The sequence below is a fragment of the Hemicordylus capensis genome, chromosome 14, assembly GCF_027244095.1.
Source record: "Hemicordylus capensis ecotype Gifberg chromosome 14, rHemCap1.1.pri, whole genome shotgun sequence".
NCBI lineage: Eukaryota > Metazoa > Chordata > Lepidosauria > Squamata > Cordylidae > Hemicordylus > Hemicordylus capensis.
The window spans coordinates 2,390,320-2,454,373 of NC_069670.1; the positions used below are offsets into that span (position 1 = coordinate 2,390,320).

Sequence of the window (64,054 nt, forward strand, 5' to 3'; positions counted from 1 at the left end):
CCTTATGGACTCCCTCCAGAGAATTTCACCAATCTGCCACAAACCCGCCCCCCCACCTCCGTGCTTGCAATTGCAAATCACTCAGAGCAGACCATACCCAACACAGCTGTCAAATTCGCCTTCATTGAGTTTTGAAAAACGCTGAATTACTAATGGCCACTCATCACAGAGAAACTGTGGGGTATAACATAAGCCTCTGGGTTTGTTTGTTTAAGCTACTGGAAATAGAGGGTTTATTAATAGCCGGACATACTTTGGGCTAAGCCAGAATGCACACCCATGATTCGGAGGGAAACACAGTCATGTCTGTACTGGTCCCTGATAGCTTGCAGTGACTTCGGGGTAAATACATCTGAAATGTGGACTCGCACCCTCCGTTCCAGAGGAGATTCAAACTAACAGCCATGTGTGTAAAAGCTCCAGGAGCTTTCCCAGACAGCAGACTTTACTGCAAGTTTGAAGCTTTACAGCAAGTTCGAAGCTGCAAGCCCGGTGGTTCCCACGACCACTGGAAAGCAGACTAAGCTCCCTTAGCCCACTTTCCAGTGTTTGTGGGAATAGCTTCCTTGAATTATTTTCTCCCAAGATCAGAAGTAGATGGAGAAGAAAAGGGAGCAATACTGAAACCGCCATGATTTGGTTGTAACTTGTCACATCTGGTATTTTATCTTTGCATAATAAAGAGGTCCTTGATGGGAGAATTGTTTGATAGTAATACTTGCACTGGACTGCTTTGCATGGCTGTTGTAAACCACTCTCCTTTGGCCACAACTTGGCTTCCCACATCTTCTGCAGTTCCGGCATTAATAGCCAAGGGCTGCAGTTTTACATCCAGATAATACATGTGTAGTGACCAGCCTTAAAGAGGTAACCGGAAGAGATCCCTGTCCTGACTGACAGGCTGGGGAACTCCAGGGATCAGCCAACCAGCACACGAGGTGGGTGGGACTGAGAGAGCCATGAAGAGGAAGAGAAGGCCTCTTTGTTGGAAAGAAGCTGGGCTGGAGCTGCAACAAGATGTGTGGCCATGGAAATGGCTGTGAAAGAACTACAGATCCTTGAGAGACAGGGTTGTAGGAAACTTGATTCTCATCAGGTGAGTGGTGAGCTTTCAAGGAAAAGAGGATTCAGCCTAAGTAACAGTTTTTTAGTCAGATGTTGTGTTAGAAACTTATATTTCTTTCGTGTGCTTTGCACATCCCTGATATTGTTCTAGGATGGTTTATCTGTAAGCTTTCAAAGGTGCTTTTGTGTTTTCTTACATCCATGTTCTTTGCAACTGGGAAACCACGATTTTTAAAGTGTGCTGCCCCAATATCATCTGGGGTGCTTTTTAAAGGATTCTTGTAGCCTACTGAGTACTTCTTTTACCTGTAACTAAAAGCTGAGAGAGCCTCAGACTGAAGCAGTCTGTAGTATTTTGAATACCCCCCCCTTTTTATCCTTTGCAGTTTTAACAAGCCTCTTTGAGTGGATTTTTAACTCAGGAAAGGGGGTTTCTCTGGTGCAAAACACATCCTCAGACGTTCAGCAACTCTACCAGTTTTCTCACCACGTGTAAGCTTGCACGTGGAAAGATTTTGTACTTTCCCAATAGCAGAGGAGAGAATTTCCCTGGGATTTCCCCCCAAGCGGGTTTTTTTCTTCTTCTAAACTCTGTTGATAATATGGGTGGTGATGGAGGTAGGGTTGCCAACATTTCATTGCCAGAATGAGGGACACAAGTTCCAGAGTGAGGGGCACAAGTTTGTGCGGGCTGGCTGAGGGGGCTGAGAGGTGTATGCAGTGGTAATCAAGAGCCTGAATATCATTGACCTATATGTCATTGAATCAGGGCTGGCTCAAGCCATTGGCCAGATTGGGGGCATTAAGGGATAATGGACATCAAAGAGAGCCAAGCAGACTTCCATCATCTCACTCCACAACTGTCTAATAGATCCTTCCTTCACCAATTCCTTAACCTTATCTGACACAGGAGATAGGACCACTTTGCATCTCACCACCCAGAGGGAAGGAAATCAGAATACTCTTTGAACTAGGACAGGTGTGAGCTCGCCCCCTCCCTCATGGCTTTAAAGCTAGAGGACAATGGCCTGGCCAGTGTTCACCCTTTTTCATTTGCAAATGGATGTTCCACTGGAAGAAGCTGTAGAGATTAACGCTCTCTCAGCCAATGACCTGCCTACTGATAGACTAAGGTAAAGCTCAGTGCTAGTCAGTTAGTAAATGCTTTTTGTATTTTCTTTTGAATTCCTGTGGACCTTTTTTTACTTCCAATTTCAACCTACTTTCTCCCAATTCTTTATTCTGTGTGCAACCCTTGTTTCTTAATAAAGTTCAGATACTTAGAAGTGGCTTCAGTCTGATTTAACAGGTTCTGGAGGGTTACTTGCAAAACTCTTCCCCATGTGCCTTGTAAGGTCATTTGCTACTGTTGAGTTGTTTTCAGAATATCTTGTTGTCTAGAGCTGGGTTGTGTGGACCCTGGCTGTACAGTGCCTGTAAGTCCCAAGCTGGACAGTTCTAGGTTACTGAAGAAGTGTCTAAGCCTGGTTAGTGGCTTAGATCAGTTTTTAACTAGTGGCAGCCTACATTGAAGGAGCGGTGTGCTCCTAGATTTGGGATCAGAGTAATCTCTCTACTGAGGATAGATCCCAGGAAAGCATAGAGTCACCCCACCCCCCCACCCCATTTCAGCACAATTGGCTGGCAGTGGGTAGGATCAACATTGAATTGTTTTGCTTCTTTGCTAGAAGCTGACTGAGAGCCAGAACCAGGTTGCACAGAAAAGGTGGAAAGGAGTAAATAAACACACAGATAAATGTGATTTCTGTTCGGTTTTAGTCAGGGTATTGGGAGTCAGTTTGGAGGATTCAGTAAGGTGCAGATCACCGCTGGGGCTCTTCCTGAGCAAGCCACCCCATCGGCTAGCTGGGCCTCAGAAGCTGCCACGACCTCAAATGAATTGAACGACCCCCAACAAGACTTCCTTGTGGGTGTTTGCATCACAGATTCAAATGCCATTCCTGCCGAGCATCAGGAAAGCCTAATTATAAATGGGAAGGTGGAAAGGGGATGGAGAGACTCTGGCACTGACATTACCTCCGTGCATGTGCTCGCTCTCAATAGAATAAGAGATTTGATGATTGGTGTGTATTCTGACCAATCAGGAGGCCTGTGGAGGTAGGCACAGATTTTGAATCGGCAAGCGAGGTTAGTGAACATTGCCATTTTTGTTGGGTCGAGCAGAGAGTAGCAGGCGCACAAGAAAGCAACACTAAGAGGCTCATCGGACCCCAAGCTTCCCACAGCAGCTCACATGCTCCTTCCGCCTTGAGCTGCCTGCCTTCATTGAAACAAAGCAATTGACCTTTTTCAAGCCTGCTCCTCCCAAGGGCATCTGGCTGCACTCTGGCTCTTGCCTCCTTTCCCCAGGGCAGCACTTCATACCCAGCGGCTGCGGTCCCATCCTGCTCCCTCCTCTCCCCAGAACTTTACAGGGTTTCCTCGGGAGGTGGACTCTCCCGTCCTGTTCCCCGCCCCCTGTTCCGCTGACCAGGATCTGCTGCCACCTTGGCTGACCAGGGCTCCCAGCAGAAAAAGCTGGGCTCTGGGGGGAAGGTACAGAGCCCAGGAGAACAGGCCATGTCTGGGCCCAAAGCTGGTCAGCTGAGGCAGGCAGGGAGCTCTGGAAACCTGCCCTCTCCCAGGACCAGAGAGTTGATGTGTGTGTGGGGGGGGGGGGGGCGCCAGCTACCTTGCATTGCAAATTTTGTTGCTTCTCAATTAATTGACCCAGGAAATAATCTGCATCTGATGGAGTTCATCAAGGAATTGATGGGCTGACATTGCTCTTTCTCCTGGGCTGGGCCCCCTGCCCTCCTCACAGAGCAGGGAGGGGAAGAGCAGATCCGCTCGCATATGGCCCTATCTCCTCGGCTCCCTTCCCTCCTGTGAACAAGGCCTCAGTCCACGTCTGCATGCACCCGCCCCAGGATGGCCTTTTTATTTTTATTTTTAAACCAAAGACATTTCTAGTGTATTTTCTGTGTTAGGCCATGTCTACTTTTGTCCTGGGGCTGTAATCCTTTGCAGGCTTACCTAGGAGCAGCATTCATTGGACAGAGTGGTACTTGCTTCTGAGTAAACATGCAGAGGCTGGAGCTTCATGGAGGCTCTCTCCTGCATCTTCTTTCCTTGGCTTCTGCTAGTACGACAGCATGCAGTCTTTGGAGTTATGCAGAATGTGTGAGCCTGATGAAAGATTACAGAACGTGTAACTTTTTTTAGATTGTGAGTCCTTTGGGGACAGGGAACAATTTTATTTACTTATTTATATCTGTGCAAACCACTTCGGGAACCCTTTTTGAAAAGCAGTACAGTATATAAATAGCCATCATATTTGTATTTGTAACTCATCTTTGTTTGTCTGGTACCAGACCCTGTTTTTAAAAGCAGGGTTCCAGCTTGACAACAAGGATAGATAGATAGATAGATAGATAGATAGATAGATAGATAGATAGATAGATAGATAGATAGATAGATAGATAGATTATGGTCCATGACCAAAACACAGCACACAAACAGTTAAATACAGAATAAAGTTGTTAAAACAATACAGTATTGTGTTAAACAAGAAAATTCAAGCTAATCTGTTCACATCTTATTTTGCAAGCTGCTGCACAGAATCTTGCCATTCTACCAGTAATCTCCACATGACAGTCCATGAAGAAATAAGCCACATAAAAGTCGTCTGAATGACGCGGGCTCTTTTTAAAATAAGGCTCAATCCAGGTAGAGCAAATAACTTTATAAAAAGGACAATAAAGCAAAATATGAGAAATTGTCTCAACCTCACCTGTGCCACATGGGCACAAGCGATTCCTCAGAGGGACTCTCTTGTATCTTCCCTCTAAAACAGCAGAGGGCAAAACATTGAAACGAGCTTGCGAAAAGGCTCTCCTCTGGCTTAGGGCTGACAAGTGTGTAAGATATGCTGCAAGTCAGGGAAAAATTAAGAAACTGCCACAGCTATTTCTAGGGGAGACCAAACTTAGGTCCCTTTGCTTCTCTATGTCCAAAACTCTCTGCTTGAGAATCTTTTTGGCTACATTAGGACCCAAAGATTGCAAAAATTGGTCTGAGAAACCACAATTACCCAAAATAACCTGGACTTTCTTTTTCCAAGCTGGAATTCATCCTCTAGAACTAATGGAGCAAGGCCTAAACTGGATGTGTGAAGTTTAAACCAATAATTAACCGTGCACAGCCATGTCTGAGCCCCAATAGTAATTATTCCCACTTCGAAACATAAGGCCACATTCGGAACACATCGTGGAAGCTGGAAAATGGCCCGCAAGAATCTCATCAGGACGGCTTCAAGTGATTGTAAATTACCTGTTAAGTATATCTGAATTCCATATAGCATCTGTGCCAAAATTTTGGCCTGGAAAACCCTGAGCGCAGCAGGTATGTAATAAGCTCCTTTGGTATAAATTTTTTAAAATACTGCTGATACCGTATTCTGGACGCTTACTGCCGCATACTCACAATGAGATCTCCATGAGCCCTGTTCATGAAATACAAGGCTGAGATATTTATAAATTTTAACTTGTTGGACACTACTACCATTAATTGTCCATTTGTGATTTTCCGTTCTCTTACTAAAGACCATCACCTTAGATTTCTGTGTACTAATAATCAGATACTCCTCTACACAGAATTGCGTGAGAGTTCTCAAAGCTCTCCAAGTACCAATGAGCGTCATAGATATTATAGACGCATCATCGGCGTACAAAAGGATGGAAATGGGTCTACCTGCTAATTTAGGCTGGCAAAAAGCAGGGTTGTAAAAACAGGGGATTAGAAAGTTTATATAAAAATTAAATGAAAAGGGAGCCAAAATATAACCCTGTTTAACCCCTTTCTGTGAAGAGACAGAATCCGATAGGCCCACTGTTGTCATACTTGACCCTTAATAGGGTATTTTCATACAATGTGTGAATAAGAAAACGTAGTCGTGGATCTATGGAGGTCATTGCGAGCCATAAGCAGGCCCTAGAAATTGAATCAAATGCGGCCTTGAGATCGATAAATGCCATGTATAAAGAGGATTCTTTATTAGAGAACTTTTCTACAAGATGGGAAAGAACCAAGGCCTGGTCCAATGTAGACTAACCAGTTCAAAAGCCAGCTTGTTCATCTCTGAGAATTGAATTCTGTTCAGCCCAATCATTAGGTTTGTGGCACAAATGCCTCACGTATAATTTACTAATTATATACAACAGGCTTATTGGATGGTAGTTAGAGGGGTTAGAGTGCTGTCCACTCTTAAAAATAGGCACTATAATAGCCATGTTCCAGTCCTCAGGGATGCAACCCACCCGATCAATATAAGTAAAAAGCTTAGCTAACACAGGGGCCCACCAGTCGATTTCCGCCTTCAAAAGCTCTTCTAGGATCGAATCCTTGCTGGGAGCTTTGCCTGATTGTAACTGAGAAATCAGATTGATAATTTCTTGCTTCGAGACCAGGGAGGGAGACTATCCAGATGATATAAACAGGGAGAGGGCCGAGACAACTTGTCTTCATATAAAATCCTAAAATGCGAGGTCCAAATGTCTGCAGTGATATGACCACCCAAGCTAGGAGAAGCCCCCCCTGAAACTGGCCAACACTATTCTCCAGAACAATCTGGAGTCCTTCAGCTTAGTTGCAACAAGAAGCTGTTCCCAGGCTGCCTTCGTCGTAGCATTCTTTTTTTGCCTGATTAACAGTTTATATTTTTTCTTCAACTCCAAGGTTTCTCAGGCTAGATCATCATTAGGATTGAGCCTATAATAATTAAATTTGGTAACCAATGGTTGTTTTCTGTTTTTTGTTTGCTATAATACAATCATGATCGAACCAGCTATGAGGGCTACTTCTTTTCTGAGTGCCCCTTTTAACTGACTCACTCAGGCAGAGTTGTATTTTCTGGATAAGTTTACAATAGGCGGCCACTAAACCCACATTGGGGGAATCACTTAAAATAGAGGAACGAAGAAAAATACTTTCCTCTGAAGCTAAAAGAACACTAATTTGTTTCCCTAAACAAGGGGACAACTTAACCCTTATATAACATGAACCAGCATATGGAATAGGCTGAGAAGACCTCTCAAAAAGCTTCTCTCCAACAATCGGGCCAGGAATAAGTGATACTGGAGGTGATCACTTTCAATGCACCCATCTATTCTAAATTGATCGCTCTCTGCCATCCCTGACCATCGTGTAAATTCACCCTCCGAATCATCAGCCGTCGTCCCATTTAGTCCAAACAGATCTAAGGCGGGCATCGTTTGTGCCAATAATAAACCTGCTAAGTTACAGCCAAGATCTTTAGAATGCTGAGGGAACAATGGGTTCGGAAAATCTCTTTCCAGGGGGAAACTGTGATAATATGTACAAAGGTAGATATCATTGGGTCCCATTCTGGCATTAAAATTAATTATTAAAAAAAAATTATTAAAAAAATTATACACAGGGCGTTTGGGAATGAGACAAAATACTCTCTAAGGCCCTCCCAGATCTCTTTAAGATTAGTGCACAGGTTCTGAGGTGGAATATACACATTCGAGACCACAAAGGTGTATTCTTTCAGAATGAGTAAAATTGATTTAGCATAATGCAAGTAAGGAGCCAGCTCCTCCACGGCCGCTCGATTAGCAACCCTAAGCCCCCTCTTGGTCTGCCTCGATAATCCGCTGGAGAAGCCTCCAACCCAAAGAACAAGTAGCCTTCCATAGTTATTTGGCCCATCATCGAAGTTTCCTGTAGTAAGATAATGTCATCTGTCTAAGTACTCTAAAAAGGAGTTATCATTCCTCTTTGTCACCCAACCGACAATATTCCAAGAAAGCATTTTCATTGCACAACATTTTGAAAGTCATTGGGTATTCTCTGTAGCCGGGCGACTCGATGTAATTAAATCTGAAGTAAATCCAATCTGAGAGTACGAAACAACAGGGCGTAAAATCAAATTCTGATCTTGCGGAGGGCGGGGAGGGTAAGGGGCGTTGTGACAGAAGGGATACTGCAGGGGTAGGACAAAGACAGGCTTCCAGTTCCTCGAGTTAACTGCACACGTTAACTTTAACTTCAGGGTGCATGTGGGAATCAGATTTTTGAATGTTTTTGAGCGTCCCCCTTTCAAGTTTGAGACTAAAATATGGGAAACAATATATGCTACCCTGAGTTCCTTAGAAGACAAGTAGCATACAAATGTAAAAAATAAATGTCAAAGTAATTATTTATTTGTTTCTCGGTTGGTGAGTGCAGGGGGTTCTCAGACATGGGTCCCCAGGTATTGGGCTACAACATCCATCACCAACAGTGGGGTTTTTTGGCTGTGGATGATTGGAGCTGTAGTCCAGCAACATCAGAGGGCACACATTTGAAAACTTCTACTGTAATGAATTATGCTCCCTGTAGGGATGGATGGCTCAGTTAATAGGGAGGCGACAATTTTGGGGACTGTTGGAAAACCCAGTTTACTGCTGAATTCTTACAGGAACCTTGTGTGGGAGGTGGGCTTGTTTTTGTATTTCCCTTCTAAGTTACTTTTCCCCACCCTACTGGAACAAAGCAGTTTTTATTCTAAGTTTGCATCAGATGTTTGGACAGGGGCGCAATTTCAGTGCTTGCCCTGGGTGCTATTTTCCGTAGATCCACCTCTGGGGACGACGGAGAGCTCCTGGCAGACCTTGCGGCCATATTCAGGTGGGAAAGCCATTTCTCTTGCTCCCTTTGGGAATTCCAGAGAACTTACGTTTTGGGCGGTATATAAATGTATTAATAAATAAATTCCAACCCGGAAGCCTCCTCCTTTCCTCGGGGGAGGGCGGGGCCCTGCCCCTTTCCCAAACCAAGCTGTGCTTTCATTAATTCTCTCGTCTTCTCTCCCAGCCAGCAGACCTCTTCGAGCAAGAGGAGCAGCTCTTGGAATAGCCTGCAGTCTCTGCAGTCCCCAGAGGTGGGCTCTGAGATGGCCGGATTGGAGCCCAGTCTGGCCTTGCATCCCAACAACGGGCTGGAATTGGTGGGAGACCTGGAGGTGGGGCCTGGACTGTCTATGATGATATCCTCAGAGCCTGAGTCCCCAGAGGAACCATCGCAGGACCTCAGTTCCAGCAGCAGACAAAACCAGAGAGGAGGAGGAGGAGGAGGAAGGCCAGGCTTGAAGCTAGGATGTTGCCCCTTAAAACCCGTTGCTTTTTCAGCCAGGAGGTGGAGCATAGCGGGGCAGACAGGGCTTTCCTTGACCATCAGACCCAGAGGACCCTACAGTACAGACTGGGACAGGACAGTATCTTTGGTGACATGTTTATTTCGAGATTCTGCGCTCTTCTTTATGCCTGTGCATGCAGCATTGCAGGGATCCGTTCTTCATCTTGTAGTTGCTTTGGTGTTTGCTGTTGTGCTTAACATTAAATCGAATTTATGGATCCCGTTGGCTTTGTGTGCTGAGTGCCTTTCATAGATCCAGAGCTATGAGTTCTGATGGGCTGAGCCAGGGGCATTATTAGGGGCTGCAAAGGCACCCCGAGCCCGGTTCTGGCTTCTGTCTCAGTAGGCCCCTCCCTTCATTTGTGCAGATTTTGTGGCTTCAGAAGCTGTCAAAACCAAACCCCATCCCAATGGAGGAAAGAAGATCAATAAAATGTGTTTTAAAATAAAGCTTTGCTGAAGAATTTAGTTTGAGCACTCATTAAGGCTGTAGCACTTAGCAGGGTTGATTACTGGGTTCAAAGCCCTTGATTTACTAAAGATATACTCCTGATTAATCAGGTGGAAGAGATCTTAAAATGTGAACCCAAAAATCACTGACTAGTGAGCAATAATAAACTTAACAATAAACTTTATTTCTTGGCCACCCCGTAACCAATTGTTCTGTGGGCGGTTCACGACACAGCATTCAAACACAAAAGAAAAACACATCTCACATGAAATCATAACAGAACAAAGAGAATATACAAAAGACAATATGAGGCAATTTAAAAACGCTTTTAAAATCAGTTTAAAAATCTGGGGAGGATTCAGTGGAGCAAGGAAACCCCACTGAATACAAGCAGGCCGAGTAAAGAGCCACAAGAATTTTTCAGGATGAATCTGAACTCAGGGAGGGATACTTGAGAGATGGGATCAGCCTACCTTCAAGCCACGGGCAGCTTGTGGCACTTCCCCCCCCCCTCAGAAATGATTGCCTATAGTTTTTGTTTGGGGTGGGGGAGAGGAAAGAGAGGAGGGGTAGAAACCAGAGGTTCACCCCTGTTTGTGAATTAATGGCATCTAAGAGGTTCCTTTCTTTCTTTTCCTTTGACACACACAAACTTTTATTGTTCATTCAGCAGCTGAGAAAGTTTCTGAAGGAATGAGAGAGCTGGCCTAGTGGTAGCAAGCATGAATAGTCCCCTTTGCCAAGCAGGGTCCACCCTAGTTTGCATTGTAATGGGAGACTAGATGTGTGAGCACTGTAAGATATTTCTCTTAGGGGATGGGTCTGCTCCGTGAAGAGCACCTGCCTGCTTGCATGTAGAAGGTTTCAAGTTCCCTCCCTGGCAGCATCTCCAAGGTAGGACTTAGAGAGACTCCTGCCTGCAACCTTGGAGAAGCCGCTGCCAGTCTGTGTAGAAAATACTGAGCCATATGGATCAATGGTCTGACTTGATATATGGCAGCTTCCTATCTTCATGCCTCTTCAGATTTTCTGAGGAACTCTAGAATAAGTTGGAAACCACTGACCTGAATCAAATTATTTTGAAAACCATCCAAGGGTGGGTGGGAATCTAGACCTTGTGGTTAAAATTTCCAAGATATCCTGCAGTAAGAATAATTTTTTCAAAATATTCATCATGACCAGTGTTGAACCTCACATATCGAGCATAGTGTCCTAGCTAGTGAAAAACTGAATGATCTCTCAAAGTATCACTGGCCATTGTAGTCCAGCAACAGCTGGAGGTCAAAGTTGTACAGCCCTGCTCTAGGGTGTGGAGTCAGTGATTGAAAGGAAAGGGAGAGGAACTCCCAAAATGTGCAGTGGAAAAATACCTGGGATTTGTTGAAATATTATATTTCTATGTCCAATGCATGTTCACTGTTTGCCTTCATCAGAAGCAAGGGATGATGTATTTTAATGCAAGGATTCTTAAATGTGGGTCCTCACAGAGATTAGAACCAGTGGGTTGAAATAGCAATGAAGCAGATTTGGGCAAGACGTTAGGAGGGGTTTCCTCACTGTAAGGAGAGGACTGGTGCACAGTGGAAAAGCCTGCCTTTTGCAGCAGCGGGCTCTCTGTCTCTGGGGTTTCAAACCTCCAGAGGCCAACTCTCAGGGAGGCTGTTGTTGCAGTTTCCTGGTTGGACTACATGACCTCTGAGTTGCCTTCCCACTTCCCACACAGGGAGTGAAATCATTGCAAATATTCTCCAGTAGAGACCTTATTGAGAGGAACTGGAACTGTGGAGGAGCACATACGGTCATGTGCAAGAGCGTGCGGGTGAGCTGGTTTTGTCTGGGAGCTGCACAGAACTCAGCCTGGAGATCCCATGTCAGGCAGAGCAGGGGGCTTCTGTTTGAGGCATGCTGGCAGTCTTAAATTCTCAATGATTTAGAGAATTTAAGGGGAAGAGACCTGGTCTTGTGGTAGCAAGCATGACTTGTCGCCTTAGCTAAGCAGGGTCTGCCCTGGTTGCATATGAAAGGGAGACCTAGAAGATATTCCCCTCAGGGGATGGAGCTGCTCTGGGAAGAGCATCTAGGTTCCAAGTTCCTTCCCTGGGATCTCACTGGGATAGGGCTGAGAGAGACTTCTGCCTGCAACCTTGGAGAAGCTGCTGTAGACAATACTGAGCTAGGTAGACCAATGGTCATGGGATAAGGGGACAAGTACATGTGTGGATTGCTAACTGGTTGAAACATAGGAAACAGAGCGTAGGTATAAATGGAGAGTTTTCACAATGGAGAGAAGTAAGAAGTGGGGTCCCCCAGGGATCTGCACTGGGACCAGTGTTTTTTAATTTATTCATAAATGATCTAGAAGCAGGGGTAAGCAGCGAGGTGGCCCAATTTGCAGATGATACCAAACTCTTTTGGGTAGTGAAATCCAAAACGGATTGTGAGGCACTCCAAAAGGATCTTTCCAAACAGGAAAGACAAAGGGCGACAAAGTGGCATATGCGGTTCTATGTTGGCAAGTGTAAAGTGATGCACATTGGGACGAAAAACTTCAAGTATACACAGATGGGATCTGAGCTGTCAGTGACTGACCAGGAGAGGGATCTTGGGGTCGTGGTGGACAGCTCGTTGAAAGTGTTGACTCAATGTGCGCGAGCTGTGAAAAAGGCCAATTCCATGCTAGGGATCATTAGGAAGGGGACTGAAAATAAAATGGCTAATATTATCATGCCCTTATACAAAACTATGGTGTGACCACACTTGGAGTACTGCGTACAATTCTGGTCACCACATCTAAAAAATGACATTGTAGAACTGGAAAAGCTGCAGAAGAGGGCAACCAAGATGATCAGGGACTTAGAGCACCTTTCTTATGAGGCAGGGCTACAACACCTGGGGCTTTTTATTTTAGAAAAAAGACGACTGCGGGCAGACATGATAGAGGTCTATCAAAACATGCATGGTGTGGAGAAAGTGGATAGAGAGAAATTCTTTTCCCTCTCACCTAACACTAGAACCAGGGGTCATCCCATGAAATTGATTACCAGGAAATCTAGGACCAACAAACGGAAGTACTTTTTCACATAACGCATAATCAACTTGTGGAATTCTCTGCCACAAGATGTGGTGACAGCCAACAAGCTGGATGGCTTTAAGAGGGGCTTGGATAACTTCTTGGAGGAGAGGCCTTACAAAGGCAAATAGTCGGAGGGCTATAGGCCACCTCCAGCCTCTGGGGCAGGATGCCTCTGAGTACCAGTTGCAGGGGAGTAACAGCAGGAGAGAGGGCATGCCCTCAACTCCTGCCTGTGGCTTCCAGCGGCATCTGGTGGGCCACTGTGCAAAAAAGGATGCTGGACTAGATGGGCCTTGGGCCTGATCCAGCAGGGCTGTTCTTATGGTCTGACTCAGTATATGGCAGCTTCCTATGTTCCTATGATTTCTAGAGGATTATAGTGATCCCTAGAGGAGATGGGTTTGCAAAGAGTTGATCATCAAGCCAGCTGCTGACCTGTTTCAATGGTTTCCCTTTCAGCCAAGATGGGGCTGTAGCAGGGGTACAGCAAGGTTGGAGTGGGCTCAGAGATGAGATTTTAAAATGCCCCCCCCATCGCTGCCTTCCTCTCCAAATACAAGAGGGGGGGGAAGGGAAGAGAGAGAAAATATCATCCAAGATGTGATGGAAGAAAAGAAGAAAGTCCATGGGATGGTGTGGGGCCCCTGGAACTCTTCAGAGCAAAGTCATGATAATGCTCAGCACAGTCCACAGCAATGACCAGCCAACAGAGACCTTTTTTTCATTTAAGCAACACAACAGCCACGTTCATCATCATAATTACCATCACCCCAGCCCACTTTTCTTACCACCACCCAAGACCACTTTTCTTAAGTTAGTTTTCTTACTTTCTTACTCTTACTTTACTTTCTTACTTTGGACATTCATCAAGCAGCACTTGGTGGAGGGGGCAGCAGCAGCACTTGGGGGAGAGCTAACCCTGTCTCTGGGCTGAAGCCCACCAGGAGAGCTGGTCTTGTTGTGGTCACAAACATTAACTGTCCTCTTTGCTAAGCAGTGCCTGGTATGTGTTTGGATGAGAGACCATGTGAGTACTGTAAGATATACCATTTAGGGGGTGGGGCTGCTCTGAGAAGAGCTGTTGTTCCCAGGATTGTTTCTGAGGAAAGCAACCCAGGAATGAAGGATTGACTAGGAAGAGGTCAAAAAAGTAACCACATTAATTAATAATAAATGAAGCCCAGGCAGCTGGGGGAGTCATGTGACTTGTCTGGGGGCAGCGGAGACAACTGTCTCTCCTTGCCCTATTATAGTTAAGCCCCTGGGCTGTAGCTCTGTGTGGAAGAGCATCTGTTTTGCATGCAGGAGGTCTCAGGTTCAAACCCTAGTGGCATCTCAGAGATGCCACTAGGGAGAGCCAGCGTGGTGTAGTGGCTAGAGTGCTGGACTAGGACCGGGGAGACCCAAGTTCAGCCATGAGACTTGCTGGGTGACTCTGGGCCAGTCACTTCTCTCTCAGCCTAATCTACTTCACAAGGTTGTTGTGAGGAGAAACTCAAGTATGTAGTACACCGCTCTGGGCTCCTTGGAGGAAGAGCGGGATTATAAGTGTAAAAATAAATAAATAAGCAAACAAATAAATCTCCAGGTAGGGCTGAGATGAAACCTGCAGACAGTACTGAGCCTGAGCTAGATGGACCAATGGTCTCACTCAGTCGACAGCAATCATCTTTGGGGATGGGGCTGTAGCTCAGTGGTAGAGCATCTGCTTGGCATGCAGAAGGTTCCAGGTTTAATTCCTGGCAGCATCTTCAAATGCCTCCTAACTGAATCTATAGAGAAGCCACTGCCAGTCAGTGCAGAGCTTCAGCAGCTGGACCAGTGATCTGTCTCAGTAAATAGCGACATCTTTGGGTTGGGGCCGTGAGCTAAACTGCTTTGCACGCAGAAGGTCCCAGGTTCACTCCCTGGCAGCATTTCCAGGTAAGGCTGGGAGAGACTCCTGCCTGAAACTTTGAAGAGCCGCTGCCAGTCAGAGTAGAAAATAGTATACTGAGCTCCGTGGACCGAGGGTTTGACTTGAGATAAGTATGAATGTTCCTAATCCCAATCAGAAGCGGCATCTGTCCTGAGGGCTGTGCATGCATTGCAAATGGAGTTGTGGAATGTGGTCCAGCTTCCAGTGACCATGAACTGGTGAGCAAGTAATAGTTTCATGGCTTTTTGCTGTAAGAAGCAATCTGCTGACGGAATTACCCCCAACCGAGACAGACAGTCCATCCCTAGGATCAGCTTCCTCCCTAAACTTTCATTTTTGAAAGAAAGAAAAAAGCCAAGTTTCTAAGATGTCTAGGATTTCCCCTCACGGGGCAGTTAACAAGCAGAGTTGCCACTTTTTGAACCAGCTCCTGTATCTGTCCCATTAACAGCAATTAGCAAGTTATCATGTGTAGGCTTTCCTAATTAGGCTCTATAATCTCCTTTTTCTGATTTCTGAAAATCAAGCTTCTGCTAATGAACCAGCCATGCTCCCCCACCCTGCGTGTGTTGCCAACTTCTAGCAGGCACAAAATGTGAAGTAAGACACTCCTTGTGTGGTGTGTGTAGTGGTTTGTCCTCATGATATCCTCAAAGGTATATTTTCCTTCCAAAGGAGTTGGGGCAGAGTAGTCGCTACCTTTTCCTGCCTAACATATATTCTGTGTATTTTAAAAACCTGCCTGACAGGCAGAAGTTCAAATAATCTAAAGTTTCCTTGGCAGAAAGAAGTGTATTGGTAAGGTACATAAGAACAGCCCTGCTGCTGGATCAGGCCCAAGACATATCTAGTCCATAATCCTGTTTCCCACAGTCACCCACTAGATGCCTCCGAGAAGCCCAAATGTAGCCTGCTGAATTTCCACCTGCCAAGAAGTTTAACCTGCTCAATTTCTGCCTGCCAGGAAGTTACTAAAGGCATGGAGCCCCTGATGGTGGGGAGAGAAAGGAAGCATCTCCAAATGAAGGGAGGGATGCCAAAGCATAACATCTTTTCACATTTGCAGCCAACTCTGGTTTTAATTACTACTTTTTAAATATTTGTTTTACTTTAAAGAAATGTGATAAGTCGCATTTCAAACACAAACTCAGACAAGCTCAGCTACCCGGGGGCAGAAAAATATGCACTGGTGCAGACAGCTCCACCTGCTCAATTTCTGCCTTCCAGGAGATTGTTACAATTGTGTGGGGGTCGTGTGGGGAAGGTGGCATTATCCCTTCCCTCATTCAAGATCTCCAAAGAAGAAGACCTCTTAACATCTGCATCCCAGCTCTGAGGTGTTATAATCTTGTTTTTAATAGGCCATTTATGTTCCTGCGCCCCACACAGTTTTTTACACGTGTCCGGCAGCAGCCCCAGGGAATCATATGGGTGGAAAAGCGTGATATGTATCTGAGTAAACTTAAACGTCGTCGACCCCTGCAGGGAAGGGTTAAGCTGGACCGTACGACGCGCTGCGATCCCTTTTTGACTGGATGGAAAACCGTTAGGGGGGGGGGGGGAGACGGGAAAATGGGGCGGGCCCGCCCCGCGCGCCAATTTTAAGTGAGCGGAGGGGGAGGAGCGGCCGTTAAGCCTGAGGGGAGAAAAGCGGCCCTATGGGGGGAGGGGTGACTGATGAGGCACGAGAGTGGCGTGTGCTGAGGGGAGGGGGGAGGGGCTAGCAAACCCAGTGTGGGAGGGAATCCCTCTGAGGGAAATCTTTTTAAAAAGTAAGCTTCAACTTGTTCTAAGCGCAATAAACTTGGTTCAAACTAAGCGCAAGCATGTCACACGTTTTTAAAAGCCCCCCCCCCCTCCGCCCGCCACTTTAAAACTTCAGGCAGGCTGTCGTTCAAAAGGGGCTGTTTAAATCAGAAAAATCCAATTTGGAAAGTGTTGCCACTCTTAGCTTAAGAAAAAGGGACATCTGAGCAGCAATCTCTTTCCATTTTTACTCCCCACCCCAGACACTAGTCTCCTAACCCCTCAGATCCTCCTTTGACTGGTCCCTGAATGTTTCAGAAGCCCACACACCAAACCTTACTGATTCATGCTTCTTGTTGATCCAGACCCTTCATTCATTAAAACAAAGGGACAATTACTCCTTGGGTCTGGCAACAACCAACACAGATAATATCCCAGTCTGGAACAGGAACAGAAAGAGTGAGGAAAATCTACCTTTTAGCATATTGATTTTAACAAGAGAGTTCTTAAAGGGCTTTAAGGGTAGCTAACAGGCAAAGAGTCTAGATTGCTTTTAGACTGCAAGTTCCTTGGGGCAGGGACTTGTCCTCGTGCACTTTGTAAAGCATTGATTGTGCTATCTATTTGTATTACTACTACTACGAATTTCTACCGCTCTCTCAGTAAATAAACAGTTCTGAAAGTGCTTTTAGGCTTTACATTCATGGCAGAACCACATCCAGAGCGTCTTAAAGCAGAGGGGCCCCTTACAAAAATATACATTGGATCCAGGAATTACAGATCAAGCCCTATTCACACATTACATTCAACGCACATGCAATCTGTGTTCAATGTACACACATACATAGCTGTACAAATGTACATTATTTATATATTTAAGTTCAATGCACATATAGCAATACAATTCCTAACTGCATCCTGCATATTTGGGGACCTATATCAAGGTTCATTTTTAAAGCCCTGAATGGCTTGGTTCCAAGGTATTTAAGAGAATGCCTTCTTCTGTATGAACCCTGTCGCCTATTAAGATCATCTGGGAGCACCAGGTTGCAGCTGCCACCGGCTGGGTTGTAGCAACTCAAAACTGGGCCTTTTCTACGGTTGCCCCAGGACTTTGGGACACACTTCCTTACAAAATTAGAGCCTCCCCTTCGCTAGGTGTTTTAAAGAAAAATCTGAAAACATACCTGTTTAATCAGCCTTTTAATGTATAGTTTTGAAGTTTTAGAGTTTTTATCTATATTTTAAATTGTTTTAATTGATGTTTTAATGGTTGTGTTTTTAGATTGTGAACTGCCCAGAGAGAACTGTACCATAAGGTGGTACAGAAATGTGCCACATAAATAAATATAAAGTGAAAGCATGTATCGTCTTTCACACAAAAACATGAGTACAGCCATCTCTATGCATATACAACATAACATCTGAATAGGGCTATAGTCAATCATACTTAGTTTCAAAATGGGAATTTCTTACATATTTGTTACCATAGTGGAATATGTATGAACACAACTGTTTTATCAACAGTTGACTGAAATAACAGAAAAGAAACTGAGAACATGGCAACTGCCCAGAAGCAAAGAAATTCATTGGTATGGTTCTATTAATTTTATATTTTTTGCACTCATAATGTAATGGGATTTTTAAAGTAATTAGATGTTTACAGGAATCAATAATGAAATCTACTCAGATTTCCAGCTACCCATCATCTACATAGGAATTGTACCAGAGATCAGTAGTTAATTTTCATTAACATGGAAAAAAACATGTGGTGGGCAATTTGTATTTTTTTTCTATGATGTTATCATTCCTAATCTGAAATTGCCTCTCTCAAGTGGGGTGGGGAGGGGACATGTATAATCCTTGAAAATTTTCAGACATGGACCAGAAGAAAGGGCTTTCCCCCTACTCTTTTTATTCTTCAGATCTTTTGACATCATTGTCCATCATATTTCTAAATTTCTCAGCCACCACGAGCTTACCCAGATGGAGCTTTTAGCTCACATCTCCACCAGAATGGAGGGTGTGCGTTCACATATTGCATGGAGTCCGTGCAACATCTCAGAGGACCCTCCATATATAACCCCTGCTAACTGAGCAAAGAGGCACCTTTTAACGTGGTGATTCTCTTTATTTAGCACGGGGAGAGTAACTGGCCCTATCCACCCCCAGCACAGGACCTGCTGTGACTGTCGCTGGTGTCTATCTTATGTTTCTTTTAGATTGTGAGCCCTTTGGGGACAGGGATCCATCTTATTTATTTATTTTTTTCTGTGCAAACCGCCCTGAGCCATTTTTGGAAGGGTGGTATAGAAATTGAATAAATAAATAAAAACAACATTGACAATAAAATTCAGCCATCTCAGGTCCTTGGGAAGGACTCGATGTCTGGATAAAACAAACCAGTCAATAACACCTGTCTGACTGTGTAAATAAATAAATATAATAATAATACATGATCCAGGTTTTCCCTGCATATTGGAGCCTAGCCCAATTTATGAATGGCGTAAAAAAAACCCACTTTTTGCATCAGAGTATCTGATATGCCCCAAATTTGCAGTAAAACCTTAGTAAACCTGCAGTAAAGCCTGCTCTCTGGGAAACCTCCATGAGGACCTGGAGCTTTTGGCCCTCCATAGCACGTCATAGAAGCTACTTGTGCATACTGTTTGTATTATCTTAACATAATTAGCACAAGAATATGAAAAGCCAATTCAACCTAAAAGCTAATCTTTATAAAAATGCCTGATTTATTGGAAGATTAATTCTCCCCTCTTTACTTTTTAGAGTGCAGCAATATTTCCCAACAAAATAGCAACAGAGCAGCAATCACTGGTATTAGTGAAGCGAATGCTTGCAGTAGCTGTCTCTTGCATTACTTACCTAAGAGGGATCTTTCCAGAAGATGCATATGGAACGAGATATTTAGATGGTAATGGCTATTCCTTGTGGAATAAGCGTTCTTTACGAGTGGTTGATAAATATACAGTCACAGTGTGATATTTAGAATATACATGAATGATGTCCAAGAAAAGTACTATATCTGTACATAATAATTAGCTTTAGCCAGGGCTGGGATTAAAGGGCAGGGGGACTGCCCTTCATAACTTTTGTGATTATTCCCTCAGTTGCTGTTTTTAGTAGGCTATGTGTGGGGCATGATTTGGTTAAAAATAGGGGGAATTGCGTGGTGTGTGGATTTTACAAAGGGCCCCCCATAATTTCAGCACTAGGCTTAGCTAGGTTAAAATGTTATTGTGGCAAACGGCTGTTGATTGACAGATCTTTATCCTGTGCTTGTTCAAAGGACAAGAAATAAATTTGTTTTTATAATTTATGAATACAGTATTGTAGATTGTATATTGGGTAAGGTTTCCTTTTTGTGTCTTTTAAGATCTTTGTGTGAAAATACTAAGAGAAGACAAAAACTGTCCAGGCTCCAGTCAACTGGTGAAATGGTAAGTTGTTGTCAATTGTTATTTCCACATAGTGGATAGGGCCCCATCAGGGGCTCACCGAAGCCTTGTATATTACAGATCACCAACATATCAACAGCAACTGTATGGGAGAACATAACTACAGTCTGTCATCATCATACTTATATGCGTGTGCACATTTTTGATTTCCTATTTGTATCAAATCCATCTTAAATATGATGAAACTAATTTTTGGTTAAGAAAACAATGGTAAACATTAATGAATAATAGCAAGACAGAAAATTGCACAATAGAAACTGATGAGCATTTCTGTTTTATAAATAAATACAGACATGTATGAAGCAGCAGCTTTGTTTGATTTTCATAGGATGTTAGGATGTTACGACGCACTGCAGAAAAAATATGTAAGTTGTACCTTATTTTAACTATAATGAGCTACTATATGTTAATAACTAATCTGTTTCAGCATAACCACTAAATCTTGTAGCACCTTATTTCATAGATTAAGCTGGAGTTATAGCGATGAAAGATACTGAAAATGTTTCTGTTTTCAAATTAATTTTTATTTCCTTTAATTTTAAACAGCTGAGGTTGATCGTCTTGGCAGTAAGTTTTGGGTTTTTAAAAATAATATGTCTACATTTCAAAATAAACTAGTGCTATATCTGGTATATTTAACTTGCTATTGTGTTGATTATATTATTATTTATCTTTTAAAATAGGTCTACACTAATCAGGAGAATCCTCAGGTATGTTTATGATGATATTGTATTCACAGCTATACAAATTGCAGTTGATCCAAACATACTTTGTACTGGATCAAAACATACATTGACATTCTTATGAAGACATACAGGTGAAACTCGGAAAATTAGAATATCGTGCAAAAGTCCATTAATTTCAGTAATGCAAATTAAAAGGTGAAACTGATATATGAGACAGACGCATTACATGCAAAGCGAGATAAGTCAAGCCTTAATTTGTTATAATTGTGATGATCATGGCGTACAGCTCATGAAAACCCCAAATCCACAATCTCAGAAAATTAGAATATTACATGGAACCAATAAGACAAGGATTGTAGAATAGAACAATATCGGACCTCCAAAAAGTATAAGCATGCATATGTATTCAGTTCTTGGTTTGGGCCCCTTTTGCAGCAATTACTGCCTCAATGCGGCGTGGCATGGATGCTATCAGCCTGTGGCACTGATGAGGTATTATGGAAGACCAGGATGCTTCATTAGCGGCCTTCAGCTCTTCTGCATTGTTTGGTCTCATGTCTCTCATCCTTCTCTTGGCAATGCCCCATAGATTCTCTATGGGGTCAGGTCAGGCGAGTTTGCTGGCCAATCAAGCACAGTACACTGTATACTTTTCAGAGGTCCGATATTGTTCTATTCTACAATCCTTGTCTTCTTGGTTCCATGTAATATTCTAATTTTCTGGGATTGTGGATTTGGGGTTTTCATGAGCTGTACGCCATGATCATCACAATTATAACAAATTAAGGCTTGACTTATCTCGCTTTGCATGTAATGCGTCTGTCTCATATATCAGTTTCACCTTTTCATTTGCATTACTGAAATTAATGGACTTTTGCATGATATTCTAATTTTCCAAGTTTCACCTGTATGCTGAAACAGACTTTGATCAACGGGATGGTTAAACGATTACATTGTGCCTAATAGTGACCACAGTTAAAGAAACTGAATGGAAATGAATATGACGAATAATTATATATACCACTTTTCGTCAAAAGCTCTCAAAGCGGTTTACATAGCTATCAATCAATCAATCAATCAATAAAATGGCTCTCTGTCCCCAACAGCTCACAATCTTTAAAAGAAACATAAGATAGACCACAGCCACTGGAGGGATGCTGTGCTGGGGCTGGATAGGGCCAGTTGCTCTCCCCCTGCTAAATAGAGAATCACCATTTTAAAAAGTGGTGCTCTCATTAATCAGTTAGCAGGGAAATGATTAAACTAGCCACTTGAAGGGTAGTTTGTTTCCCCATTCAAAAGAATCCAGAAGCCACAATATAAAATCCAAAATGACTTGTCGTGAACATCAAGTTTCTAAGTTGTCCAAAACCCTTCATCAAGCTGAATGTTAAGGAGAGCAAAGGTAGGAGAAAGAGAAAAATAAAGCTAGACCCAGAAATAAGAGCCCAGAGGTCCTCAGTTTATAACCATTTTAAATAGAGGGCTAGAGGAATTCCACGGATTTTACTGGATCAGCCTCACTAAGTGCCAGAAACTGGTTTTAGGAGACAGCCAGGAATAGTGGAACAAAGAAACAAGAATGACTGAACCCCCATTTGTGGAAAATGTAATCCAGCCATTTCTTGTAATACAGTATAACACTTGTATTATTTGACCCAGAGAGCAATAAAGTAGATATCCACAAGGTGTCACCCTAGCTCTGTCTGATGTGATTATCATATTAATTCTTCATAATAAATGTGCAGTTCAAAACTCTTGGGTTGCTGTTTTTTTCTTTCTCCCTCCCCTCAGTTTACATGTGCTGAATTATACTGGTGACCTTAATACTGAGCATCTTATTTAGAAGAGGTATTTTATTTAGAAACAGAACAGACAAGTCATCACTCCAGATAAGTTGTTGCGAAAAGTGATTAAAATTAAACTGAAGACTTCAGTCTGCTTCAAATCAAAGTCTGTGCTGAAGTGCATTCAACTTTAGTGGAATTCAGTTGTACAAGTGCATTGTACTAGTGTGGTTGAAGCATAACTCTTTTAATTGAATTATAGTGAATGGATTGAACCTAGGGAGAGCCCTGCTGGACCAGATCAAATGTCCATCTGGTCCAGCATCCTGTTTCTGTCAGTGACCAAGCAGACGCCTCTGGGAAACTCACAAGCAGGGCATGAATGCAATAACTCTCCCCATATTTTTTGGTCCTAAGCACAAAAAACAAAAGCAAAATAGAACTGGTAATGTATTTCATTTTCCTTGCTATTTCTCATAATACATACTAGACACATAACTACGATGTTTTCCATTTAGACTGTTACAGAATGCTACCAATTTAAGTTCAAATACACTGACCAAGGAGCAGCGATGGATTTCACCAGGTATTCTCCTTTCACTCCCCACCCCCTTCACTGTGCAGTTTTATGAGACATTTCTCTAACAAGGTGGGGGAAACCAAAATGTGTTATTTGATACCAGGAACGGAACGTTAACAAAGCCCTGTTCAACAAGGAAACATCACTACTCTTCTTTCTGTTGCTTCAGAACAAATATTCAATAACAGCCAACTCTCAATTGGTCTCTTGTTTGTTAGGAAGGCATCACAGACTTGGCCTAGAAAATATTACCAGATTGCAAATATACAGTGTTTTGGATTCCTATTTTCATTGGTAGAAACACATACAGAAAGGTTTCTTTTTCAGAGTATTATTTTAAATATTTATAAATTTTCCAATACAGTTAAAATCCATTACTTGCTCATTACTTCTTGGCATTTTAATTTATTCCAATATTATTCTGAAATGCTACACAGAATTACTCCATTAATGAATATATCAACATTTCAGTAATAGCCTGAGAATAAATCTCAATATCAGTTCTTATGCACATGGGTCATGAATGTTCATATGATGCAGCAGGTGACATTTTTTGCAAAGAGAATGTCTATTTATTTAATTTAATTAATTAATTTATTTATACATATTTGTACACCGCCCAAAATGCAAGTCTCTGGGCAGTTCACAACAAAACAATAAAACAACAAATAAAAAGGTTAAAACATTACAATAATTTTAAGATTTGAAACATTAAAACTATTAAAAAACATCAAACTATTAAAACAGTATCTAATTAAAAGCCTGAATGATAGTGTCTTGACTGCCTTTTTAAAAGTTGTAAGAGATGGGGATGCTCTTATTTCGGCAGGGAGCACGTTCTCTCTTCAAAGGGAATGGTTGATGAGCAACAGGGCAAGGAGGAGGAACTGAGTGAGCTGAGTTGGGGTTTGGTGATTAGACAAGTGGTGGTGGTGGGGACTGGGAATATCATTACTTTGATGACAGACGCTACCTATCCTTGTTCTGCAATATAATCTATGACTGTTTTGTGCTCTTTAGTAAAAACCAGGGGAAGAGTTCCAACATCACATGTGCAGATACTAAGAAAGCAAGTATTTTGCTGATACGAAAGATTTATGTCCTGATGCAGAATTTAGGTCCTCTACCTGATGACATTTGTCTGACAATGAAACTCTTCTATTATGATGAAGGTACAATTTTAAATCTTAATTCTGCTTAGCAAAGATACATCAAAATCAAAACTGATAAAACAAACATTTTCTATTATGGAATATGACAAACCTTTCTTTGTAGTTACGCCACCTGACTACCAACCACCTGGATTCAAAGAAGGTGATTCTGAAGGGATGGAATTTGAGGGGGAACCAATGTACCTAAATGTGGGTGAGGTTCCCACCCCTTTTCATATGTTAAAAGTTAAAGTGACAACACAGAAAGAGCGAATGGAGCACATTGATAAAGCCATACTGAAGCAGAGCAACTCTTTGACTCCTCCAAAGGCATATCTTGATGCAGAACAAGAGCAGAAAAATGATGTAAGAACTTGGAAATTATGGCTTTTATGGGTCAGAATTTCCAGACATCATGATTTGCATCTTTAAAATGTCATAACAAAACATTCAGTTCTTCTGAAGATGTTCTTGTTTATGTTCCTTTTGCAGGAGGTTTTTATTGCAGAAAATAAAACAAGGGAGCAGACGAACACTCGCAAAGATTTGCTTGTGGGAGGAGGTACAAAGCATATATAATCTAGGACTGCTCTGTTTTTATACTAGTACATAATTGTGTGTTTTCTACTAAAAATAACTGAACGTTGGATATTTGGAGAGATTCTTCAGGTTTGAAATTGGGTTTTCAGTCTGTACTTATGATGCCAGGAAAGGTTAGCACAAGTCCCACATACAGTTAATGCCTGTGGAAATTGGGCTAGAGGAGAACAAAGGAGCAATCTTTATCCTACTCAGAGTGTTCCCACTCTGAGAACAGTGAAAGCTAGAGCCTTCCCAATGAGTTACTATTTCTGTCAATCTGATGTTGAGAATGTAGTAAGTACAGAAATATAAACTGTAGTAAATCTGAATATTTGTTTAATTCTTTCAAACACCACCCACAGAACTAAATTTAACATGTGAAGAAGATGAAAATATGAGAACAGAAGGAAGCCAAGCTCTCTCCATCAATAATTCTCAGGTATAAAGCTGCATTCCCCCCACCCCCATTCTCATCTGACTTTTAATGATTTCCAAAGCATTCCGGATTTAGCAGCCAGAGAAACATTTGCAAATTTAAGAAGTGTAGCAGAATCTAACAATTTGTTGGGAATGCCTTCAGACTATAGATATTGCCTGTATTGGTGCTTTAGAACTTCCCCAAACAAATGAATAGTCAAACAACTGACCAGTCTCATCTCCATTGCTTTGACAATGTGGTGATTTTTCTTTCCTGGTTTGATTTGGTTTGAAAGGGCACATAAGAACATAGGCCTTATACTGAGTCAGACTATTCTGGCAATGGCTTTGCAAGGTGTCAGGCAGGAGTCTTTCTCAGCCCTACCTGAGGATACCAGGGATTGAACCTGCAATCTTCTGCACTGCGAAATAGATGCTCTTCCACTGCCCCATACAGCCAAAAAATCACTTGAGCCGTGATGTGGCCGCTCTGCAAATGGGATCCACTGGGATCCATCTACACATTTTTCAGAACCAACCTCAAGGAAAACCAGTTAGTTTGCCGGGCCCCAGAAATCAGGAGAAGACAGCAGTGATTGGTTGGTGACTGTATCATCATTAACCCACCTCCCCATCCTGCTCACTGGGGCAGTTTTTCAACTTAATTTTTTAAAAAGTGAGTAATTAACTTAATTGTACCTATTAAAATCAGATCACCTGGAAAACTGGTGACCAAATCAGCATTCATAGTGTTGGTCTGCACATTTGTTAACTGAATCACAAGGACAAGAGATGTTAGGCATACTCTGCAAGGAATTGGGGCAGGGCGGCTCTGCAGCAATTAAGTGTTTGTACACAGCCCAAGAGTCCAAACCAAAGCTGAAGCAATACACTTCTAAGAGCACTGTTTAACTATTTTGTTTAACTATTTTTAGGTAGAGCATCTAGTAAATGAGACATCAAAACTTGAAGTATCTGAGGGCAAGACCCGAAGTGGAAAGAGATTTCAACGAAGCACAGTGAGTATCTTATTTTTAAAGAATGAGCAAAACACTCTCTTGAAACATCAAAATGAGATCAAACAATTCAGAAATACATAACACCATTGTTCTTAATGCATGAGCCCACAATTATCTCAGTTTTCTGATTAATACAAGCAGGAGTTAGGATTATGATTAATTCATTATCAATTGTTCATAAATTATTAATGCATGTCTATAGCATTTTTTCCTGCAGTACTCCAAGTGCATTATGCTTCTTATTTCAGTAATCTTCACTGGAAGCTTGTGACTTCCCCAAGGGCACTTTCGTGAGGTGTATGCCTGAATGAGAATTTGAACCTGGACTCTGTCTCTAGCATCTCAAACCAGAACTTGATCTACCTGTTGGGAATTTATTTGACTGTAAAACCTCTAGAGGCCAGGCTGCATCCCTATTGTGTGCTTTCACATCTAGCATATTTGGGCACTAAATAGTCATTAAACAATAATAGCAGTAGAGTGAGTTTCTCCATCGCAGATTTTCCAAAATATAATACTGGAGCATAGGATTTGTATAGGCTCATTAGTTGCATACTTTTAAAATTGCCTTTTGCAGCTGTTATTCTCTCCAAATTCATTGAATTCAGGAGAAATGGAAATTGCAGTGCCAGCTAGCTAAACACACATACACACACAGACATGCCCTTTGGCTGTGGCCCCTGCTCTCTGCCTATCCAGCACTTATCTGCAGAGGCAAACACTGAACATGGGAAGAGTTTCTACTAGAGGTCCAGAAACTTGGACACAGGCACTGAACACATGATGGGAGTCCCATTTCCATCTCACCACACTCAGTGAACATGTTTCTAGGGCTATTATTGCAGTGGTGAAGTAAACTTCCTACAAAAACAGGAGGCTGTCAGTTTGAATCCCCACTGGTGTGTTTCCCAGAATATGGGAAACTCCTATATCGGGCAGCAGCAATACAAGAAGGTGCTGAAAGGCATCATCTCATACTGTGCAGGACATGGCAATGGTAAACCCCTCCTGTATTCTACCAAAGAAAACCACATGGCTCTGTGGTCACCAAGAGTCAACACAGACTCAATGGCAGAACTTTACTTTATTACAACCCAAACTGAGCTCCTGAGACAGGGGAGAGGAAACATTTAAATACATGATCTGATTATACTACAAATATTTATATGCTGCTTTTCAACCAAAGTTCCTGAAACAGTTTACATAGATATAAATAAATAAAATGACTCCCTGTCTGTCCCCAAAGGGCTCACAATCTAAAAAGGAAACATAAGATAGACACCAGCAACAGCCACTGGAGGGATGTTGTGCTGGGTCTGGATAGGGCCAGTTACTCTCCCCCTGCTAAATAAAGAGAATCACCACTTTTAAAAGGTGCCTCTTTGCCCAGTTAGCAGGGGAAGCTTTTATATGTAATCCTGAGGGCTAGTTTCTTTTTTGTCAAATAAAAGCAGGTGTGTGTGTGCGCGCGCATGCAGATACACATGCATGTCCCCCAATCCATTATCAGGTTTTAGCAGTACATGCTTCAAGAGATCTCTCAGGTTTTGAAACTTATGATTAACTCGTTTGGCAGGCAAAATTTAATTGGTATTATGGCATGCATACATGGCAGCTCAGGAACAATAACATCTCCACCTTATATCTATATTGCCAGTGCTGTTTTCCCCTACTTTCCCCCGGGTCCTGGCTCTGTTACAGTTTTACACTGAATTTGGTGCTGGGTCAGTGGAGAAACATTTCTCTGTACACATCTACTGGCTGATTTACTGACATAAAGTTTTTCATCTATAAGCATTGTGACGATTCCAGTGGAATCAGCAACTTAGGAAGTGCCCTTCAGAATGTACAGTGGTGAAAGTAAATCATATGTCGTCACAACCAAGGTAGGGCTTGCCCTTACTGTCGCCACTCTTAAGAGTCCTTCATTAATTTTTAACACAAGCCGAGGAAGAGTAGCAGCCTACGGATGTGCATCGTGCTTAATAGCCATCTGCAGATCTCTTTTCTAGAGCTAACTGCTCTTCTGTCTCTGCAAAGGGTGGTGCAGAAAACAGGAAACAGCAGGTTGGAGCAAAGTGTCCTAAAGAACACCAAAAGAGAAGCAGCTCGGAATCAGGCAAGCCAGTAAGTTCTTACATTGTGTTACATAAAAAGCAGCAAGAATTCTCCCTGCAGGTGGTGTTTCTCCACCTCCATAGTTTTGGTGTGAAAACCAGGACAATTACGGCATAAGAATGTATAAGAGCCCTGCTAGATCAGTCCAAAGGTCCATCTACTCCAGGATCCTATTTCCCAAGGTGGGCAACCATGAGAAACCAGAAGCCCACAAGCAGGACATGAAAGGAACAGCCCATCTCCTTTGTATGTCCTCCACATCTGCTATCCTGAAGGAAACTGAAGGTTCTAGCTATACACTCCATACAGCCATCATGACATAGCCATTGATAGATGTATCCCCTATAAAGGATGGAAGAATTAGGTGATTTACAGAGGAAGGGGTTACTGATATTTCAGAATGAATATGTCCAATTCTAGCCCCCTTATATTGGAATTCAGTAATGCCACCCTTACACCTGTATTTTTAGACAATTCCAATATCATCATGGAGGTGAACTCCATATAAAATCATCATAGATGTGATTAGAATCAGACCCATATGTGTCTTGCGTGTCACAGTCTGCATTGTTGTCTTTTATTTTGCCAGGTCTATCATTTTGAATTCTCTTCTAGTCAAGACTCGGGACCTAAACGGAGAAAATTTAGTGAACCAAAGGAGCAGTTCTAGATATTCACTTAATAATGCTTTCTTTCGATTTTTTTAAAAGACTACTCTTCTCATTGTAATTAGTATTTTGCATTTTAGAGGCAAACTGTTAAACTTTTAGACACTGAATGTTCTTTGATGCCTTTTATTGGCAGTCAAGGGCACAGAGTTTTAATTCAAATAAGAATACAACTCAAGGTGAGAGGCCCAAATATAACCTATCAGCCTGGATGGAGTGGGTAGCTGCTATTGTCTGAGGACAACATAAATTAGCTGCTGCATTGAGGCCTGATTTCAACATGCAAATATAATGTGTGATCTTATACATAGCCAACTTCATGTTTAGCTCAGGTTCTCAACTATCACACATGCAGTGTCCCTGGTTACAGATCTCTGGTGTGCTAATCTTGCATGCACAGGTGAAATGAAGTACCACGAGTGGTTCAAATCACACCTGAGGAAAACTTACTTAAGGAGCAACTAGGACAAATTATTTCAAGAGACTTTTCTAATAAGGCTTAACAAATGTTTTTTTCCTGTGTTCAGAGTGAATCTTGCTGACCTAACACAAAATCTGAGTTTTGGCAAAATAGCATGCAAGAAACAAAAAGTTAAATGTTTGTGTTGTCAATCTGACACCAGTAACAGCTGCACTGTTAAAAGGATAAAAGAAAATCAGACAGCTAACATTTCAAGTTTTGTTTTTTCCCCTAGTTCCTAACACAAAACTGAACCTTTAGACATTGTTCTGATAGCTAAAAGACGTTTCATAAACAGGAATTGTAACCATTGACTAAAACATAGCCTACTCATATTTATTAGTTTGTATGAGAGATGGTTATCAGTAGTCAAAAAAAGCTCTATTATTTTTAATTTTTTGCAAAATGCAGAGTCTTCTTGAACTTTCAATTAATCAGAATAATCTCAGGTAACACTGATGGTAACACTAATGTTACAACATTTAAAAAAATAGCTAAGAGTTTGTAACCAACCAATGGCTCAATCCAGAGAACATTAATTACATTAAGTCCATGGAATGCAAAGTTGCAACCCACTGCAATCGCAGTGATGTCAACAGCACAGCTAACTTTCTCTGGATCAGGGCTAATAACTTTTAAAACAACGATTATCTTATTTTCCCTTACAAGAAGCATTTTCAAGAGATCGAGGAGGGGATGGAAGTTATGCCATACCCTTCTTAAAACATAATGGTTGTATAATTTCGATTCAAGAATGTATTGATTTGTAATGAAACGTTCACAGAGGTCTGCAAGGCATGTACATTCTGTTTCAGATCTTCCGATTTTATAGCCACAATAAAATATTTACAGTTTGAACAATTTGGCTCTGTTCAGAACATTTGTTTTAAGAGCTGAGCCCGCCTCTCTGCGGGGTGTTCTTTTGGGTGCTCTCGGTCTTTCTGTGTTACAGGCACCAAACGATGTGCAAGAAACGGCTTGCGCGTTTGTCCAGCACCACATCTTGGTTTCACAGAGCACCAGCAACATACTTGGCACCAAAGAATCACAGGCAGAATCTAAGCATGTTAGCATTTTGAAAGGACCTTGGAGGTCGTCTAGTCCAACCCCATTTGGTGCAAGGAGCTGCTACAGCAGTGGTTCTCAACCTCTCCCCCCCGCAGACGACTTGGAAATGGTTTGGCGTCTTGGCTGAGACGCCTAGGCAGGGCAGCAGCTGGACAGAGATGCTCCATGGACGTGAAGCTGTCGTGCCGTAGCCGCTGAGAAGCAGCTGCCAGAGGCAGCTCTCCCTTCATCCCCGACCTCCTGGATGGAGCTTACAGGCCACTTGTGGTTCACAGATCACCATTTGAGGCTCCCCGACAGACTGCCACCCCACCTGTTTGAAACCTCAAGCGAAAGAGAGCCCACCACTGTACGGCACAAGGCAGACTGTTCCCTTGGCAAACAGCTCATATAAATAGGACCTCCCTCCTAATGTTTTGCTTGACTCCGCTTCTTTGTCATTTCAGCCCTCTGGTTCTAGTCCTGCCCTCAAGAGAACAAGTCTGCTCTTTCTTCTGTGTGGTAGCAAGCTCGTAGCCAACTGGTGGCATGGTATATATACCTGCCACACCAAAAAATCCCCTTTCCTCCCCAACCTCACTGACCATTTCCACTGAACATTTTATAACCTGCCCCCCCTGACTTCTGCAACCCACCCCAAAAATTTTGAGGCTGGTTACAGGCCTGTGTGGCAGCCCTTCAGAGATCTGAAGACAGCTCTCATATCTCCCCTTCGTCTTCTCTTCTCCAGGATAAATGTGCCCTGCTCCTTCCACCGTTTGTCATAGGACTCAATTTTCAGACCCTTCACCACCTTTGCTGTCCTCTGTGCCCATTCCAGTTTATCCGTGTCCTTAAAATATGGTGCCCAGAACTGGACACAGTATCCTCAGCAGGGATCTACAAATATGAGTTTAGCTCACCAGCCAAACCAGCCCTTATCTGCAGTGCCACTGATCCTCTCTCCCCTCAGACCCTTTGGTGTACAGGAAGAGGTTTGGGGAGAGAAGCAGGTCTTCTGCCATTTGCCCTGGGATCTGGAGATGGGAAGGAACAGTGGGAGCCCCCTCCTACTGCTCTGAGAGGATTCCTGCCATTTCTTCCCATCTCAAAAATGAGAGTGGAAATGAAACCTCTGGTGAGGAGGACTGTGGAGTACTGGCTGCCCTGCTTGCTAGAGGGTCAGAGACACTTGCCATGGGCAAGTGGATTTGTAGATGCCCGATTCTGAGTGAGGTTTGATCAGTGCAGAAGAGAGTAGAACAAGTTAAAACATACACAAAAATCCTAAAACAATTTAGACACTCTAAAAGTCAAAAAAGATTAACACTTAAAAATTTAAGACGCTTGGGTGAAGAGGTGGGTTTTCAAGTGCTTTTAAAAAATGGTCAGAGATGGAGAGGATCATATTTCAGGATGGAGCGCATTCCACAGTCTAGGGGCAGCAATCGAGAAGGCCTGTCCCTGTGTGGCCACCAGCCAAGCTGGTGGCAACTGGAGATGGACCTCTCCAGGCGACCTCAATGGGTGGTGGGGATCATAATGAAGAAGATGTTCTCTTAGATACCCAGGGCCTAAGCCGTTTAACATGAGCCAGCACTCAAGTAATCTTGGGCTCCGTTAAGAGAACCATTGTGTGTGGACCACGAGAAGTATTAGTTTTATGTTATTGTTCATTGCCCAGAGACGAAAGTTTGGGGCGGTGTACAAATCTGATAGATAGATGGATGGATAGATAGACAGATAAATAAATGTTCAATTTGTGGTCCACTAAGACACCAAGATCCTTTTCACACATACTGTTCCAAGCCAGGTCTGCCTCATCATGTCCCTGCACATCTGATTTTTCATATCCAGATGCAGGACTTTACCTTTGTCTCTGCTGAACTTGTTGATTTTGACACCATATATTGAGCCCATCCAGATGGTTTTGAATCTTCATTCTGCCACCTAAGGTGTTAGCTTCATGACATCTGAAAATCGGATAAGCAAGTCCTAGTCTCCTCCATCCTCCCTGTCTCATATAAAAATGTTGAGCAAGATAAGGTCCAAGGCAGCAACCTGTGCCACTCCACTCCACATCTCTGTCCAGACTGACGTCGAGTCACCAAGGATCACTTTATAAAATAACCCTAGCCCTCAAAGGCAGTTTACTGTCTAATATTTTACAGTAGGGAGAGAAAATTGCACTTGGAGCCATAGCTGGACTTAGTAGTATAGAAAGTTGCCGTATGCAGAGTCAGACCCTTGGTCCATCTGGTTCAGCGTTGTCCACACTGACTGGCAGCAGCTCTCTAAGGTTTCAGACTCAGGAGTCTCTCCCAGCCCAACCTGTGAAGATGCTGCCAGGGATTGAACCTGGGGCCTTCTGCATGCTCCACCTCTAAGCTACAGCCCCATCCCCAAGGGGAATCTCTTACAGCAGACAGTGTTCACACGATAGTCACCCATCCAAATGCAAACCCAGGCAAAACCGGCTCTCCACCCTAACAATAATAAAACATATCATTCATCACTCTGTAATTTTTAATTATTGCATGGAGAACAACGGAATAAACAGCTTCACATTTCAGCTGACGTTCGCCAGTGTTACATCCCGGAATACTGCTAAATAATGCATAGGGACATAAGAAGCTGCCACATACTGAGTCGGACCATGGCTCTATCTAGCTCAGTATTGTCTACCCAGACTGGCAGCGGCTTCTCCAAGGTTGCAGGTAGGAATCTCAGCCCTATCTTGGAGACGCTGCCAGGGAGGGAACTTGGGACCTCAGACGCTCTTCCCAGAATGGCCCCATCCCCTAAGGGGACTCTCTTACAGTGCTCACACATGCATTCTCCCATTCCACTGCAAACCAGGGTGGTGGGCCCTGCTTAGCAAAGGGGGCAATTCCAGCTTGCTACCACAAGACCAGCTCTCATCGCAATATAACACAACTGGTACCCTGTATAGGAGTTGTAACTATACTTACAATGCTCTTATGCTGCACCCTAGGACCAAAGGCCAGTTTGCTCACCGGTGCGGCCTGCAGATGGTGGCCAGACAGATACCCCAGATGAGCAGCTCCCAAGTCAGGGCAAGTCAGTGGTAGCCCTGCGGTCCGATTCCTAAACCCCAAGGCCATGGATGGCGATCCTGCTCCTTCTCCGTGACTTTAATTTAAACCTTAAAAAAGAGAAACAACTAATTTATTCATTCATTCATTCATTCATCAAACTTATATACTGCCCAAACCTTCGTCTCTGGGCAGTTAACATAAAACAATTAAAACACCTACAAAAGGTAAAACAAATCAACAGTTTAAAATCAACCATAAAATTAAGACAGTTTTTAAACGCTGAGAAAGCTTGGGCGAAAAGATGGGTTTTCAGGTGTTTTTTGAAAACTGCCAGAGATGGGGAGGATCGTATCTCAGCTGAGAGCGCATTCCACAATCTCGGGGCAGTGACCGAGAAGGCCCATGATAGTGCCTGGCTGGAGGCGGACCAGCCAGCATGGTGTAGTGGTTAGAGCGCTGGACTAGGACCGAGGAGACCCGAGTTCAAATCTCCCTTCAGCCATGAGACTTGCTGGGTGACTCTGGGCCAGTCACTTCTCTCTCAGCCTAGCCTACTTCACAGGGTTGTTGTGAGGAGAAACGCAAGTATGCAGTACACCGCTCTGGGCTCCTTGGAGAAAGTGCGGGGTATAAAATGTAATAATCATCATCATCCTTGGATTCTTCCTCAAACCTGCAGCGGCTGCCAATGCCATGATACAATTGATAACTGCACAAGGTTCAAGCACCTGGTGCAAACGACACCAATTGATTACACCAAGAGGAGATCTAACTGACTTTATTATATTCCGAAGAATACAAGAAAGGTGATGCTCTATATCAAATGCAGCAAGGCAGAGTAACGGTTTTTAGCTGCAGCGTCTGCCATCCGACTGACCCTTTGCAGTTATCACAATCCCGACCTCTAAGGCAGAAAATCTCTGGGGTGGTTGTTTTTTTGGCGTTTTTTTTAAAGTTCCCATTCCTCCAGCCGCCTTTGCCTGGGCTGTCTTTCGGCCAGATCTTATGCACGCACGCCGGTTTGAAAAGAAGCGCCACGGGATTCAGTGGGACGACTTACACCCACATAAACGTGCAGGAGGCGCGGTAAAGGCCGGCGGCCATCGCGTGCAAACTTCCGCGTCAACGTGGAACTGGGGAGCATCTGCGTGGCTCTAAGGCCATGCGCGTCATTGCACTTTGCTGGACAGACTCCAGAGTAAATATTCAGACAGGGCCGCCGGGCTGTCATCTCCTGCAAACTGGAGAGAGACGGGGGTCACTGGCATTCCTGGGAGTTACTTCCGAGTCACCACGCGCGCAGGCTCCTGCCTCAACACACACACTCCTCTCCTGCAACATTGACATGCGCACGCGCCCCGACACCTTGTGCAGGGGGCCCTCTCCTTCCATCCATCCATCCATCCTGCGCGTCTTTGCGCACCGATTGCCGTTTGCAAAAAGCCCATTGGCGCTTAAGCTTGGAAGGAGAGCCACTCTCTTCCTCCCCATTGGTTGCCTTGGCGGTCATCACGTAAGACGATCCCGCCCTCCTAAGTGAATATGGTGGGGTTTTTTGAGGGGGGGGGGGCTTTTGTGGTTTTGTTTTCCAAGTTTGTCTGCTGCAACACCAAGCTCCACCTTCCTAAGCAGGCCATTGGTGAGTTCTTTCGCGATGCGGCTTCTCATTTGCCCTTGTCTCTCAAACACACACACCAGGGTAGGTTTCCCAGGGAGACCAGGAAGCTGAGCTGGAGGGAGTGTATTTTCCTCCTCCCCCTTCTTCCTCTTTGTAGATGAACCAGGAAGTAAAGTTTTGTCTCTCCAGCTTTTAAAATTAAGAAAAGCAAGAAGAAGGCGTCAGAACTGGAGGAAGGAAGAATAGAGTGATACAAGTAAGTCTGGAAAGCAATTTGTATCAAGGATTAAAGATTTAGTTCCCTCAGGTGCACAAAGGATTTTAGAGAGAGATATAGATTGTGTGTGTGTGTAAATTTTAGGGGTGGGAATAATCCCCCTCCCCAACTTAAATTCCCAGGTTATCAGAATAAAAGTCCTGATTGCATCTCGTGAAGTGATCTTTTGCCATTAGGGTTTCAGTCTTAATTTATTTTGTTTTTCTCTCCTGCTCCTGCAACGGTGCCTCTCACAGCAGCTTGAATGCAGAAATTAAAGTAGCCCTTTTATACACCCTTACAGAGGAGTAATTCTCCACGAAATTGGGGAAACCTACTACTGTATAAACATGTTTAGGATTGTGCTGTATGCCCCTTAAGCGTTAATTCCATTCCAGAAGAACCTTCACTGGTTAAACTTCCATCTGTCAGGCTGCTGTGAAATGCTCAGCAGTTCTTAAGGCAGGGGGCAGCCCCTTGTATGGAGGCATCCGGGCACTTAAAACAGCTAAGCACGTGTGCACACACAGATATCTGTGAAGTTTGATCTTTTCCATGGTTACTAAGAGTAAGTCCAACTGGCTTCACTGGATTCTGCTCCAAAGGAATGGATTGCCCCCTGAAATTATTTTTTAAAAATCCCACATCCAAGGAACTTAAGCTGGGATCTAATAATTACACATCCTTATGTTATGCTTGCAGTTGCCCTGTAAGAAATACTGAGAGAGAGAGCGAGAGAGTTCTGTTTGGGGTTTTCTCCCCCAAGGGTGACTAGAACCCTGTCTTCTCTCATTTTCCATGCCACTGTTCCTTGCCCATGAAAGGCATTGAAATGTTTATTGAGTCGCTGTCTGTTTATCGTAGGGGTAAAGAAGCTTGGAAGCTGTCACAGATTTGAGGGAATTAGCCTTCATAACTTCCCAAGTCGCTTACCTTCTAGTCTAAATTAATTGGGGATGGGGCTGTAGCTCAGTGCTAAAACATCCACTTTGCATGCAAGAGGTCCCAGGTTCAATCCCTGGCAGCATTTCCAAGTAGGGCTGGGAAGGACTCCTGCCTGAAACCTTGGAGAAGCTGCTGCCAGTCAGAGCAGGCAGTCCTGAGCTAGATGGGCCCACAATCTGACCCGGTATAAACCAACTTTCTAGTTTCTATTCCATCATGTGTTCTGAGTGGAACTGCCCTTAAAGATCGTCTACAGCTGGGCACAAAGTGCCCTGATTATATTTTGCTGGTTTTTAAATGCCCACACTGGTTACTGGTTTGTTTCCCAGTGTACTGCCTTTTTTTGTTTTAATCTATGAAGCCTTAACATGCCTGGATCCTCGTTGCTCAGGGAACATATTTCACTGTAAGTTTCTCCTCAAGTGTTGAGACTGTGCTGGGATCCAGCCTCTCTGGATGCTGCCTCGTCTTCAGCTAGGAGCGGTGTTTTTGATAATGGCTCCCCAAAAGCTCTGGAATGGCTGAACAGGTTTTCCTGTCCCTCTCTGCCTTTCAAAGGCTGGTGAAGACATTTTTACTTCCCTGGGGGAAGTATGAGAGAAAAGACATTTTATGGTTATGGGTGTGCTTCTGGGTGGTTGTTGTTTTCCTCTCTCTCTCTCTCTGGCTCAGTTTGCTTTTGTAGAGTTGTTGCATGTTTCTTCTTAATTTGCTTTGTAAACTGTTGTTTAGACATGTTTAGAAGTTGAAGACTGTTGTCTAAATATAGTAAATAAACAAAATAAATGAGAACAAGTGCTTGCTCATTTGTAGAGCTTTCTCTTCCTGGTTGCCTGGAGTCCATTCTTACTTGCTACAGCAGGCAACAAAGAAAGGACTATAGTACTGCCAGACCAGAGCTAAAGACAGAGCCAGTAAAATATAATCTGCAAATGGTGAAACTCTATTTAATTCCTGGTTCTCCTTGCCAGGGTTCAGCTCTGAAAATGGTGAAGCAATTGTACGGAAGAGTACCTCTGAGCAGGACCAAATAAACTTTCCCTTATCAGTGACTAACCAGTCATTTTGCAGATAGATTTATTTTTTTCAGTACAAGATTTATATTCTGGCTTTTGATACACACGCCAATATACTTTACAAAAACTCCATATTCTTATAATAGAGCAAAAATTAAAATCAAATAATCCCACAAAATCTCAAGAAATGATGATTCAGATGAACACTATCAAGGGCAAAATTCAGCAAAGGGAACACCAAATTACATCAAATGTTTGGTGAAATGTAAGTGATATAACCAAGTGTTGAATGCTGCAAAGAGGGAGCCAGAAAGGTCTCTTGGGGCAGGGAGTTTCACAGTCTGAGGGCTATGACCAAGAAGGCCCTGTTATGTTCCAAGTGGATCTCTGAAGGTAGAGAAACTCAAAGCAGGGTCCTCCAATGACAAATGAAGTGGGTGAGCAAATCCATAAGGCGAGAGAGTGCCTCTCCAGCAAAAAGGGTGTGGTTTCAGGCATGGTTGAGCCCCAGGACCTATTACTGTAGAAAACGAAGTAGTCATGAGGTTTTTAAAATGTGGCTCCAACAATAGTATGCATTAAGTAATAATTATTCATTAATGATGCCATCACAGTGCATGGTGTCTTACAAAGTACAAGAGGGCAGCAGACAATCTAAAACTTGACATGTGGGAAGCCACAGAGGTAGGGATGTGCACGGAGCTGGTGGGGGGTAACTTTAAGGGTGGGAGAGGGTCTCTCATTTCCCCCACCAGTGCTCACTGGAAAACTGGTCTGGCGGGGTGTACCTTCCTGCCGCCTCATCCGCTCTTCGGACTGGAAATGACAGGAAATAGTGCGTTGGCGCATGTGCGCACGCACACACCCAGTATGCGAGCGAGTGTAGCGCTGAGGTGGCAGCAGGGAGGTACGCTGCCAACCCACTGGCCTGGTTTTCCAGCGAGCAGCGGCAGCAGGAACGCGGGGCAGGGGGTATGTGTACCTTCCCCTGCCCTTAAAGTTGTCCCCCTCCCACCTTCGAACTCCCCGAACCGCCTGGTGTTCAAACCAGGCCCATAAAAGGGCCTCCGCACAGGTTCATGCACATCCCTCCACAGAGGAAGGGGAGAAAGAATAGAGGCAAGGGTAAACGGAGGAAGAATACATATTGTATGTCTCTGCCCGAGAGCGGGGCAGTTACAGTCTGCAGTTCCTCACAACCACGGTAATAGCAGAAGAAGGGGACAACTGAGGCACAACAAAGTAGATGGAGAACATGTGCTTATTTCAGCTGTGTGTACTTAGGTTTAACTATATTAAGCGATGGTTGTGCCAGCAGTTTCACAGAAAGGTTTTTTGGTGAAGAGTTTGGAGGAAATGAGGCAGAAACTGCCTTGGAGGCCTCCTGGGGAGGCACCTGTATCACCTCAAGAGGTTGAGGGGGAAAGTCCCAAGTTCCCTCCCTGGCGGCATCTCCAAGATAGGGCTGAGAGAGACTCCTGCCTGCAACCTTGGAGAAGCCGCTGCCAGCCTGTGCAGACAGTCCTGAGCGAGATGGACCAAGGGTCTGACTCGGGATATGGCAGCTTCCTATGTCACCCGAAATGATTCTGAGGCCTGTGTTTGCTCTTAGACTCCACGAAGTAACCATGACAACGTTAATTCACCGAGGGCGGCGTGCGGATGTCGGGAGGAGCGGCGAGAAGCGACCAGAGGGCGAGGAGGACGCTGAATTAGACCAGAGCTTGGGCGAGGAGGATTCTGGCGACTGCAAAGACATCCGCCTCACGCTCATGGAGGAAGTCCTGTTGCTAGGACTGAAGGACAAAGAGGTAGGAAAATACCGTGGCAACTTCCAGGTTTTGGGTCCTTTGCAGGGAAGAGGAGGAGGAAGAAGAGGGCCAGTCCTGCGGTCGCGAGCATGAATTGTCCTCTTGGCTAAGCCGAGTCCCCGTGGCTTGCATTTGGATGGGAAACCACATCAGACTGCTGTCTGCTGTAATCCCCTCAGCAGATGGGCCTCTGTAGCTCAGTGCTTGAATGCAGAAGGTCCCAAGTTCGCTTCCCGTCAGCATCCCCAGGTAGGACTGGGCAACGCTGCCGCCTGAGGCCGTGGAGAGCCACTACCAGTCAGGGTAGACAACGCTGAGTCAGATGCACTGCTCCCTCTAAGGCCTGTACATGTGTGTGCGCTCACACATTTTTCTCAGATAATTTTAGTTCCCACTCAGGTTGAATCAGGAAGGCCCCACTCTGAATACACGTGCACACACATTGCCTTGATACTGCTGCCTAGAAAAAACGCATTCTGCACACAGATGAAAAAAAAAATGAGAGAACACTGGTTAGATGTTTAAAACACTTGTGTTAAAGTGGTGATTCTCTTGTATTTAGCAGGAGCAGAGCAACTGGCCCTCTCCAGCCCCAGCACAGCATCCCTCCAGTGGCTGTTGCTGGTATTTGCCTTATGTTTCTTTTCGGTTGAGAGCCCTTTGGGGACAGGAGACCATTTTATTTATGTGTTTTTCTTTGTAAGCCTAGGGACTACAGGGACACGAGGGCGTCTAGGGATGGTGGCCTTTGCCACCCTAACAACAGCTTGTCAATCAGGATGTTGTGCCAAACCATAGTTAAGCATTTTTTAAAAACCTCTTTGTTTACTACATTTAGATCCCACTCTTCCTCCAGGAAGCCCAAAGCGCTGTAGATGGTTTATCCTCAGCCTGTTGGGCAGGTTAGGCTGGAAGAGAAGTGAATGACCCAGAGTCATCTAGTCAGGTTCATGGCTGAAGGGGGATTTGAACTCAGGTCTCCCCAGTCCTAGTCCAACATTCTGACTCAAGGGTGGCCCTCCAGTGGTTCTTCTGAATTATAACCACAGCATGGGAGGAGAGCTGGTAGCAAGCATGAATTGTCCCCTCTGCTAAGCAGGTTCCACCCTGGCATTCATTTGAATGGGAGACTACATATGAGTACTGTAAGATATTCCCTTCAGGGGATGGGGCCGCTCCGGGGAGAGCATCTGCCTGCTCCCAAGTTCCTTCTCTGGCAGCATCTCCAAGATAGAGCTGAGAGAGACTTCTGCCTTCAATCTTGGAGAAGCCGCTGCCAGTCTGTGTAGACCATACTGAGCTAGATAGACCAATGGTCTGACTCCGTATACGGCAGCTTCCTATATTCCTATCATCTCCAGCCACAATAAATTTTGGCTGGGGTTGATGGGAGTTGTAGTTCAGCAGCAGCTGGAGGGCCAATTTCTCCCACTCCTGCTCTAACTACTACACCACACTGTCTTTCATTAAAAGATAGTTAGATACCATCACTTAAGGAAATTCATTTTTAAAAAACTCTCTTAAAGGGGCATGGGTGAAATAATAAAGTGGGCTGGGTACTACCCATTTTTGTCTGAATTTGGTATCGGGAGGAAACTGTGTCCTGAGGACGTCCTATTTTTCAGGAAGGCGGGAGAGGGACTTCCTAGTTCTCATGACTGAGAAGATAAAATGTGATCACATATGGACAATTCATGTTGGGAAACCTCAGGAGTGAGAGCCTGAGGTGGGAGTGGATGAGGAGAGTTGGGGTTCCAGTGAGGGGGACAGCAGGAATCCCTTTCCTGCCCAATTTTTTTTTCCTTATCCAGTAGAACAGATTCTGCAAAAAGTGCGTAGGATTCTGTCCTCACTCAGCTGGGATATAACAGGGCTGTAGAACGTCATGATTGTAGAGTGCAAAAGTCGGCAGGGTGCATTTTTAAACCAGTTCTAAACTGACCCAACTGGTATGTTTGGATCATCTAGACAGCTCTGTTTTGATGGTTATTCCCCCCTTTTTGCAACAAATTTCCTATTTCGGGTGTGTCTGAAATCCACCCCGGCAATGCCCTGTTAGTAACATTCAGTTAGTAGTTCCGAGCAGGTTTTAATTCATGGTATATTTTTGGAGATGAGGGAAACCTGTACAGGCCTTAACCACAGATCAAATCTAGAAACAACGTCCCCTTGCAGAAAGACTAGGATGGTTTCCCCAACTTCTAGATCATTTGTGAACAAGTTAAAGAGCACTGGTCCCAATCCCAATACAGATCCCTGGGGGACCCTGCTTCTTACTTTCCTCCATTGTGAAAACTGTCCATTTATTCCTACCCTCTGTTTCCAGTCACTTAGTCAGTTACCAATCCACACATGAACCTGTCACCTTATCCCATGACTGCTAGGTTTATTCAAGAGCCTTTTGTGGGGAACTCTGTCAAAAGCTTTTTGGAAGTCCAAGGATACTATAGCAACTGGATCACCTTATCCGCATGCCTGTTGACATTCTCAAAAGGTTAGTGAGGCAAAACTTGCCCTTGCGGAAGTCATGCTGGCTCTCCTTCAGCAAGACCCGTTCTTCCATATGTTTAACAATTTTGTCCTCAAGTATGCTTTCCAACAATTTATCCAGCACAGAAGCTAACCTAACCAGCCTGTAGTTTCCCGGATGCCCCCGCATCCCTTTTTGAAAATGGGAGTTGTGTTGGCTACTTTCCAGTCCTCTGGCACAGAGCCAGACTGTAGGGACAAGTTACACATTTTTGCTAGGAGATCAGCAATTTCACATTTGCGTTCCTTTAGAACTCTTGGGTGGATGCCATCTGGCCCTGGTGATTTGTTAACTTTTAGTTTCTCAAGAAAGTTTAGAGCATCCTCTCTCGTTCCCTCAAATTTGGCCCCATTCTTCAGCCTCCAAGCCTGAGAAGCTCAGTTCTGGAGTGGTATATAGTCAGTATCCTCCGCCATGAAGACAGATGCAAAGAACTTGTTCGGCTTCTCTGCAATCTCTTAATCCTCCTGAATAATCCCTTTCACGCCCTCATCATCTAAGGGCCCGTCCACCTCCCTGGAAGGTTTTCTGCTACTGATATATTGCTATCCCCCTTGACACTTCTAGCTAAACACTCCTCAGACGTTTTGCATTCCTTATGGTCTCCTTGTATTTCTTTTGCCAGAGTTCTCTTTTTGTTCTCTTCATTTGGGCAGGATTTCTATTTTCTGAAGGAAGTCGTCTTCCCTTTTATCGCTTCCCTGACTCTACTTGAGATTTTCTTAATGAAAGGCGGGGTATACATTTGACAATAAATAAAATTAAAACAAATACTTGTTAGCCATGCCGGTCCCTCCTGAACTTGGTGGTGCCTTTCCTCCTTCTTGGCATACATACCAACTGAGCTTCTATTATTCTGGCTCCATGCTTTCTGGAGCGGTTTGAACCTCCTGACTTTCCCTTTCTGCTTCCTTTTTACCAGTCCCCTCATTTTTGAGACGTTTTCTCTTCTGAAGTCCAGCACATCTGTATTGGACTTCCTTGGCAGTGCTCCACTCGCATATAAGCCGAATTGGACCACACTCTGGTAACACTTGCCTGCGGAAGGGTACAGCTTTAGGGATGGGGTCATAGCTCAGTGGCAGAACATCCAAGGTTCCCTCCCTGGCAGCATCTCCAGGTAGGGCTGGGAGAGCCTCTGCCAGTCAGTGTAGACCAGGCCTGCTCAACTTCGGCCCTCCTGCAGATGTTGGCCTACAATTCCCATAATTCCTGGCTATTGGCTGCTGTGGCTGAGAATTATGGGAGTTGTAGTCCAAAAACAGCTGGGGGGCCTAAGTTGAGCAGGCCTGGTGTAGACAGTACTGAGCTAGATGGCCCAATGGTGACATAAGGCCGCTTCCTGTGTTCCTGAAGTCCTTGCCCCTACCTTCTGGAAGCCCCATGTTGGGTAACTATGTATGAGCGCGGTCAGAGATTCCCTTTAGAGCAGTGATTTGTAAGGTGGGGTCCACCAGATGTTGCTGAACTACAACTCCCAGCATCCCCAGGCACCATTTATTGTTCAGCAACATCTGGCAGACCCCCCACATTAAGAACCACCGCTTTAGAGGATGGGGCTAAAGCTCAGCGCGAGAGCCTCTGCTTTGCATGCAGAAGGTCCGAGGTTTACTCCCTGGCAGCATCTCCAGGTTGGGCTGGGAGAGCCTCCTGCCTGAAACCTTGGAGAGCTGCTGCCAGCCTGTGTAGACAGTACTGAGCGAGATGGACCAAGGGTCTAACTCCGTATATGGCAGCTTGCTGTCTTCTCTTAAAAGGGGTCAGCAGGGCTAGGAAAGACCAGTGCCCTAGTCCTTGAAGAGCTGCCCTTTGAAACTGCTTGCCCGTCTGTCCTGGGCAAGAAAGACCTCTAGCCAGGTAACTACTTGCCCTTTGGGAAAAGATTCAATTAAATAGTCATATCATTGCGCCAGCTGTACCTGTTTTGTGCTTTGCTCTTCCCCTGAGAGTGTTCATTTCTCACCTTCCTGCTGTAACCATAGGAGCTTTTTCACATCATCGCACCAAACAGCATGTTCCGCAGCAGCTTGTAGACTTTATTAGCTGAGGAACCGGGTTAGGCCCTCTGTGTCGGTTATTAAGGGCATTGACCCTTTCCAGGGATCACTGTTGTCTCGTGGTCTTCAATTCATCCCAGTTCTTGGAATTGTAAGCATTTTCCCCGAAATTAGAGGACTTGCTCCATAGAAGAGGATGTTTCTCACCCCCGTGATTGCAGAAGGAATGCTTAGGGAAATGAGCCCAGGGCCTCTGGTAGCAGAGGGGAAGGCATTCTGGGGATAAAGGAGAACATCCAGTGCAGCTGTGAAGTGCCCCATGGAGCTGAGGATATATTCTGGGTCAATGTTATACCGCCCTGGGACCTTTTTGTATGAGGTGGTGTGTGTGTGTGTGTGTGTATGTGTGTATGTGTGTGTGTGTGTGTATATATATATATATATATATATATATATATATATATATATATACGCGTACTAAATAATAAATAAATCTATTGGGAGTGTCTGTTTTATGGAACTGATATGACGATAGAAAATACATCTACAGGTTATACAGGGACAAAAGCCTTGTACAGATGTAACACTCAACCAAGGTTAGTCTGAACTGTGGTTTGTTGCCTTAACCCTGGTTAAGATCCCAGACACAGGGACTATTCTCACGATCAGGCAAAATCGGGCTAGGGGAGCCTAGCCCGATTTTGCCTGATCGTGTAAACCACCAGGCTCGCAGGCAGGTGAGACCGGTGGCTTACTAGCGGCAGCCCGCTTTTTTAGCCCTCCCCAAAGCCCGGGTTTGCAGAGTGAGCGCTCCGCAAACCTGGGCTTCCCGATCGTGAGTAGCCGCAGCGTGGCTCTGCGCCATGGCTACTCACAAGTAGACCCCCAGAGGGGAGGCGAAAAGCTGTCTTCCGGCTCCGGGGGTCTCCCCATATGCCCTTCGTGCTTATGCCCCGAGATTGTGGAATGCGCTCCCTGCTGAGATACGATCCTCCCCATCTCTGGCAATTTTCAGAAAACACCTGAAAACACATCTCTTCAGCCAGACTTTCTCAGCTTTTTAATACTTGTTTTTAAATTGTTCTGATTATTTAATTGTTGTTTTATGATGTTTTTAGTGGTTAATCATTGTTTTATGCTTTATAATTTTTGTTTTAATTATTAACTTATTTTAATGGTGTTTTAATGTAAACCGCCCTGAGCCTTTTGGAGGGGCGGTATAAAAGTTTTAATAATAAATAAATAATACTCGAGCTTCCAGGGGCCACGCAGCCCCAGCCCCCACCGGCTCCGTCACGGAGCCAGCAATCATGTGGGCGGCTGATCCAGCTGCCCAGGGCTCCCATCCTGATCGTCTGCAGGGAGAGCGGGCCCGCTTCTCTTCCAAAACCGTCCATCGTCTCTCTGTTTCCCTTCCATCGTCTCTCTGTTTTAAATGAATTTTGTGTACGTCTTGACTTTTGTGTGAATTTTTTGTCTGTCTTTGCTTGCTTGTTAACTGCTTTGAGACTTTTGTAGTAGGTGGTATACAAATGTATTGAAAAAAATAAGTAGAGTTCTCTCTGCAGCACACACACTATGGTTCAGGCAGTTTCTGCTTCTCTAGCCTCTCTGCTCGAAAGGTGGCATTCGGGTCTCCCTTAAAGAGAATGGATTTTCTATCGCCCCTTAAGTGCCCTGGCTGCAGAAGAGTCCTGGATCCATTAATTCACCTTGAACATTTGCCCTAAAAACAGCTCACTTAGGATTGGCATTTGACAGTTGGAGGGATTTGACCCCAGGAACTGTGTGTCTGTTTTGAGATTTGGAGTTGCGATGGATCATACAGGAACTGTAATTTGTTTGTTCCTGTTCAGTGCTTTCAGACTAGTTCCTCAGCCATATTTCTCTGCCAGGGTGGGGCATGGTTGCCAGATGTAATTGTCAAACTTTGCAACCAAAGGAGAAAGCTGCAGTCTGGAGAGAACACAGTTTCACTGGGGTCCTTTAAAGGCAGCTGTGAAATTATTCCTAGCCTATTTTAGTTACTGTTGAAGTAACTATTTTTACAGTATTTTCCTAGCCTATTTTAGTTGAAGTAACTATTTTTACAGTATTTATTTGGAATCAATGGGGCTGGATGCCAAAGTAAGTAGATTTAGGGTTTGGCCGTAGCTCTGTTTCTTTTTCCCTGTCCTTGTGTCAGATCAGTTTCAAATAGACCTGAAAATAACCTAGGTCATAAAATGTTAATTTACAAATACTGAACTGAGTGTGCATGAACACAAATGTCAAACTTAATATTTGAAATCCAAATTTTGTTCTACTTCATAAGAGCAGCTCTGCTGGATCAGGCCCAAGAATGCCCATCTAGTCCAGCATCTTGTTTCCCACAGAGGCCCACCAGATGCCTCTGAGAAGCCCACAGGTAAGAGGTGAAGGCATACCTTCTCTCCTGCTGTTGCTCCCCTCCATCTGGTATTTAGAGGCATCTTGCCTCTGCGGCTGGAGGTGGCCCCTAGCCACCAGACTAGTAGCCATTGATAGATGTGTCCTCCATGAATTTATCTAAGGCTCTTTGGGACCCAACGCCCTTGTCGGTTTCCTTGAGGAGACAAAGGAAAGGTCGCATGCACAAGAGTTTCTCTTTTTGGGTGCTTCCAGAATGCTCTGTTATCCAAGATCCTCTTGGCAGTTGTGCCACAAGGAAGTGTAAGGATTTTTTAAAAGGCTAAATAAAGAATTCACTGGAGCTGTTAAAGAAGTGTTTGCCAAGGTCAAAGTGTCTTATGTAAACCCGGGCTGTATCTGAGTTAGTTAACCCTTTTGTAGGATGAAACAAGCAATGGGCTGAGTCAAATGGGTGACATGAATCAGGGGCCTAGTATTTGCACAGAAATATGTGCAAACAACTGAACAACAGCAGTGTCATGTATATGACACCCCTGAGGGGGAGAGGTGTGTGCTAGCTGAGAACATGTACTTCATCCCAACCGGACCTCTCGCCCAACAAAGTGAACGCCTCTGGTCCTAGCCTCTGCTAGGCCAAGTTTAAAAAAATGAAGAAGAGGGACTCTTTCTCCCCACTCCCCCACACCATCGCAAAATATCTCTCTTGTCACAAAAAGGGAAAGCAGCCTCAATACTCAGTCACTGACATCAAGTCAAGGCCCACCACTTCATTAGAAGGTTCCCAGTTGCGAGGGCAGTAGCAAATACACAACACCGTTCCCCTCTCTCCAGGAATACAGCTTGCACCAAAGGCATTTCCTTCCCTGTTGTTTTTCACTGCACAATAGTATCCTCTCCAGTTCTTTCCCATCTGCCCCATAACACTGGTACAGGCCTCTGTTATACAGTTTCACTCTCCCTCTGCGCCCACCCACTCCCCATCCCCAGTCATGAAACTGATGATCTCATTGCCATGCCCAGTTCTGTTTTGACTGGGAGGGAATCAGTGAAGGCTATATACGGAGTGTCCCACAACAAATGCTGTTCTTGGCAAAAAAAAAGGGGGGGGGAGGCTTTTCTGGGGCCACTAGGGCTCTGCTCAGGCCCCCCTGTCCATTTTTGAACCAACACCCACCAGCAACTGAATGCTCTCCAGAACACTCTCCAACTTCTAATACTTGAAGATATACTCTCTGTATTCATGGAAATTCAATTCTCTCTCCCTGTCTCCTTCCCCGCCCCCTTCTTTTCTTTTCTTTTTGGTGGTGGCGGGATTCTTTTTATTTATTTTTATATCAGAGAAACAAAAATTGAAACAATACAAACACAGGGAAAATATGTCACAATAAGCAATACAAAGAAATACTATCCAATGGTGTTAAATTGCACCAGTTGAGAGTAAAGGTAGAATGCTCCCTTGCACTTTGTCAGTCCAAAAACTGATTAGACTCCAGTTTAAATATAAAATAATCTTTCAGCTGTCTACTTTCCTGCATTCAGATATAATTTGTTAGTTTAACCATCACTACCAGATCTCAGATCTTGATGAACCAACCATCCTGAGAAGGGGAATTCTGTTCTTAACCATCATGGCTGATCAGAACAGCCTTGCTGAATGGAGTCGGAGAAACAGAGGAAGCTGCCTTATACCAAGTCAAAACTTTGGTCCATCTCTCTCAGTATTGTCTACCTGACAGTGACTGGCTGCAGCTCTCTAAGATTTCAGGCAGGAGTTTGTCCCAGCCCTACCTGGAGATGCTGCCAGGGACTGAACCTGGGACCTTCTGCTTGCAAAGTGGATGCTCTGCCACTGAGCTATATGGCCCCATCCCCTAAGGGAAATATCTTACAGCAGACTTAGCTTGCATGTAGTCACCCATCCAAGTGCTAACTAGGGCAGACCATGCTTAGCAAGGGGTCCAACTGGTGTTCACTGCCACAAGACCAGCAGGATACTTGAAGGTGAAGACTTGCTTCCAATGATATCATAATTGGACTGAAATGTGTGATAATGGTGTTGATGGAACTGGGTAGGAACAGGATCCTTGGACAGGGGACTCACGTACTGCAGGGCAGGAGGTTGTTTTGAAAATTCCTCTGGGGAACCTGTTGCTATTGGGATCCATCCGTTGCTGATTAGGGATGTACATGGACTGGTTTGGTGGTCTCTGCGCAGATCGCTGGACCGGTTCGGAAGACTGGCATTCGGACCGGTTCGGAAGACTGGCATTCGGACCGGTTCGGAGGCAGGGAGGGGGTTGCTTTAAGGCACAGGGAGGGTTACCTCCCCCACTGCGTTTCCCCCGCTGGCACTGCTGTCAACATTGCAGATGGGGGCAGCCGTATACCCTCTTTCCATTGCGCAGGCGCGCCATCCACTTCTGGTATTACACTGATCAGGGCAGTAAGAGGGTATACAGCAGGGCTGCTCAACTTCGGCCCTCCTGCAGATGTTGGCCTACAATTCCCATAATCCCAGGCTATTGGCCACTGTGTGTGGGGATTATGGGAGTTGTAGTTCAAAAACAGCTGGGGGGCCTAAGTTGAGCAGGCCTGGTATACAGCCACCCCGCGCCAGCAATTTTTACGACAGCCGCGGCAGGGGAGGTAAGGACACCCTCCCCGCTCCTTCAAGCAACCCTCTCGGGAGTGCACAGAACCGATTCCGCGCCCATCCCTATTGCTGATGTGTGTGCCTTCTCTTCTTCTCCCCTTCCTCCTTAGGGCTATACGTCTTTCTGGAATGACTGCATCTCTTCCGGACTGCGGGGGGGCATCCTCATTGAGCTGGCAATGAGAGGAAGGATACAGCTTGAGCCACAAACGATGCGGAAAAAGCGGCTGCTGGACCGGAAGGTGAGATTGCTGCACGGGGCCCCCCTTTCCCTCTCTGCAAGGTGGCTTGGAGGTTTGGGCTTGTAAAATGCCTCTCTGGCCGACGGGTCTAGCAGAGGTTGTGTTTCTCCACTGCTCTTGTCTCCTAGGTCCATCTAAAATCTGATGCCCCGACTGGGGATGTCCTCTTGGACGAAACACTCCGCCACCTCAAAGCCACGGAGTCTCCCGAGACTGTGCAGACCTGGATTGAGTTGCTGACAGGTGAGGGGAACGGCTTCCGTGGCTCTGCCTGGCTGCTAAGCCTGCCCTTCTGGCTTCTGCTGCTGTCCCCCTGCCCGTCATTCCTCCTCCCCATCCCTTGCTTATCCATATGTCCCTGGGGTCAGTACCCCTGATAACTGAGCAAAGAGGCACCTTTTTAAAGTGACGATTCTCTTCTGTTTATTGGGGGAGAGCAACTGGCCCTCTCCGTCCCCAGCACAGCATCCCTCCAGTGGCTGTTGCTCGTGGCTGTCTTGTGTTTCTTTTTCAGATTGTGAGCCCTTTGGGGCCAGTTGCTCTCCCCCTGCTAGCTAAAGAGAGCCACCACTTTTGAAAGTTGCCTCTTCTGTTCACTTAGCGTGGGTCTAACCCTTTTGTAGCCTGGAAATGGGCATATGAGACCAGGGATTCTCACCGTTGGGTCCCCAGATGTTATTGGACTTCAGTTCCCATAATCCCCAACCAAAAGCCACTGGGGCTGGGGATTATGGGAGCTGAAGTCCAGTAACATCTGGGGACCCGACGTTGAGAATCCCTGTATTAGACACGCTGTGGAAACATGGACCCGCAAATAGCGGTTCCACAGATAACGAGGTCCTACTGTTTATTTACCCCAAAGCAAGAGGACTCTGAATTTAAGAGTTCTTTTAACATCAACAAAGTTGGGAAAAGCCTAGTCTTCGATTCAGATAAATACCGTACTGCGTCTCTCTCCTGCCCCTTCGTACAGGGCGCTCAGGGCAACATATATTCGTTTTCTGTCCTCTTTCCCCTCCCTGCCGCTTTGTTTCATCTTATCTTCTTGACAGCCCTGCGAGGTAGGTTGGTTTAAGAGGTCCTGATTGACCCAGGGATTTGAACCTGAATATTCTCAATCCAGCACTTTCCACACGAAGGCTCCAGAGGCATGAGAGGAGAGGAGAGCTGGTCTGGAGAGGAGAGCTGGTCTTGTGGTAGCAAGCATGACTTGTCCCCATAGCTAAGCAGGGTCTGCCCTGGTTGCATCTGAATGGGAGACTTGATGTGTGAGCACTGCAAGAGATTCCCCTCAGGGGATGAATCCGCTCTGGGAAGAGCAGAAGGTTTCAAGTTCCCTCCCTGGCAGCATCTCCAAGATCAGGCTGAGAGAGACTCCTGCCTGCAACCTTGGAGAAGCCGCTGCCAGTATGTGAAGACAATATTGAACTAGATAGACCAATGGTCTGACTCAGTATATGGCAGCTTCCTGTGTTCCTAGAGGCATTCTTCATCTTAGGTGTGGCTGGACAGACAGCGCAGAGTCCTCTGCCAGCTGGGAAATGTAGATTTGGCCACTGTCAGTCACTGAAACCTGATTAAAAAGCCCAACTCAAAACTGGACTGCAACACAGCAATAAGAGCCCAAGTCACTGCCTCAAACTGTCTGGGCCAACTCCAGCTGGTTTCACCTGGCACTGAATGCATTAAATGGTTGTTAGTTAACTTGTTCTGAAACTGATTGCCAGGAACATTAGGACTGACGAAAGGAAGGACTTTTTCACACAGCACATAATTTAATCTCTGGAATGCTCTGGCACAGAATGTGGCGACGGCTTTAAGTGGGGCTTAGTCAAGTTCATGGAGGGCAGGTCTCTCCGTGGCTGCTCGCAGAGGTAAGATGCCTCTGAATACCAGTTGCAGAGGAGCAACGGCAGGAAAGAAGACATGCCTTCATCTCCTGGTTGGGGGGTTTCCCAGGGTGGGAATCAGCGGGCTGGACTAGATTGGCCTTGGGCCTGATCCTGCAAAGCATGTTCTTATGCCATTGACAAGGTGGTGGGGTTGTCAGGGCTTGGGTGGGCCTGGGCTCCCCCTAAATTCTTCTCCTCTCCCTCTCTCTCTCCCCCCCCCTTTATATATTATCTAAGACATACCCATGGCTAATCCATGCATGGCAGCTCTTGCAAGAGTTTGTGAGTGAGGGGAGGAGGAGAGGAAAGTGATGGCGGCGGGGAACATAAGGCTAGCGAACGGGCAGGTGGGGAGAGAAAGCGGCAGCGGCCAGGGGGTGGGGAGGCAGCAAAAGCAGTGGCTGGCAGAGGGGGAGAAAACGGCGGGCAGCCGGAAAAGGCGGCTGGCCAGAGAGAAAAAGCGGGGGGGGGGAGACAGAAGAGGAGTGGGGAGGGCTGAGAACGAGGTGCAGATGCTCTGCACCAAGGCCAGCTAGGTTTTGTTTTGTTTTTGTTTTACAAATAAGCAGGCTGCAAGCTGTCTAGCCCCCAACCCCCTGCCACTACTCTCTCTCTATCTCTCTTTTTTTTTTTTTTGGTCTCTCCGCTAAATTTATAGACTGACTGCCTACAGGCCTGATTGTGTCTCTTGTTAAGCCCTCCTTATGGATCCCCGTGGGTGGAATATAAATATTTTGATGTGCTTTTAAAAAATAAACTTTCGAATGTTTCTAAGAACCCTACTCATGCTCTCCCGCAGGCGAAACCTGGAACCCCTTCAAGCTGCAGTACCAGCTGCGCAACGTCCGCGAGCGGATCGCCAAGAACCTGGTGGAGAAGGGCATCTTGACGACCGAGAAGCAGAACTTCCTCCTCTTCGACATGACCACCCACCCGGTCACCAACACCACGGAGAAGCAGCGCTTGGTGAAGAAGCTCCAGGAGAGCGTTCTAGACCGGTGGGTCAACGACCCCCACCGCATGGACAGGAGGACCTTGGCGCTGCTAGTCCTGGCCCACGCGTCCGACGTGCTGGAGAATGTCTTCGCTAACCTGGTGGATGAGAAATACGACGTGGCCATGAACAGGTCCAAGGACCTGCTAGATAGGGACCCTGAGGTGGAGGCGGCTAAAGCGACCGGCATGGAGATGATCTGGGCTGTCCTGGCAGCCTTCAACAAGTCCTAAGTCTTCCGGGCAAAAGAACGGCTGGTTGGAACGAGCTTCACCTTTTCTCTCTAGGAATGGACTCTATGGAATCTTCCCCTGCTCCTGAGCAGGGAGCGTTAGGGGCTCTCCTCTTGCCACGCCCACCCCAAACGCTGGGCATGGTGGACAACGTTCTCTGATAGGAATGCCTGTACCTTTGCCACCATCACCACTTTTCCTTGGATTTGGGGACTGCTGGATTGCAAGAAAGAGCAAATAATTGTTTGTGTCTCTTGTCCCGCCCCGCCCACACCCAATTTTTTCCCTACTTATCAAGCTAAATGAAGGTCTGTGTCTGATAGAACTGGATTGAGCCATGTTACTTTTTCTTTCTCTCTCTCTTTCTCTTTGAAAGCATTTCCCCCCCCCCATTCCTTTTTTGTGTGTTAGTGGGGGGTGGATTTCCGTCTGTGTGCGATGTATGGGTCTTGTTCAGTTTTGGTTCTGTTTTTGTTTTATCCTACAGGATTCGGTTTCGCCCAGTCTCATGTTTTGATCCGAGTTGCTTCAACTCTTGTGCTGTACTCCTTGTGTGTGTTGAAAAAGAGCATTACAGCACAATCTCTATGCAATCTGTTGTGTGTTTTTCCAGTTCTGAAGATTCTCCTCGGCCCTCCATATTCATAAGCCTTTCCTAGCATGCTGCAAGAATACCCATAATAAGGGCCTCTTTGGGAACTTTTGTTGGAACGTGATATATAAATATCTATGGTGGTGGTCGTGGCACAAAGGAAGCTCTCTTATACTGAGTCAAACCTTTGGTCCATCTAGCTCAGTCTTGTATTGTCTACACCTGTGGTTCCCAACCTGGGTTCCTCCAGATGTTGCTGGACTACAACTCCCAGCATCCCCAGCCAAAATTGTAGCTGCAGATGATGGGAGTTGTAGTTCAGCAACATCTGGAGGAACCCAAGTTGGGAACCACTGGTCTATACTGCAGCAGCTCTCCAAGGCTGCAGCAGGAGTCTTTCCCATCCATACCTAGAATTTCTCTATGTTAGGGACATAGGAAGCTGCCATATACTGAGTCAGACCATTGGTCCATCCAGCTCAGTATTGTCTACCCAGACTGGCAGCGGCTTCTCCAAGGCTGCAGACAGAAATCTCTCCCAGCCCTATCTTGGAGATGCTGCCAGGTAGGGAACTTGGAGCCTATATGCTCTTCCCAGAGAGGCCTCATCCCCTAAGGGGAATATCTTGCAGAGCTCAGAGTATTGGACTAGGACCGGAGAGACCTAAGTTCCCCATCCAGCCATAGAAACATAGGAAGCTGCCATATACTGAGTCAGACCTTTGGTCTATCTAGCTCAGTATGGTCACTCCATCCCAAAGGGGAATCTCTTACAGTGCTCACACATTAAGTCTCCCATTCAAATGCAACCAGGGCAGACCCTGCTTAGCTAGGGGGACAAGTCCTGCTTGCTACCACCAGACCAGCTCTCCTCACCCACTCCGGCTGTGTTCCTCTGATCTACTTCAGCAAGGCTCCTATGTTCTTATTAGCCATGTTTATTAAGAATAGAAGAGCCTTCTGAATTGGACCATAGGAACATAGGAAGCTGCCTTATACTGAATCAGACTGTTGGTCCATCTAGCTCAGTATTGTCTTCACTGACTGGCAGCAGATCTGCAGTGGTCCCTCCTAATTTTTTTCTTCTCTGCACGGAATGAGTTTTGTTCCGGGCAGCAGTATCAAGGCAGTGTGTGCACATGTGTATTCCAAGTGGGACCTTCCTGATTCAACCTGAGTGGGATCTAAAATTAACTAAGTGGCTATTTTTTAAAAAGTTCTGAGCGCATGCACATGCGCACGCCTTAGAGGGAACACTGCAGCTCTCTAAGGCTTCATGCAGGAGTCTCTCCCAGCCCTACCTGGAGATGCTGCAAGGACCTGTGTGCAAAGCAGATGCTCTCTTATTGAACTCCAGCCTCGTCCTAAATTAAAAACATTCCTGCACCAAGAACTGTCATATCTAAACTATGCAAATTGAGCAGGTCTGTATAGTTTTCTTATTCTGTATAATTCTATTATCTGGTTTGTCATGGAAGGAGCAAGAATACTGTCGTCCCATCCCTGGGCACTGAAGACCTCCCTCAATCATCTCTGGCTTCTGCGACTTCCTGTGACCAAGAGAGCTGGTCTTGTGGTAGCAAGCATGAATTGCCCCCTTTGCTGAGCAGGGTCTGCAAGCAGGCAGGCGCACTTCCCAGAGCAGCTCCATCCCTTGAGAGGGAATATCTTGCAGTGCTCACATGTAGTCTTCCATATGCATACCAGGATGGGCCCTACTTAGCAACGGGGACAATGCAGCGGAGAAATGTTTGACTAACAAACAGAAGGTTGCTGGTTTGAATCTCCATGGATATGTTTCCCACACTATGGGAAACAACTATATCGGGCAGCAGCAATATAGGAAGATGCTGCAAGGCATCATCTCAGACTGCACAGTCTTGTGGTAGCAGGCATGACTTGTCCCCTTAGCTAAGCAGGGTCCACCCTAGTTGCATTTGAATGGGACACCACATGTGAGCACTGCAAGATATTCCCCTCAGGGGGATGGAGCCGCTCTGGGAAGAGAATCTAGGTTCCAAGTCCCCTCCCTGGCAGCACAAGATAGGGCTGAGAGAGATTCCTGCCTGCAACCTCGGAGAAGCCGCTGCCAGTCTAGGTAGACAATACCGAGCTAGATAGACCAATGGTCTGACTCAGTATATGGCAGCTTCCTAGGTTCCGTTCCTGAAACCTTTTCTCCCTGGCAAGGAGGTGTGGCCATTCCCTCTTCCCTCCCCCTTTCCTTCTCTGGATTGGCTGTTGGGACAGCTGTCCTGATTGGCTCCTTAGACTTTATAAGAGTGGGAACCACCAGCAGGTCTTGCCATTCTGAGATGTGATGAGATTGCTGAGGGCCAATGGGAGAGTTCCTTTTCCTCTGCCAGCTTTGGCTACGAAAAGGGAAAGTGAGGGACCGTGTGAGTTTTCTGGTGGTGACAGGAACCCTTGATGCTCAAAATGGGAATGGGGCCATAGCTCAGGTTTTGGGGCTGTATCTCAGTGGCAGAGCATCTGCTTGGCATGCAGAAAGTCCCAGCTTCAATCCCTGGTGGCATCTCCAGGTAGGGTTGGGAAAGACCCTCAGCCTGCAACCTTGGAGAAGCTGCTGCCAGTCTGGGTAAACAATACTGAGCTAGATGGACCAAGGGTCTGACTCAGTATATGGCCGCCTCCTATGTTCAACTGTCCTCTGCATCTAGTGCAAGGATTGACTTCCTTGGAGGTGTTTTTTACTCTACCCTTTAAAGTTCCATGGTAAGCTTTTTTGGATAACATGCCCTCCACCTCCCGTATTGATTAAACATAAAGAGCTACATTATATTTCAATTAAGGACATTTACTTTTGTTAATAACATTTCACCACAAACAGGTACAGGATGAGGTATCCGCGAAGAAAAAACTTTGGTATAAAATGTACAGCTTTTTTTTTTTTTTTTTAAACATTTTTCTTTTTTGGGTTTACAGGCAAAAAGGACTTTGGTTTTTCTCTTTTGGTTTTTTTTTTTTTTTAAGCTAGCACGGTTGACAAACAAAGAAACATTCAATTTATTAATATATAGTAATGCACTCTTTTGATTAAAAACATGACCACGCCACTCAGCTTACACCAACCAGGGGGCGAGCGTGGTGGTAGAGAAAGGGATTATGGGAAACAGGCCCGCGTTTGCTGAGTAAGGTTGCCAACTTGTGTTTGATAACTTGTGCCTTTAAAAGGAAGCCAGATGCTCAGAATCAAACAGGTAATTATTATTTTTTATGCCAGAAAAACCATCACCTGTTAATTTCTATGTGGCAGACTGCTGTTAAAAGCACAGGAGCAAAAAGCACAAGGCCAAGAAAAGCTGGCAACCCTACTGCAGTCTCTTCTTATTTGTAGCATGCCTTTTAACTTAAAAATGGGATTTCACATTTTGGTAAATTCAGGGAATCTTTTGGGGGATTTTTTGTGTATGATGTCTGGATTTTGCAATTGAAATAGCATTTTCCGGGTCCTATTGTCACCTCTTTCAGGGCAAGAAAAATAATTTCCAAAGATGCGTGCCTCATTTCAAATCTTTAACCGCATTTCAGAGGGAGAGGGTGACCCTTACTGGCTGTGGAGCTCTGAACTGTACTCAAAGGAGTTAAACTGGGGCAAAAACGGTGTGGGGGACAATTTTCTGAAGCCAACGAGCCCTTCAGCACTGGAGTAATCTGCACAGGAGAGATTATGCTTAGGGGTTTTCAAAAAAGCAGATGGGCAAAAGTTGCCATGGGCTATTCGGGATCTTAGACCAGATGATAATTTGGTTTCTTTCACAGCTGAATCCACAATCCATGTCTTGCTATGGTTATACCTTTTTTCTACAGCCATGTGGACATTACACCTGTGTTTCCCTTATCACCAGGGTTCTCAACCTGTGGTTCTCCAGATGTTGCTGAACTACAACCCCCATCACCCCCAGCCACCATAAACTGTAGTTGGGGGTGATTGGAACATCTGGAAGGCCACAGGTAGCCATAGCACATCTGTAGAGTGTTCCAGGCAGATGCGCATTCCTGAAAATAGCACAAGCTACGGAACGGTGGCGAATGTGGAACAGGTGCTCTAAATACAGTCGTCCTTTGCCAACCGCTACATTCCCACGAAACCCCATTGTTGGTGAGACATAGGAATGAATGGGAAACAGGGTTAGGGGAACTGCAATCTCAAAAACACCTCAAAATCAAGGGGGAAATGCTCAAAAATAGCTAAAGATCACCCCAGATCCCTTAATATCACCAAGAGGCATGAGCAGATTGGACATTTTTGACACCCACACGCACCCCAGATCACTCAAATGCACTTTAAAGGTCACCAGGAGTCAGCACAGGTCACCAAAAGGAATGAGCAGATTGAAACTCCCCCCCACTCCCAGATCATGCCTACCATGGATACGTGGGTCGTGGTTGGCAAGACCAGTCACAATTTCCCATTTGTGGATATTTAAAACTGGTTGGTAAAACCGTGGTTGGTGAGAAGTGACTGTATATACATCTGCCATTCAACAAGGGGAATCCAGTTTGCCAGATGTGACGAATTGTCGAGGGGAATCCAATTGGCCAGGAAATAGCGGTTAATTCCTAGCCCTCCATTCAGACAACTGCCTTCCTGAAGCTCCCTGTTACCCCTCCCTCTTCACCATATCTTCTGGGTAGGTTTTATTGCTGTTGAAGTGTCCTGCAGGTATATTACCTGAATCCTATTTTTTCAAATCCCATGCCTTGCTTTAATGCAGCAAAATGGGGTTGAGGGGGAGGTATATGGAGGCAAAAGTTCCCAGGAGGACCTTTCTGGGGTGATCAAGCAACGACGACTCCACGTGGACCTGCAGTTCACTCCATATGGTTGACCATGAAGAGAATCCATCTAAAACAAAACGTCATGGCCTTTCCACAAGTGAGCACCCGTCCCGTCTATCCGCAGGCTGTGTCAACACAGCCTGTTTGTTGAGAACGGGCAGGGCTTGGAAAACCTAACCGACTGTGTTCTCTGTCAACAGGAACTGTGATGCCCGTGGCTAAGCTGTTTGGAGAACACCGTGTATGCCAGCACACAAGGCTCCCCAGAAGATGTGAGGGGAAGGAGCCTGCATAGGCTCCAAAACGGAGGGAGGCATCGAGGAGGAGCCCATGATGTAAGCATCCCCGCCCATCGCCGACATCAGTCCTGAGTGGGTCTTGGCGACAGCGATGCTGGAGTTAGCCCTTGCTGCAGTGTGGACAGAGGCCTTGCAAGCAGCTGGCGCACTGTGCATTGAACCTACTGGGCGTGCCAGTGTTCTTGACGCATGGCTGAGTGATGGTGTGAGCAATGGAGGATGGGCTTTGCGGTAGTGGAGCCAGCGTGGTGTAGTGGTTAGAGTGCTGGACGAGGACCGGGGAGACCCGAGTTCAAATCCCCATTCAGCCATGAGACTAGAAGTGACTCTGGGCCAGTCACTTCTCTCTCAGCCTAGCCTACTTCACAGGGTTGTTGTGAGGAGAAACTTAAGTATGTAGTACACCACTCTGGGCTCCTTGGAGGAAAAGTGGGATATAAATGTTAAAATAAATTAATAATAATAATAATAATAAATAAGCATGCCTGGTCTCCTTTGCTAAGTAGGATCTGCCCTGGTTTTGAATTTGGAGGGGTGGCTTCATGCGAGCGCTGCCTGCTGTAAGAGATTCGCCTTAGATGGATGACAGGGTCATCGCTCAGTGGTAGGGAGCATTGGCTTTGCTTGTTGTAGGTCCCAGGTTCAATCCCTGGCAGCATCTCCAGCGTTGACTGGGAGAGATTCCTGCCTGGAATTTTGGAGAGCTGCTGCCAGTCAGTGTAGGCCAGGGATTCTCATCGTTGGGTCCCCAGATGTTATTGGACTTCAGCTCCCATAATTCCCAGGCCCAGTGGCCTTTGGCTGGGGATTATGGGAGTTGAAGTCCACTAACATCTGGGGACCCAACGCTGAAAATCCCTGGTGTAGACTATACTGAGCTAGATCGGCCAAGGGTCTGACTCGGGATAAGGCCGCTTCCAATGTTCCGATAGGTTTCTCTTTCTGGTCTGGACTTCAGCTTTCCTGCAGTACGCCCCAGGTCTCTGAGTGGCATTTCCACCATGGAGTCAGGTTGTGCTCAGATGAATTATCCCCAAACACACACATGGGGTCAGCAAGGGTGTGTTGGGATCAACGTTGGGCAATCTTGGTTCATTTTGGAGTTGCATGGTGTCAACCTTCCATTGGAACCCCTAGTCGATGTGTTCCTAAACTACCCTGCTGGCCACGGAGAGGGAGCATAAACCTGGTTCCACAAAGATGAGGTCAACCACAAAGGAAACTGTTGTAAGAAAGGGCCGCGAGGCTTGGCCGAATTGGGACATGTCAGAGTTGCCTCCGTATCTGGCCTGGCACTGAAGAAACCAATCTTTAAGCATCATTTTTGAGAAAAGAAATCAATTAGCCAAGCAAACAAGCAATGGTAGGCAGACCTGCCCACAGGCAGGGTAGACACGGTAACGCTTTGGGAGTCCCATTTCTTCCCCAGCTGCATGATGGGCTTGATTCAAAGACACAATTTAGAATAGGCCGGTCACTATTTTCCTTTTGGGTTTTGCTTTGTGCCTCGGGACCGGTTCCAAAGCACCTTCCAGGCGCCCTAACCCTGTGACTTAATCACTAAAGTGCATTTTATTAATAGCCTCAGTGGGTTATGTGGCAGGAGGGGAAGCAGGAGTTGGGGGAGGTCATTTTGGGGTGGTTGGGTTCTAGGCCCGTTTGGCTGTTTCGGCAAAGCAGGGAGGCCGCCGCCCTCTTGGGCTGGAGCAAGCTGAGCGGTTCTGACACAAAACCGAGTACTTTGAGAAGCCATGCAAAAAATATATAGAAATATAGATATATTACGCCCCACGCACGCACCCAGGCACCCTCGGACACATGCTCACCCACACGGACACACAAAGACTCCTTTGCAAAACCAAACCAAAACAAAATTCATCTTTGGTATCTTTTTGGTGCAAGAGACAAAGTGAGGTAGAAGTTTTTCGGCAATTTTCGACAAATTTAAGACAGGGAACACCCAATAGGAATGGGGGGAAGGAGGCAGTGGTTGGAGGAGCGGCAATTGGGGGGGGGGAGGTGGGCAGGCTGTGGTCACGCCCTCTGGGTGTGTCATGGAGCTGGCAGCCAATCGGAGAGAAGCCAAGCTGTTTATGGTAATTCTACAAAGGTTGGATGCTAAAGCGTATGTCTAATAGCTTCACATTTGTACAGCACTTTAGGACGTTTGGCGTGCTTCCTCACAGCATCTGAGTAATCTTTATGCCGCCTCTGTGAGGGGAGTATGCTCCCCATCTGGCAGACTCTTAGTCTCTGTGCTGCACTTGCATTTGTAACAATGATTTATTCATATTTGTGATAGAGTTCAGGTGTCTTTGGATGAAGCAATGTTGGTTTCCCCCTTTTGCTGAAGCTCAAAGCCTGGCTTTCTCCTCCTACATCTGTGGAAATGCATGTTAAAATGTAGAGCAGAACATCTTATTAACATTTGGTGGTTAGTAATTCCCTCTCATGCTGCAGCTATGACAGCTTATGAGTGTTTTTATTTCAGACTTCTGATGGAGGATCTGAATTCTTTCAGGACTCCAGAGAAGGTCTCTCCTTCCTTATCCATTCTGGTAGCACAAAAAATGCAGCAGCTGTTGTAGCAACCACAAACACAGACGAGCTAGATATCTAAATTCAGGGAGCACCGCTATCTGAGCAGTGGGATAGATTCTATCATTATGAAAAACTTTGCCCGATAGATCTCTAAGTGGTGGGATATCTGGACAGAGATGGACACTGAGGGTTGACAGTGAGCCATCTAGCATGGATATTTTTGGAAATAGGGGAATTTGCAAACACAGGCTGGACTGTGCCAAAACTGTGACTCATGCAGAAATGCCACGGGAATGGGCTCCTCTAAGGCAGGGAGGTGCAATGTCTCTTTCACACTCAAAAACTAAACTTGTTCAAATACAAAAAAAAGATGGGCAAAAGTTTTGGTCTCTGAAGAAGAGTTTATGGTCGTCATTCCCCAGTGCTATGAGCCAGAAGTACCCAGCTACAGAATGCAGGTCCATACCAGTGTTCCCGCTAACAGGGATTCCCAGATGTTCTTGACTACAACTCCCAGCATCCCCAGCCAAAGACTACTGCAGCTGGGGATGCTGGGAGTTGTAGTCAACAACATCTGGGAATCCCTGTTAGAGGGAACACTGGCCCATTCCATCTTTCTGTATGAGTTCCGGCCTCACCTTCTTCCAATAACTCTTCCTTAGGTGATGGGGATTCTCTCATGCCTCTGCATTGGGTGTGACTGGATCCTTCCCCTGCTCCTAGCATAGCGTCATAGGAAAAAATTGCTTCTCGGGTTTCTGGATGAGTCACTGCTCTAGAATGGCTTCCTTGCCCGGCGGTGGTGTATCCAAAACTGTGACCGGTGCAGAAACGTGGCGGGACGTTTCTAAAAAACCCTCCTAAAAAGAGTGGTAATTCATTCCTCTTTCACGCTTGAAAGGTAAACCTTATAAATGCTGGGCTCTCTCCTCAGCAGATGAACTGCAGGTCTGTTACAGCTCTCTTAAGATCAGACCACTGACGATTTCCTCCAACTCCCCTTTCATCTTGCTTCAAAGCCCCCCTACTGACTCCCCTTGCCCCAGCATGGCGGCCTTCTAAGCCCTGCGGAGTGAGAACCAGCCTGGCTAGTCCCTTTCAAACTGCAAATGTCAAGTGGACTGTTCAAAGGCCCTCTTGCCCTTTGGAGCGTCTGGCTGGTGCTCCCGAGGGTCCAGAGTGCGACAGAGGGAGCTGGCTGGGACTTCGGAAAAAGGCCGGTCCGCGTGTCCCAAACATCCCGCAGAGAAGGGAGCAGCTTGCGGTGGAGAAAGATGAAACTGGGGCCCACACACCAGCGTGGCTGTGACTCCGCTTCCCTGCTGGATTTATTTCATCCCCAACCTGGAGCGAGTTGATTATGGAGGAAAAGACTTCTTGAAAGGGAATGGAAGAGCTAGCATTCCCAACCAGCCGTGCCAACTTCTGATTTAAAAACAAAAACAGAACCTGGGATATTAGGAAGGGGCCAAAAGGAATCAGGGGGGGTCATGTGGACAAGAAGGTGTGGAACTTGGAAGATCTCATCTTCTACCTTGTAGCGGGGAAATGCTTGACTAACAAGCAGAAGGTTGCCAGTTCGAATCCCGGCTGGTACTAGATCAGGCAGCAGCGATATAGGAAGATGCTGAAAGGCATCATCTCTAACTGTGCAGGAGGAGGCAATGGTAAACCCCTCCTGTATTCTACCGAGGAAAACCACAGGGTTCTGTGGGCGGCAGGAGTCAAAATCGACTTGATAGCACACTCTACTTTAAACCAGTTTGAAGAAATGATGGCGTCATTCACACAATCAAAAACTGTGTTCTACCCGGGTTTGGAAGCAGTGTGTGTCCCCAATTTTTGGATGTGTGGAAGCAAATGAGGAGGAAAACCTGGGTAGCTTTTCCTCCTCCCTTGCTTCCACACAATCACTTCTACCCAGGTTTTCCTCTTGCCTTGCTACCATACAACCAAGAATTGGGAGCACACACAGCTCCTCAAACCCAGGTAGAACACAGTTTTTGATTGTGTGAATGACCTCGCTCTCTAAATGGTATGCACAGGTGGTGATTCTGCCCCACCTCATCCCAAACAAGCTGATCCTTGGAACTAGTTTTCTGAGGGCGCTGAGAACTTTTGGGGGCTGTTGAAAATTCTTTGTGACTGAGATCCTTCGTCACAAAGCGAAAGCTTGTGGTTGAGAAGATAAGGAGGTAAGAAAAGGCCCTGCTGGATCAGGCCAAAGGCCCATCTAGTCTAGTATCGTGCCTCACGCAGTGGCCAGCCTGGTGGGTTTGGGAATCCCACAGGCGGAGAAAAGAGGACAATCACTCTTCCCTCTTGGGGTTGCCTGGCAGCTGGTGCTCAGGGGCTTGCCCCCTCTGAGCCCGATGGAAATATACAGCTATCCCGGCTAGCAGCCACTGATAGCCCTATTCTCCATGCAAGTTGCTTGGTTGCCGTGGTGGTTAAACTGGTTTGTATTTGTAGAGCCCGGAGGCAGGGCCAGCCTTGGCCACTGGTGTGTCTCAAATGGCAACTCAAAAGGGTGCCTCTTTCTTTATAATGGGCATCTGGGGATCGATGTTGAAGGCAGGAAAATAGTACTGCTCTCTGGAATGCACTACCTGAAGCAATTAAGAACGTAAGAACAGCCCTGCTGGATCAGGCCTAAGGCCCATCCAGTCCAAAATCCTGTTTCACAGTGGCCCACCTGATGCCTCTGAGAAGCCCATCCACAGGAGATGAAGGCCTGCCCTCTCTCCTGCTGTTGCTCCCCTGCAACTGGTATCCAGAGGCATCTTGCCTCTGAGGCTGGAGGTGGCCTATAGCCACCAGTTTCTTCCTGTTGGTCCACAATAGGGCCAGCCTTCTGTCCTCTGGCTGGCTGGTTGCCAGTGCGACGTGGCTCTGGTGCTGTTTTTTTGTGTGACAAAGGCCAGTTACCTATTAAAATGGGTGAAATCACAAATGGGACACCAGTGAAAACCGCAAAAACTGGTCATTCTGGTTTCGGAGTCTCCTAACGACACCTGCAAAGATTCCATCAATCAGGTTTGGGTTCGCAACCCTTCCTGCAGCTCATGGACTGCATGCAGCTTCCTCCCGCACTGCTTTATAAGAGGCCAAATTCAATCCAGGTCAGCACTTTTGCCCATGAAAAGGTTTAAGAAGGAGCATGACCTGCCTTCAGAGGAGCCCAGTTCGTGCGCTCCTGCATGAGTCTGCTGCTGTTTGTTTGCCTCCAGGAAGACTGAGTGGAAGGAGGTGAGGCAAGATCTGTGACTTATGCAGGGATGCGACAATCAGCCTCCTCTTAGGCAGTTATTTTGTCTCGCCCAGTTAGGGAATCTGCTTTCAAAAGCGGAGCAGAAGATTTAGGCAGGGACTGTCAGCAGCAAAGTTGCCAACTGTTTTTACCAGCCCTGCTACTGTGTTTTTAGCAGCACCGCCATCTGCAGACCTGAGCAAACGATCAGACTCTCTTTCCTGTGGTGAAAAGTGTTCCCTGCTTATTTATCTGCTAACTTATTAAGAATCTTATATACCTCCTGCTTCTTGACCCTCAAAGGAGGCCCCCCAAGTGGCTTGTGATTAACACAATAATCCAAAAATAAAAGTAGAATCTCGTTGAAAACAATGTGAGCGAAAACCACTGAAACAAAAATAATGGGGGCCGTGAGCTCATGCACATGACCAAAATAGCTGGTGGCAGGGCGGGTGGGGGGGAGGCAGGGAGGGACCTATATTTCCCTCC

General features: G+C 45.5%; 2 protein-coding genes and 1 non-coding gene across 13 annotated transcripts; all 3 read left to right on the plus strand.

Moving 5' to 3' along the window:
• The first annotated feature begins 14,467 nt into the window (after positions 1-14,467).
• Positions 14,468-14,539, plus strand: TRNAA-GGC (transfer RNA alanine (anticodon GGC)). The gene has a single exon. It is a non-coding gene; the product is annotated as a tRNA-Ala (tRNA).
• Positions 14,540-14,687: 148 nt separating this feature from the next.
• Positions 14,688-30,257, plus strand: HORMAD1 (HORMA domain containing 1). 9 transcript variants are annotated; one of them, XM_053277297.1, is made up of 15 exons: positions 14,688-14,711; positions 17,980-18,044; positions 19,240-19,384; positions 19,847-19,910; positions 20,257-20,293; positions 20,475-20,495; positions 20,612-20,638; positions 22,920-22,987; positions 24,002-24,153; positions 24,257-24,498; positions 24,625-24,694; positions 25,077-25,153; positions 26,067-26,150; positions 28,191-28,277; positions 28,858-30,257. In XM_053277297.1, the coding sequence occupies exons 2-15, from the start codon at positions 18,012-18,014 to the stop codon at positions 28,936-28,938; spliced, it is 1,188 nt and encodes a 395-aa protein (XP_053133272.1). In that variant the 5' UTR covers positions 14,688-14,711; positions 17,980-18,011; the 3' UTR covers positions 28,939-30,257. The 9 variants fall into 9 exon arrangements, with proteins under 9 accessions (XP_053133272.1, XP_053133269.1, XP_053133270.1 ...); XM_053277294.1 differs by lacking the exon at positions 14,688-14,711 and adding an exon at positions 15,924-16,043; XM_053277295.1 differs by lacking the exon at positions 14,688-14,711 and adding an exon at positions 16,183-16,251.
• A 4,831-nt stretch (positions 30,258-35,088) lies between these two features.
• GOLPH3L (golgi phosphoprotein 3 like) lies at positions 35,089-52,673 on the plus strand. Of its 3 annotated transcripts, none has more exons than XM_053277305.1 (5): positions 35,089-35,141; positions 38,950-39,148; positions 48,830-48,961; positions 49,090-49,204; positions 51,653-52,673. In XM_053277305.1, the coding sequence occupies exons 2-5, from the start codon at positions 38,966-38,968 to the stop codon at positions 52,078-52,080; spliced, it is 858 nt and encodes a 285-aa protein (XP_053133280.1). In that variant the 5' UTR covers positions 35,089-35,141; positions 38,950-38,965; the 3' UTR covers positions 52,081-52,673. The 3 variants fall into 3 exon arrangements, with proteins under 3 accessions (XP_053133280.1, XP_053133279.1, XP_053133278.1); XM_053277304.1 differs by lacking the exon at positions 35,089-35,141 and adding an exon at positions 35,187-35,376; XM_053277303.1 differs by lacking the exon at positions 35,089-35,141 and adding an exon at positions 36,709-36,727.
• Positions 52,674-64,054: the final 11,381 nt, after the last annotated feature.

Excerpts from the sequence above, each read along its gene's own strand:
- HORMAD1 (XM_053277297.1), top strand. The coding sequence starts at position 18,012 with ATGGCAACTGCCCAGAAGCAAAGAAATTCATTG. Across the intron at positions 20,294-20,474 it reads ACGCACTGCAGAAAAAATAT|CTGAGGTTGATCGTCTTGGC; the intron begins GTAAGTTGTACC and ends AATTTTAAACAG. Across the intron at positions 25,154-26,066 it reads TCTCCATCAATAATTCTCAG|GTAGAGCATCTAGTAAATGA; the intron begins GTATAAAGCTGC and ends AACTATTTTTAG.
- GOLPH3L (XM_053277305.1), top strand. The coding sequence starts at position 38,966 with ATGACAACGTTAATTCACCGAGGGCGGCGTGCGGATGTCGGGAGGAGC. Across the intron at positions 39,149-48,829 it reads TAGGACTGAAGGACAAAGAG|GGCTATACGTCTTTCTGGAA; the intron begins GTAGGAAAATAC and ends CTTCCTCCTTAG. Across the intron at positions 49,205-51,652 it reads CTGGATTGAGTTGCTGACAG|GCGAAACCTGGAACCCCTTC; the intron begins GTGAGGGGAACG and ends GCTCTCCCGCAG.